Here is a 71,769-nt window from a genome sequence, read left to right as displayed (position 1 = left end):
GCCTTTGATAAATTTAGGGTGCAAATTGAACAGGTCACTAATAACAGGTTCCTTACTCAGGGAGCTACCTAAGATTATTATCAAGTGAGATTGGTGAATCAGACAAATAGAAATAGGAAGATTTTATTTACATTTATTAAAAATCCAAATAAATCCAAGCATAATTATATGAAAACAAATACATATAACACAACACCCCCACAGCTCACATTCTTGAAATCTTATGGAGACCATTAGAGATAAATATGAAGAGAACAGTAAGTGGAGAGCTCCCAAAGTTGGCAGTGACAGTCTGTTTCCACCATACTGTCATCCCAATGTCTCAAGAAAGGGTTGGTCTGACCATCTGTTTATAAAAGGGATGAGATAGGTGAGATAATATCTTTATCTGCAAACATCTTTTTATACCATTTTCCTCACATCCCCCACACATCTTTGATTTAGGTCTCTGCCCACTGTCCATATTTGTCATTCTGGGGCCCATAATTTAGATTCTGGTTGCTAGCATTAGCTCTTTTGGGGTCATTCTTTTTTCAGTGGTTGCAATACATAAATGTGGTGTCTCCATGTTACAAATCCCCATAAATCCCCTAGAAATCCATTACTTCCAGCTTCTGTGGTGTCCTTGTGTATCCCAAGCTACGTATTGTGAACTATTGTTAAATCTTATAACGTTAGGTTACGCTGTCATGCTAACTCCTTTCCTACATAGGCTGTCATGACTACTAAGAGACCCACTAGGCCTCAGCTTATTGTTAAGCCCTCCTTAGTTGTTACACAGATTCTTCTGTAAACCTACTAGCAAGTCTTGCATTACAGCTCTAATAGCTTCTATTTTACGATCTTCAAGCAGTTGAATATGCTTTAACATGTGATATATAATCGAATCTTGTACACTCAGATTAGGTCAGTGTTACAGGTCAACACAGGTATCAAAATGTAACTGTACACTGGGATTTATCATTGAGTGGGTGTGTTTCCAGTGGGGCCCCTCAGGGATCAGTTCTTGGCCTTATGTTAGTTAACCTTTTTTATCAAAGACCTGGGAAAAAAATAAAGTAATCTCTGATAAGGTTTGAAGATGACAAAAGACTGGGGGAGTACTAAACAATGAAAAGGACAGGTAATTGATACAGAATGATCTGGATCACTTGGTAAACTGGTAAAGCATATAATATTGCTTTAATATGGCTAAATGTGAAGTTATATATCGAGGAAAAAAGAATGTAGACCATGCTTATAGGATGGGGGACCTTTGCTGGGAAACAGTGACTCTGAGAAAGACTTAGGGTTGCCAACCCTTCTGGATTGGCCAGGAGTCTCCCAGAAGCGGGCTCGATTTCCTGGAGGCTACTGAAGCCAATTCAGGAGATTTTAGGTGGCTAAAAGTCCGGCAATGCAGCGGGGCAGGCAGTCTCGTAGACAGGGGCACGGCCAGGGGTTTCTGCATGCTGCCCCAGCCAGGGGCACCAACTCCACAGCTCCCATTCGCCGGGAACTGCAGCCAGTGGGAGCGGTGGGGGCAGCGCCTACAGGCAGGGATAGCACGCAGAACCACCTGGCCATCCCTGAGTCTAGGAGCCAGACATCCCAGCCGCTTCCGGGAGCCACCTGATGTAAGCGCTGCCCAGCTAGAGCCTGCACCCCTCACCACCTCCTGCACTCCAACCCCTTGCCCCAGCCCTAAGCCCCCTCCTGCACCCAAACTCCCTACCGGAGCCTGCACCCCTCGCCCCCTCATGCACCGCAAACCCCTGCCCCAGCCCTGAGCTCCTTCCCTCACCCAAATTCCCACCCAGACCCAAACCCCCTCCTGTACCCCAACCCCCACTCCCAGCCCTGAGCCCCCTCCTGCATCCAAGCTCTCTCCTGGAGCCCACATGCCTCACTCCCTCCTGCTCCAGATTCAGCCCAGAGCCCCTCCCACACTCAAAACTCCTCAGCCCCACTCCCCAGCACATATCCTGCATCCGCTCCCATACCCCAACCGCCTTCCCTAGCCCGGTGAAAGTGAGCGAGGGTGAGGGAAAGCGAGTGACAGATGGAGAGGAAATGGACTGAGCAGGGGTGGGGCCTTACAGAAGGTCGAGGCAGGGGCATGGCCTCAGGGAAGGGGCAGGGGTGTTTGGGTTTGTGTGATAAGACATTTGGCAACCCTAGAAAGACGTGGGGCTCATGGTGGATAATCAGCTGAACATGACCTCCCAGTGTGATGTTCGGGCTAAAAGAATTATTGCTCAGATGTATAAAGAGGGAAATAATGAGCAGGAGCAGGGAGGTTAAATTACTTCTGTCGTTTGCACTGATTCGACCACTACTGGAGAAACTGTCTAATTCTGGTGCCCAATATTTAAGAAGAAATATCAAAGAACCTACATTGCCAACAGATCAAGGGAAGTGATTATTCCCCTCTATTCGGCACTGGTGAGGCCATATCTCAGGTATTGCATCCAGTTTTGGGACCCCAACTACAGAAAGGATGTGGACAAATTGGAGAGAGTCCAGCGGAGGGCAACAAAAATGATGAGGGGGCTGGGGCACATGACTTACAAGGAGAGGCTGAGAGAACTGGTCTTATTTAGTCTGCAGAAGAGAAGAGTGAGGGGGGATTTGATAGAAGCCTTCAACAACCTGAAGGGGGGTTCCAAAGAGAATGGAGCTCGGCTGTTCTCAATGGTGGCAGATGACAGAACAAGGAGCAATGGTCTCAAGTTGCAGTGGGGAAGGTCTAGGTTGGATATTAGGAAACACTACTTCACTAGGAGGGTGCTGAAGTGCTGGAATCGGTTACTGAGGGAGGTGGTGAAATCTCCATCCTTAGAGATTTGTAAAGCCCGGCTTAACAAAGCCCTGGCTGGGATGATTTAGTTGGGGTTGGTCCTTCTTTGAGCAGGGGGTTGGACTAGATGACCTCCTAAAGTCTCTCTATGGTTCTATGATAAGGGGCTCTTAAATCTTGCAGACAAAGGTTTAACAAGATCCAGTGGCTGGAAGTTGAAGGGAGATAAATTCAGGCTAGAAATAAGGCACTATTTTTCAATAATGAGGACAATTAACCATTGGAATGACCTTTACAAAGTTCAGTGGTGAATTCTCCATCATAAGTAATTTTTAAACCATGATTGGATGTTTTTCTAAAAGTTAAGCTCTATTCAGACAGGAATTCATTCAGGGAATTCCAGTGGCCTGTGTTAGGTTGGTCATGCTAGATGATCACAAGGGTCCTTTCTGGCCTTATAATCTCTGAGTCTATGAATTGTGGACAGGAGACAAATGCCTATAATCAGTGAAGTTCCAGGAATGAATCTGCAGGTCATATTTCCCACCTCTTCTCCATGAAAACAACAGGTGACAAGAAAATGGGATTGTTGCAGAATGACTAGCCCCTTAAAGGGGAAATGGGCCCAGCCCACCTGTGACACTCTCCAGGTGGAGACAATGACAGAGGGTCACATGACACAATCTGGCCTCATTTAGCCCAGCAGCATGATCAGGAAGGGGGACTGGCAGTGGTAAACGGCTGCAGGAACTGCAGAAAGCAAAAAGCTTCCTGCAGGAGACCCTGAAAAGGACTCCTGCTAGGTCATGCTGGGAGTGACCTGCCAAGGCAGAGAAGAGGCCAGTCTCCAGGAGAAGCCCTGGGAGTCAGGCTGTGGTAAGGAGTAAGAAAATATTTGTTTAAGTAGAGTGTGAAGCCCAGGAGAGCGCAGGAGACTGTTTCTGTTTATGTTGTACTTGGACTCCCAGTGGGGAAAAGCCCAGAGAGTCCGTGCTCCCATGAAAGTGAGAAAAACTTGAGACTATTGCCGAAGGTGGTGTTTATTTTGAACTTTGGAGTATCCTGAATGGGGCTGAACTCTGAGAGTGACCTGGCCAGAGGACTGAGCAACGTGAATTCCTGGGAGAGACGGAAAAGCCTGATGAGGAGAAACTGAGGCAGAGGCACCTGCAGAACCATCGCAAGCCATGGTGGGTGCTCAGAAGCAGCGACCCTGTTACAGGGACACAGGAAACAAGCAAATCTAAATAGTAGAGCTGGTGGGTGGGGAACAGCTTTCCCATCCTGCAAATTTTCAAAATATAGAATATATATCCCATCTCAAATTTGGATTACAGACAGGTGCTCCAGGGCCCCCTTTTGTGGTCTGGAGTGGCCCTTCAGTTTTCCTTTGTGATTCCCCAAAATAATCCACTCACAGCAAGAAGTCTTCAAAGCAAAGTCCTCCTCTCTTTGGGTCTCTGAGCCCGTCGGGTCAGAGTTTCATAGATTCATAGATTCATAGATATTTAGGTCAGAAGGGACCATTATGATCATCTAGTCTGACCTCCTGCACAACGCAGGCCACAGAATTTCACCCACCACTCCTACAAAAAAAACCTCACACCTATATCTGTGCTATTGAAGTCCTCAAATTGTAGTTTAAAGACCTCAAGGAGCAGAGAATCCTCCAGCAAGTGACCCGTGCCCCATGCTACAGAGGAAGGCGAAAAACCTCCAGGGCCTCTTCCAATCTGCCCTGGAGGAAAATTCCTTCCCGACCCCAAATATGGCGATCAGCTAAACCCTGAGCATATGGGCAAGATTCATCAGCCAGATACTACAGAAAATTCTTTCCCAGGTAACTTGGATCTTACCCCATCTAAAACCCATCACAGGCCATTGGGCCTATTTACCATGAATATTTAATTACCAAAACCATGTTATCCCATCATACCATCTCCTCCATAAACTTATCGAGTTTAATCTTAAAGCAAGATAGATCTTTTGCCCCCACTACTTCCCTCGGAAGGCTATTCCAAAACTTCACTCCTCTGATGGTTAGAAACCTTCGTCTAATTTCTAATCTAAATTTCCTAGTGGCCAGTTTATATCCATTTGTTCTTGTGTCCACATTGGTACTGAGTTTAAATAATTCCTCTCCCTCTCTGGTATTTATCCCTCTGATATATTTATAGAGAGCAATCATATCTCCCCTCAGCCTTCTTTTAGTTAGGCTAAACAAGCCAAGCTCCCTGAGTCTCCTTTCATAAGACAAGTTTTCCATTCCTCGGATCATCCTAGTAGCCCTTCTCTGTACCTGTTCCAGTTTGAATTCATCCTTCTTAAACATGGGAGACCAGAACTGCACACAGTACTCCAGGTGAGGTCTCACCAGTGCCTTATATAACGGTACTAAAACCTCCTTATCCCTACTGGAAATACCTCTCCTGATGCATCCCAAGACGACATTAGCTTTTTTCACAGCCATATCACATTGGCAGCTCATAGTCATCCTATGATCAACCAATACTCCAAGGTCCTTTTCCTCCTCCGTTACTTCTAGTTGATGCGTCCCTAGCTTATAACTAAAATTCTTGTTATTAATCCCTAAATGCATGACCTTACACTTCTCACTATTAAATTTCATCCTATTCCTATTACTCCAGTTTACAAGGTCATCCAGATCCTCCTGTAGGGTATCCCTGTCCTTCTCTAAATTAGCAATACCTCCCAGCTTTGTATCATCTGCAAACTTTATTAGCACACTCCCACTTTTTGTGCCCAGGTCAGTAATAAAAAGATTAAATAAGATTGGTCCCAAAACCGATCCCTGAGGAACTCCACTGGTAACCTCCCTCCAACTTGACAGTTCACCTTTCAGTAGGACCCGTTGTAGTCTCCCCTTTAACCAATTCCCTATCCACCTTTCAATATTCCTATTGATGCCCATCTTATCCAATTTAACTAATAATTCCCCATGTGGCACCGTATCAAACGCCTTACTAAAATCTAAGTAAATTAGATCCACTGCGTTTCCTTTATCTAAAAAATCTGTTACTTTCTCAAAGAAGGAGATCAGGTTGGTTTGGCACGATCTACCTTTTGTAAAACCATGTTGTATTTTGTCCCATTTACCATTGACTTCAATGTCCTTAACTACCTTCTCCTTCAAAATTTTTTCCAAGACCTTGCATACTACAGATGTCAAACTAACAGGCCTATAATTACTTGGATCACCTTTTTTCCCTTTCTTAAAAATAGGAACTATGTTAGCAATCCTCCAATCATACGGTACAACCCCTGAGTTTACAGATTCATTAAAAATCTGTTTCCACAGTCTGCCTTCTGGGGTTGTGTGGTTCAAATCCTCTCCAGCCTGAAATTTCACCCCTTTAGATCAGGGTTTCATGGCCCTCTTTCTAGGGGCTGTGCGCTAGCTGAGTTCTTTTGCTTTCTGGGCTCCCAGCAGCTCCTCTTTGACAGAGCTGGGAGTGCACACACAGGTCACAAAAATCAACGTCATCTCGGATTTCAGCTCACAATTGGGGCCACCAGAAGAAATGGAAAGCTGGGTGGAAAGTCTTAAGGTAGCCAAAGTGGCCTGCCAATGAAATGTCAGAGCAGAGATGGAGCACTTCTAGCCAGGGGCATCCTGGTGGAATGAATATGCACCCATCGAGATAAGTGATCCCACCATGTGTGGAACATTGCATTTTGGTTCTGCCACCTCCTGTGATAATGGACTTCCCCATGAAGCAGATCAGATTAGATCAAGCAGGTTGTCATAAATATAAAGGGAAGGGTAAACCCCTTTAAAATCCCTCCTGGCCAGAGGAAAAATCCTATCACCTGTAAAGGGTTAAGAAGCTAAAGGTAACCTCGCTGGCTCCTGACCAAAATGACCAATGAGGAGACAAGATACTTTCAAAAGCTGGGAGGAGGGAGAAAAACAAAGGGTCTGGGTCTGTCTGTGTGATGCTTTTGCCGGAGACAGAACAGGAATGGAGTCTTAGAATTTAGTAAGTAATCTAGCTAGGTATGTGTTAGATTATGATTTCTTTAAATAGGTAAGAAAATAGCTGTGCTGAATAGAATGAATATTCCTGTCTGTGTGTCTTTTTTGTAACTTAAGGTTTTGCCTAGAGGGATTCTCTATGTTTTGAATCTAATTATCCTGTAAGGTATTTACCATCCTGATTTTATAGAGGTGATTCTTTTTTACTTCTATTAAAAGTCTTCTTGTAAGGAAACTGAATGCTTTTTCATTATTCTAAGATCCAAGGGTTTGAGTCTGTGGTCACCTATGCAAATTGGTGAGGATTTTTACCAAACCTTCCCCAGGAAATGGGGTGCAAGGGTTAGGAGGATTTTGGGGGGAAAGACGTTTCCAAACTACGTTTTTTCAGGAACCAAGATAAAGTTTGGTGGTGGCAGTGGAAGTCCAAGGGCAAAGGGTAAAATAGTTTGTACCTTGGGGAAGTTTTAACCTAAGCTGGTAAAAGTAAGCTTAGGAGGTTTTCATGCAGGTCCCCACATCTGTACCCTAGAGTTCAGAGTGGGGAAGGAACCTTGACACAGGTCTTAGTATATTGTGGCACTAAGGAAGTTGTGAGGTTTTAAGAGACAGGGTGGTTCTTTGTTAGGCTCCTCACCCTCTTGGTAGCACTCCCCCTTTCAGGATAAGGCATTGGCTTTCCCATTCTTGGTTCCCGGTGATAGGTGATGATGAAATCAAACCAAGAGAAGAATAATGCCCACCTGAGCTGTCTTTAGTTCAAGGCTCGAGCCTTATGCAGATATTCAAGGTTCTTACAGTCAGAAAAGACTTGCACTGTGTGTTGGGCTCCCTTGAGGTAATTTTCTCACTCTTTGACGGCCAATTTAATTGTGAGTAGTTCCTTATAGATCCTAATTCTACTCAGCAGGGATGAGTTTTCAGGAGTAGTAGACAAACGGATGCAATACTTGCTGTGCACCATGGCTCTGAGAGACTATGGCCCCAATGGCTACATTAGCGGCATCGGCTTCTACTATGAATGCCTGGCCCGGGTCCAGGTATGCTAGAATGGGAGCGGTGGTGAAAGCAGTCTTGAGCTGTTCAAAAGCATGGTAAGCTTTTGGGAGTCAAACAAATTTATCTGCCTGGAGGAGGATGTTCGTCCAGGGGTCTGTTTGCCCTGAGAAGCCTGGAATGAGCCATTCGTAAAAATTCATACAGCCCAGGAAGTGCTGTAACTCCCTGTGGGACCTGGGTATAGCCCAGCTGTGGATGACCTCTACCTTCTGGGGGTCCATCTGGACACCTTGTCAGAGGCCATACTTCTGTAGTCTTTCCAGGATGGAACAAACATGGTAACAATGCTGCTCAGGATTATGTGAAAACACAAAGTTGTCATTGAGATAGATGATTACCCACTGGTCTAAGACGTCTCTAAATATGTCATTCATGAAGTATTGAAAGGTCGCGGGAGTGTTGGTCAGCCCAAATGGCATTACTAAATATTCAAAGTGCCCATAACGGGATCAAAAGGCAGTCTTCCATTCGTCTCCTGCCCTGATGCAAAATAGTTTCTACGTACCACAGAGGTCCAGTCTGGTGAAAATTCAGGCATGCTGCATACTATCTGCAAACTGCACACTCCGAGATTAAGGGCAGGAGATACAGGTTTCAGACTGTCACCCAGTTTAGGGCCTGATAGACGATGCAAAGATGTCACTTTCGGTCCTTTTTCTTAACACAAAGTTCTGGCCCCCCTTCTCGGGAAGTGGAGCACCAGATGAAGCCATTGGCCAGGTTCTCCTGGATGTACACATGAAGGGCTGCTAATTCTGGCTCAGACATCACATAGATCTGTCCATAAGGGACATTTGCCGTGGGCTGCAGGTCTATGAGGTGTTAGGATATAGATATTCAGGCCTGTCTGTAAAGGCCTATACTCTAAGAATTTAGGTGTATTCTTATCACTTGGCTAGTTATAGAGGTACAAAAGAGAATCAAAATCACTATCTGCCGGTGTAAGATACTTCTCTTACTGTGACAGTCTGAAGCCCTGTTCTTAGGCTAAGGCCTTTGGCTAAGCAACAGAGGCAGCCATAAGCTGGGAAGCAAATGGTCACATCCTCACATTCCAAACTAGTCACATTGAAATAAGGTGCTATTGGGCTGTTAGGATACAATCCTGTCCTGATAGTGCCTGTCACCTCCAGAGAAAGGGAAGTGCCTAGAAAATGTAAAAGGAAACTTAGTTTGATAGCATCCTGTCTGGCAAGAACTCACTTATCAATAGCTGGGATGTGAAATCCTCACTTCTGTATTGTTTTGTCATTATAGTCCCACTTTGCTATTGTTTGTCTGTATAATCTCTGTCTGGTTCTGTGATTGTTTCTGTCTGCTGTATAATTAATTTTGCTGGGTGTAAACTAATTAAGGTGGTGGGATATAATTGGTTACATAATCGTGTTACAATATGTTAGGATTGATTAGTTAAATTTCAGGAACATGACTGGTTAAGGTATAGCAAAGCAGAAGTCAAGTTTTACTATATAGTCTGCAGTCAATCAGGAAGTGAGTGGGTGGGCGTGGGGGTGGGCATGCGGGTGGTGGAAATGGGAACAGGGAATAGGGGTAAGGAAATTGGAATCATGTTTTGCTAAAAGGGGAAATGGGAACAGGGAATGGGGCTGGGGAAATTGGAATCATGTTTGGCTAAGGGCAGGAATGGGAACAGGAACACAGGTGTAAGGCTCTGTGGTGTCAGAGCTGGGAAGGAGGATACTAAGGAAGGAAACTGGAATCATGCTTGCTGGAAGTTCACCCCAATAAACATCGAATTGTTTGCACCTTTGGACTTCGGGTATTGTTGCTCTCTGTTCATGTGAGAAGGACCAGGGAAGTAAGTGGGTGAAGGAATAAGCCCCCTAACATGAGGCAGTCATAGTCCCAGCACAGAGGTAGCATGTCTGTATTCTTCTTTTAAAAATGTCTGCATAATCCCAATACTTTTCAGGGATATGGGGACTGAGGCTTGGACCACTTCAGTCTAGCCACCATGAACTGGAGTTCCCACACAGATGCTTCAAATTGGCTGCAGGAGACCCAGACCAGAAGTCTGGGGCTAGGTGCATGCAGTCAGGCCCTTTGGCAGTATTCAGAGAGGAAGCTGATCCTCTTTTCTCACCAGGAGAAAAGGGTTATGCTGCTCCAGTCAGGTGATGCAGAGAATTAGGGGGAGGAGTGGAGAATAGATCACATTGAACTGTAGCGCTTCCCAATGGCTCTGAATTATGGTCTCTACCAGTACTGTTCCTGTATCACTGGCCCTGAAGACAGGAGGGACCCCTATATCATTTCTACAAGAAATGCTGTAAGCTTTAAACAGAGAGGGATTTGTAGCACTTGAGCAACTTGAGCATCTATGAAGTTATCAGGATCCTCGGAACTGATCAGAGCCCACTGGGAGTGTCATAAATATAAAGGGAAGGGTAAACCCCTTTGAAATTCCTCCTGGCCAGGGGAAAGCTCCTCTCACCTGTAAAGGGTTAAGAAGCTAAAGGTAACCTCGCTGGCACCTGACCAAAATGACCAATGAGGAGACAAGATACTTTCAAAAAAGCTGGGAGGAGGGAGAGAAACAAAGGGTCTGTGTCTGTCTGTAGTCGTCTTGGCCGGGGATAGACCAGGAATGGAGTTTTAGAACTTTTAGTAAGTAATCTAGCTAGGTATGTGTTAGATTATGATTTCTTTAAATGGCTGAGAAAAGAATTGTGCTGAATAGAATAACTATTTCTGTCTGTGTATCTTTTTTGTAACTTAAGGTTTTGCCTAGAGGGGTTCTCTATGTTTTTGAATCTAATTACCCTGTAAGATATCTACCATCCTGATTTTACAGGGGGGATTTCTTTATTTCTATTTACTTCTATTTTTTATTAAAAGTCTTCTTGTAAAAAACTGAATGCTTTTTCATTGTTCTCAGATCCAAGGGTTTGGGTTTGTGGTCACCTATGCAAATTGGTGAGGCTTTTTATCCAACATTTCCCAGGAAAGGGGGGGTGCAAGTGTTGGGAGGATTGTGCATTGTTCTTAAGATCCAAGGGTCTGGGTCTGTAGTCACCTAGGCAAATTGGTGAGGCTTTTTACCAAACCTTGTCCAGGAAGTGGGGTGCAGGGTTTTGGGAAGTATTTTGGGGGGAAAGACGTGTCCAAACAGCTCTTCCCCAGTAACCAGTATTAGTTTGGTGGTGGTAGCGGCCAGTCCAAGGACAACGGGTGGAATATTTTGTACCTTGGGGAAGTTTTGACCTAAGCTGGTAAAGATAAGCTTAGGAGGTTTTTCATGCAGGTCCCCACATCTGTACCCTAGAGTTCAGAGTGGGGGAGGAACCTTGACAGGGAGGCAATCAGCTTGGCCCCATCCGTGGCATGTAACTATTTGTACTTGGAAGTGGGGGGAGGACTTGCATGTCCTGGATCAAGTTTCTCTTGAGGGCCGGAGGGTAGTTCCAGAGCACAGTGACCTGGTGGTCCCATTGAGTCCAGGGACAAAAAGGGTGACAGCTTGAAAGTGCTGATTTACCCAGTCCGCTCAGACTTACTCTGTTAATATGTGTGTGTGTGTTCATCCGGTTCTGGGGCTGGAGGAACCCAGCCCTGGGTAACCTAGGTCCATAGAGATAGCTCCATTGGGAGGGGACTTCCAGAAGGAAAAGTTACAGCTCCATATAAAAACACAAGTGACACAAACAGGACATTAATATAATTATAGAAACATCCCCGCCCCCAAGAAGAGTAACCCTAATAAATGGGAATACCCCAAAGTAACAGGCAAATCTGGTAACATAGTAAATAGGATGAAATTCAATAAGGACAAATGCAAAGCACTCCACTTAGGAAGGAACAATCCGTTGCATACATACAAAATGGGAAATGACTGCCGAGGAAGGAGTACTGCGGAAAGGGATCCGGAGGTCATAGTGGATCACAAGCTAAATATGAGTCAACAGTGTAATGATATTGCATAAAAATCAAACATTATTCTGGGATGTATTAGCAGGAGTATTGTAAGCAAGACAAGAGAAGTAATTCTCTCTGTCGCAGGGCAGAGGTATAAAACTTTTGGGTGCTCTACTAAAGACCTGGCTTCTCCCTGTTTCCTGTAGGGTGGCTGGGTGTGTGGGCCAAGACCCTTAGCAGGAAGCCCAGCTGCAGGCCCTAATGAGGGCAGGCTCAGGGTGATCTGCTGAGCCGAGTGGAACCAGCTGGGTTGATGAGTGGGCAGGCGTATAAACCCAGGGAAAAGCTCAGGGAGGGGGATAGCCAGGGAGGAAGATAGGAGGGTTGAGGCTCTGACTCTGCTGGCTGACACAAGCCTCAAAGGCCAGATGACCCAGTGAGGGGTCAAAGTGGGGACAGGTGTTGGGGGAATTGGGACTGTACCGCCACTGTAAATAAAAGAACACGGGTGAAGCACCTGCAAGAGACCTCTGAGACCCTTTCTTTGGCCAGCCCAAGCACAGGGCGCAGGGACAAGGAGAAGGAAACTTGGGCCGCCCTGCAACACTGTCCTTTCTGTCCATCCCTTTCTCCCTTCACCCTCCTGTTGAAGAGAGCCCTTAAAGGGATAACACCCCTTTCCTGACAGATAGCTGGACAAACGAGTCTCCATTTCTTTACTTCCGACTATTTGTTGAACTAATTTTAAGAGAACCCTCCAGCAACATCAGTACCTTAGTAAAATATAAAATCCTTCGTTATGCCAAAAATCTTTGGAAACACATTTTTTAAAGTTGGTGACGCTTCATAAACATGTCTATTGTTATGGAGATCACACAAAGTACATTAGTGTTCACTTTTTCTAAAAGCAATGAATGTTGTTATGAACACACTAAACCTCTCTGACTGATTAATTTGAAATAATCTCTTTGTTTCAGTGAGTTAAATATGTAGCAATCTGGAATGATTACTTTATGAAGGCTTAAGAGTACATTTAAAATATAAAATCATTTTAGAAATACTGATTAAGAAAATATAAAACAGAGAAGAGCTGCGTCACGTATTCCATAATATTTAATGTTGTATTCAGCAGGGCAGCTGACTTGCCCTTACTACACAGTTTTTGCAGATAAATCTCTGACAAACTTCAGGGCATATCAAAAAACCCAGGACTCCCAAATTTAGTGCTTTTAATTAGGTACCTTCTGCATGTCCAGGCTTCACCTTCTGGCATGCAGTGGCAAACATGCTCCATTTTCTTTAAAAAGAAATTGCAGAAGAGTGTTTTTTTTCAAATGTTATTTGCTTCATTTCGGTTTTTCAGGGATTTGGCTGGAAGGGGGTGAACAGGGATGGGGAGGGAAGAGAGGCGGGAGACAGTGGGGAGAGGGAGGGGCCTGGGCAGAGCTTGGGTGGGACCTTGGGCAGAGCAGGGGTGGAGTATGGGCGGGGCCACAGGCAGAAGAGTTGGGCTGGGGAGCTAGCCTCCTAAAGCGGCAGCTTCACCCACCACCCATGACAGCAGGTAAGAGCAGGTAGGCTCCCGCACACCCAGTGCTCACTGCAGTCTCCTTAGGCAGGGACCATATTCACAGAGTGGTATGCATCGGTGCTGCACATTCTGCATGAGGGAGAGGGTACGGGCGTCTCTGCGGGGAAATATGACTCTCCGCCCCCTTAAGGCGGGCTGGACAGTTCAGTATCCTTTGCTGCCTCGTCCTTCCCGCCCCCTCTGGGGTTTTGAGCCTGGGTTACCCTCAGCCATAGGGGCACCAGTTTAATAATACTGCGTAGGGGCCCATAAATCCTAAGAAGGGCCCTGCCAATAATGTATTTCCAGGACAAATTCATGATATTCATGAGATTGGAAAGTAATTGGGAGAGTCCCAAGCAGTCACCTGAATAGTGGCCTGACCTCATGAACAACAGCAAATGGAGTTGGAGCTGTTTGTCTGAGATGATATGTAAATCTTTTTCCTTATTCAAACAGTTCCACTAGGAAGCCTCCACTTGGGAGAAATTAGGGTCACTGAGGTCACCAGATCTAGTGAATCAAATTTATCCCAGGAATTGCCAAAACTGAGTGAATTCACTCCAAGAGCTGACCATTGATAGCCACATCCAACTGTATGGCGGGATGGTGGTCATCTTGTGTGTATTGTAGATGGAGCGCCGAGTAACCCCTGAGCTGCAGGCTATGGTCAGTGTTGCCTGAGCATTTCCATTTGAAAGGGTCCCTTTTCAGCTCCTTATAGCTTTTTATGTTTCAGGCTGAATTCTTCCACAACTGGTCTCTACTTAAGGGGTTTTACATTTGTTTTTAGTGAAAATGAGTCAGCCGTTTGTGAGCACAAAAAGAAATGATATATTTACACTATTATTAAACAACCCAAAACAAACAAACAACAACCCCCAAACCACCGTATCCTCACCACCAACAGTACTTCTGGGATATAGTGCAGAAACTAGATGTTTACCAGATGTTGGTTCCAGATGTGCTCTTAGACAGCACAGAGAAAATGTCTGGATTTCGCCTAGTTCTGAGAATTTACAGAATGGATGTGACAGATGTTGCAACCCAAGATATTGCAGTGTTGGGAGGGGGGCGTTATATTGTATTTGATGTATAAATTATGAAAATGTGCAAAACCCATTGCACTGAGATAGGCCAGACAGTCGGAGCTGTAGAATATCCATAGCTCTTTAAAATGAGGCATTCTATTTATCATTATTTATACTAGTGTAGTGTTCAGAAGGCCCTTGATATGAACTGCGTGAAACCTTATCATGGGTTGAGTTAAATCCCCCTGGACACTGATAAGTATGAACTCACGTTTCAGTTAACATAACAGTCAGCATAAGCCCCCATCTCAGACAAAAGGTGTCTGTGAATCCACCTGTCATGGGTTGGGTCTCACCCTCAGGGATGTTCCAATAAGCGTCTTTCACAGACCAGACTCCTTTCTAGTCTGGGCCCAATCCTTTCCCCTGCTACAGTCCTTGTTAGTTCCAACAGACATCTTAGGTGGAAAGCAGGGGCTTTCTCATGACTGGCAGCCCCCTCTGTCCTGCTCTACCCATTTTTAGCTTTGGCACAAGGCGGGAATCTTTTGTCTCTCTGGGTCCCCACCACTCTTTCTAAACGGAAAAGTACCAGATTTAAGATGGATTCCAGAATCAGGTGACATGATCACATGTGCTGTGAGACCCCAGCCTCCATTCTTCCTGGTCTTGCCTGCACAACCCCAGGAAGGTCTGCAAGTAAACAGAGCCATTTAGAACCAATTGTCCTAGTCAATGGAAGCCATCAAGATTCTAAGCCACCATTAATGGTCCACACTTTGCATAATTACAATAGGAACTCAGAGTTATACTTCATATTTCTAGCTTCAGATACAAGAATGATACATGCATACACATAGGATGACCACACTCAGTAGATTATAAGCTTTGTAATGATACCTTACAAGAGACCTTTTGCATGAAGCATATTCCAGTTACATCATATTCATCACATTCATAAGAATATTACATCACATAATATTACATCATATTGTAATATGTAATATTACATCATATTACATCACATTCATAAGAATATTTTCATAAAGCATATGGAGTGCATCATCACATCACCCAGGAGCTTTTGGCTGAGTAGTGTTTTACAAAGAGCAGTGGGGGAAGAGAGTTCACTTAGAAACTGAGAACAGACAAGAAGAGTGGGATAGGCAGAAAGAAAAGGCAAGAGCGCCAAGCAGTAGTCTGTGAATGAGAAGAATGTGACCCTGGCAAAATCCAAAGAGAGTGTGTAGTCTGGTGTGACTATCAGGTGGAGGGCAACACAGTCACCCACACCCAACCTTGTTTTAGCTTTCTGCACAGGCTCTGTTATTCTTCTACCCCGCAAACACAAGGTATATGGAAAAGTAACAAGAGTGATAGTCCTGACCTGGACTGACACTGCAGGGTCCTCTACTCTCCAGTAGCTCACGGCTCACAGCCCTCCCTTAGCCTCAGGGGGACCACAGAGCTGGCCTGCCAGCCTGCCCTGCTGTTGTTTAGGAAAGTGTTTGTCTGTCCTGGTGCCCCCGTCTTACAGACCTGGCTCCTCACTTATATCTTCCAGCTGGATATGGGAGACACTCATTAACTACTGCTTAGCTAGATCAGCTGGTTCCCAACATCTGCTGCTCGGCTTCTGCTTGGGCCAGGCCTTGCTGCTCCCGGGCTCCTCAGCCCCTTAAAGGGCAGACTGCCCTGCTACATGCCTCCCCCTGGAATGGACTTGGAGACTTCTCTTGATCTTACCAGCCCCTCCCCCATCTCATGAAAAAAGTCCTCATTCATATGTGTGGCACTGGCTCGATGGCGAAATGTAAACACATCAGGATGTGGAGCCAAGTACCACGGGGCAACCTGGGGTTTGTGTCTCTCCTGGCATGCAGCCATTTTCAAGGTGAGTGGTCTATGATGAGAGTCAAATAAATAGTATCGAAAGTCCTGGGTGGCCCACTTTACCACAAGGCATTATTTCTCTATCACTGTGTACTTTTGTTCTTGGGGCAGCAACTTCTTTCTCAAGTGCAAAATGGGGTGGTCTCTGTCCTCCAATTCCTGTGAGAGTGCAGCCCCCAGACCCCATTCCAATGCACCCATTTGTGAGACGAACTCTTTATTAAGGTCTGGTCTGTGAAGTACCAGGGCACTGCAGAGAATTGGCTTTATTTCACCATACGCAGCCACACACACAGAGGTTCCCAGCATCTTTTGGGGTGCCTGTCTGCACAATAGCTACGCCAGTGGGGCTGTAATCATAACAATGTGGGGTATGAAGCACTGATAGCTCGTAGCCAACCCCTGGAAAGATTTTATTTGCCACTTTGTGGTGGGGACAGGACATTCTATGAGGGCCTTTACCTTCTCTATTAAGGGTTAGATCCTCCCATTCCCCAGTGTATAGCTGAGGTACTTCATCTCCATGCAGCCAGTCTGGCACTTGGCCGGGTTGGCTGTGAGACTCACAGCTCAAAGGGACGGGAGTACAGGAACTCCTCACTTAACCTTTTAGTTACGGTCCTGAAAAATGCACTTTAAGTGAAACGATGTTAAGCGAATCCAATTTCCCCATAAAAATGAATGTAAATTGGGAGGCTAAGTTCCAGGGAATTTTTTTTTGCCATACAATACAGTACTATAGTTGGGAGGTTCCCCGCCTTACCCCACACAGGCACAGCCCCCTGGCACTGGAGATGAGGCAGGCAAGGAGGCTGAAGGTGCTGTGGGCTAGGAGAAGCATGTTGAACAGCAGCAGCTTCCCCTACTCTGCAAGCACCAGTAGCGGGCAGCTCAACCCTTGGCCCGCCCACTCCACCCCTACCCCCAAGCCCCCACCATTAACCCGCCTCTTCATTCCTCACTCCACGTCCTTGCTCCTCCTCCCTCCCTCCCCAGCCTCCTGCCCGTGGCAATCAGCTGGCTTGCGGCTTGCAGGAGGGAGTGGGCAAGAGCGAGGACATGGCGCGCATGCTCGCCCTCCCTCCCCTGCCTCCTGAACACTGCAAGCCAGCTGATTGCCACGGGCAGGAGGCGGGGGGGAGGAGCACCACTTCCTCACTCCTCCCCCCTCCCTCCTGCCCATGGCAATCATCTGGCTTGCAGTGCTCGGGGGGCAGGAGAGGGAGGAGCAAGGACCCAGTGCGCAGCCTCCCCACTCCCTCCCCAGCCTCCTGCCCATGACAATCAGCTAGTTTGCGGTGTTCAGGAGGCGGGGGGGGAGGAAGCCTGCGCACCGAGTTCTTGATCCTCCCTCTCCCTCCTGAATGCCGCAAGCCAGCTGATTGCCATGGGCAGGAGGCGAGGGAAGGTGTTGATCCGCAGGGTCTGCCAGCAGGTGGGAGGTGCTTGGGGGGGGGCATATGGGAGGTGATGGGGGGCTGCCAGCTGTGGAGAAAGCAGGCAGCCGAACGACGATATAGCAAAGCATTGCACAAATTTTAAAATGGAGCATGTTCTGTAATGGAGCAGGGACGTAAGATCAAAATAACGTTAAGTGAGAGGACATTAACTCTATTGCACCGACACAATGTGGATGCACTGCCCAGGCGGTGGAATAGATCATTACATCATCTAAGGCCATGTCTACATGTTTTGTTGGCAAAACTTTTGTTGCTCAGGGATGTGAAAACACACCCCCCTCCCTCACCCCTATGAGTGACAGAAGTTTTCCTGGCATAAGCGCTCATGTCACTCGTGTCTCCCTCCAACACAGCTACCACAGCTTCTTAAGCTGGTTTTATTAAGTTGACAGGAGAGCTCTCTCCGCACAGCACAGTTGTACTGATTCAGCTGAATCGGTACAACTGTGCTGCTGTAAGCTTGTAAGTGCAGACACGGCCTATGTATGCAGTGCCATATGCTTTGTGGGGCAGAAGTACTTTATCCATGAGTCTGTGAAGTGTCACAGGAGCTCCATAGAGCCTTAATGAAAAGATCTGAAAGTGGTACAGCGCATAGGGCGTGATGAGTGCAGTTAACTCCTTGGAGTCAGGTGACAAGGGGATTTCCCAATAGCCCTTTGTAAGGCTGAGAGCGGTGATGTAATGAGCCTTCCCCAGGTCTTCAGGCATGTCGCTGATCCGGGCTATAGGATGGCATCAAATTTTGACACTGCATTAAATTTGTGAAAATGAATGTGAAGGCAAATGCTGTGGTCTGGCTTAGGGACCAGCACAACTGGGCTGCACCAGTCGCTCTTTGATTCCTCAGATACATCCAATTGCAACACAATTTGTAATTCCTTCTTGGCTGTGTCCTTTAACCTCTCCTGTCCCTGGAAGCAGCCCTTGTGGACATAGCTCTCAGATTTCAGATGTATAGGTGTTCGATTAGTTGAGTCCACCCTGGTTTAGTAGTAAGGACATTTGTGAAATGCTTGACCAATTCTCTGGCCTCCTCCTGGTGGGCCAGGGACAGGTTTTCTCCGAGAGGCATCTCTGTGAAAGACCCGGTCTCTGACCCCTGGGGACCCAATTTTGCCTCTGGTGTTGGGATGTGGGCAAGACATTCATTCTGGGTCCTCCAGGATTTCAGCGGCTTGACATGATATTATCTGGGACCCGCAGTGCTTGCCCAGCAATTGAAACTTGTAGCTCACCCGACACGATCTCAAAAGGCCCTTGCCCCTTTCCCAGCAGTTTGCATTCTGCAGGGACAGCAGCAGGAGAACCCCATCCCCCGGCTGGTAAACCCAGAGGCTGGAGTTTCTATTGCACTCTTGTTCCTGGGAGCACTGTGACACTCTCAGCTTCCCCCTGGCAAAGTCCCCGACCAGATCCAATCTGTCTCTCAGCTTGAGGGCATGCTGGATTACTCTCTGGCTAGATGTGCCTTGTTCCTGACAGGACTCCTGTGAAAGATCCACTACCCCCTGGGGTTGTCTGCTGTACAGCAATTGAAAGGGTGAAAAACTGGTGGAGGATTGTGGGACCTCCTGAATTGCAAACTACATATACAGGGACATTTTGTCCCAATTCTGGGATTCCTTATGTAATGGGCATTCCCACGGTGCAGCCTGGAACTGGGGTACCGCTGTGCTCCTTTAACTCTCCAGCCTGGTCTGTCTCTCATAATGCCTTGCTAGTGACAAGCAGTAAACCCCTCCAGGTGCTGCTATCACTCAGCACAACAGCACGTGGAGCCCCACACCCAGCTAGATTGCATAAATGCTCCCAGAGACACTTATGATTTAACAATAGCGAGAAACTCCAGCCAAAATACCCCCAGCTCCCTAGCCTGTGCCCTGGTCTGTCAGGAGAACTCTTAGAAACCCGCCTCTTGCAAACACATCCATTAATTGGGTAGCTATTGTGTCTGGGACACTGCCGAGCACAGGGCTATGGCTCAGGTTACCAAGTGGCATAATGAACAGTCACCAACATAAACTGACATCGGATTGAACTTGGTTCCAGGGACCACAAGAGGTCGACCCCAATGGTGGCAAAAGGGCTGCTCAGCAATAGAAGAGGACTGAGGGGCCCTGTGGGCTGGCTGTGGGACCACCAGTTGGCATTCTGGACAGGATGAACAATAATCTGAGGTTGCAATAATCCAAGGGGCAAAAGAACTGGGCCAGAATCCTCCCTTGGGTCTTTTCCATTCCCAAGTGACAGGACCACGGTACATCTTGGGTCAGGTTTTAACACTTAGTTCTAATACAACTTAAGGACCAGGAGTTGGGTTTGGCAGGCCCTGGTTTTTTTGTCCCGGATCTCTCTCTCTCTCTCTCTCTCTCTCTCACACACACACACACACACACCCAAGAGATCCCCTTTTAGTTCAAAATGGGGGTACTGGGCATCCCGGTCAGGAGCAACCAACAATACATGTGACCAAGTGAACCAGCCATATGGAAAACTCAAGACTGGCTCCTCCCTCTCACTCTGGATGAAGTTGGGCCCCTCCTCTCAGGCCAGTGGTTTGTCCCGAGGAGGAGGCTGTGCCTGTGGCTGCTCTTCAGGGAGCTCCAGACTACACTGCACCCGGACCCTTCCGGCCTGACACTGCTCCCAGCAGCACTTTGGTTTGGAACCGAACAGCTCAGGGTCAGAAAAGGGGAAAATTTCTTTAAGCTTAACTTGGGATGCCAAGAGGACGTTAAGTGCCAACCCCGCCTTCCCAGCTACCCTCACAAGACTGGTTACAGGTCCCCACAGGTCCCCAGTCCCAGCCCAGTACCATCAGGTAGGCTAGGAGTCAGGCCATCGCCACTGACATTCAACCTGCTGCTCCAGACCATTAACCTGACTTTAGGCACAGGGTAGGACCAAACATCCCGATGAATACACTCTACATAGACCAATTCGGCCCCTTTAGAGATCTGTGGGCGTTTGATTGCCAAGTGAGCTGTAGCTCATGAAACCTTATGCTCAAATAAATTTGTTAGTCTCTAAGGTGCCACAAGTACTCCTAAGCTTTTCCCAGAGGCTCACACTCCAGTTCAGTCTCCAGAAAGTTCTCTACGAGGCAGACTGCCTCCTCCAGACAAGTCACCCGGTGGCAGCCAACCCACAACTTGGGCCACCCCAGGATAGTTTGGCAAAACTGTTCTAACATCACCATTTCCACTGGCAAATAAATCTCTGATTTCAGCCAGAGAGAACACAAATCCTGGAATTGCTGGGCTGCAGCCCTTGGTGGGAATCTAGAGCCAATGGGTTCATGTTTGAAAGGACGATGATAGCTGTCTCCATGAAGTCCTAGGCAGGCTAGTAGGGTTCCTGCAGTGTCCCATTGTCCTTAGCCATCTCAACCCCCAGGTCATGACACACTGCTTAGGCCTCTCCTGCTGAGTAGGGAGCAATCTCAGTGGCCCGCTCCTCCCAGGGCCAATAGTATGCCCTGGCCAGCTGCTCAGAAGTCCCTAGGAAGGCCTCAAGAACATCTTCTGTCCCCATTTTGGTGAGGACTTCTCCCTCCCACTCAGGAAACCACAGCCCCACACTCACCTGTGGGCTCCAGTTCTCCAGATGAGGCATAAACCACTGCTGCTCTCTGCTGCTTTTGCTGGCACTGTTGTTGTTGTGGCTGAAGCTTCTGGTGTAACTGCTGCTTTTGGGTCACAATCTGCTGCAGCTGCTGATGTTGTAGCTACAGTTGCTCCCCCCTCCATTGTAAAGAGGATTCAAGATCCATGGTTTCCTGGGCAGTGGCAGACACAGCCTGCATTCTCCACCCTTCCGCTGGGCCTGTCCACCAGCCTGGGGGCAAAACAACCAGCCCCACCCAACTCTGCTTTAGTCACCTCTGTTATTCCTCTGCCACACAAAGACAAGGCACATGGAAAAGTAACACAAGTGATAGTCCTGACCTGGGCTGATACTTCAGGGTCCTCTAGCCCCAATACCTCAAAGGGTCACAGCCCTCCCTTTGCCTCAGGGAGCTACAGGGCCCTACACTATTGCAGCCTCCTCCTACTGCTCAGGGAAGTGTTTGTCTTTTGTTCCCCCCAGGCCTGGGTCCTCTCTTACATCTTCCAGGTGGGAACTGGAGCCACACATTAGCTGCTGCTTAGCTGGATCAGCTGGTTCCCTACACTTGCCTGTTGAGCTTCTCCTTAGGCCAGAGCCTCCTGCTCCCTGGCTGGACAGGCCCTTCCTGGAGCAGCCCCCTGTGCTAAGGAGAGCATTTGGGTCAGTTAGCTAAGGAAGTTGAAGGCTAGTAAATTAAAAAATGGCTCCTTCAGTTCTTAGTCCCTCCTGTGTTAAGACTTTGTACATTCCTTGTAAAAAACCAAGATTGCACCAAAGAAAATACCAGACACCAACAAGTTCTGCTTCCAGCTGGAACAGCCCCAGAGCCCCAAACTTTGACAAGCTGCTTGGGTCGAAAAGGGGAAACAGCCCAAGTCAGGATTTGGGCCCCATTGTACATTGCGGGCTGTACAAATACCTAATAAAAGAGAGTCCCAAGCCTGCAAACTCTCTGTGGGGAACACGCTCAGTGCCTGATTGTCAAAACCATCAGCCTGAATTAGGCATCCAAGTTGGGCCTTCTGCACCAGCCTGCAGTCATGTAGTTGGGATTAAATGAGGGTAAACAGCGTTTATCCTGGTGTCCTTTGAGGAATATGGAGTTTAGTTTGGGAGTTCACTCACCTCCTTTTTTTACCACAACATCACTGCCTGCCTAATTCCCACAAGGGGTTCACCATTTACAAGCCTTTTTTATCATGATTTTCTCTCTCCGGCTGCATTTGGAGAACCCCTCCCCTCCTGTGCATGTGACCAACAGCACAGATCCAGGCTGGGCTCAGGAAGTTCACAGTGTTAGTCCAGTGCCACAGATGTGCTGATGCGAACAGCTGGTTAGTGCCATAGTGAATGCAGGGTCTCAGCTCCCTGCAGGAGAGATGGCTGATGTGGCAGACAGCTAGAGCCTCCTGCATGAGTTTCAGCAGCGTGAGCCATTAACATCTCAACACCTGCCTGATCCCAGTGACATGAATCGATCTCATTGCTGCTCTGCAGCCTTCCAGCCCAGCCGGGTGAATTCACAGAGGGCGCTAAAGGGAAGGTAAATAACAGAATAACCTTAATTTCCTCTTTGCCTGCAGCTGTGTACTTCTTCTGTAAGGCCCCCTAGTGGCCTCTCTAAAATGTGTCCCTAGACAAAATCATCCTCTGTGAGGAGGGAAGGAAAATAAAACATTTATCAATCCAGCCATGCACTAAACATCAACACAGACTATTAAAAACAGCCCAGTGAAGGCTGGGAAGACTGCCTGACCCTTCAGTCTCATGCCAGGGGATTGTTCTGCAAATCCCTGAGTTCCTCAGGTATCCAAGGTCTGACCTAATCTTTCAGGAAGGAGGGAGGCTCTTAGATCTAGCTGGCTGTCTCCTTTCAGTCAAATTCGCAGGAGATGGTGGATGGTCTATTTGAGCAGGGGGCTCATTACTCACAGGTTCAGCCCGGAAGTACGGATCTGAGTGCTCCGTGAGATTTACCTGCTGAAAAAAGCTGGTGTGAAATGATACTCCAGAACTCGAACAGGGTCAGATCGAGGGGTGTTCAGCTGTGCCTGTACTATTCCTTCTTCTACAGAGCCTTTCAACCACACGCGATCTCCTGCGTTCAGCTACCTCAGGGCTTTGAGTCTGTGACTCCTGACAAAGTTTCTCTTCTGACGGCTTTTAGATTGTTTTTCCTTTCTTTGTAGCATTAGAAATTCAGTCCAAATAAGATCTAATAGTGAAGGGATGGCTGGGATGATGGAACTCAACTCAGCTCCTCATTGGGCCTGAATTCTTTTGCCAGAAGTGCTGGCAAGCAGGGGAACAGGGCCAGATATTGTAAGAATTTGTTCCACTGTTTTCACAGAGAGTTGTGCTTCCCCATGGTTTTATGAAAACTGGCAACTGATGTAATGAGTGAAATTGCAGGGATTTGTAAATTTAACAGTGTCTGATAGTAACTGAGGATCATTATCAGAGCAGACTTACAGTGGGATTCCATTGCAGTCAAACATGGATTTCCTTCTGACCCCACTGTCTGTGATGTAGTGGTCAGTACCTTAGCTATTTCAATAAATCTTGACAAGCAGCCAGTGAATGGAAGGGAGGTTCGATTAGCCAGCTGGAGAAGATCTTTCCACCATGGTGTGTCTGGGAGAGGGAAGGAAATGATGGTTCTGGTTGGTTGGTTCGCATGTGAATGCAGGTCTCAGAGTTCTCACCTCTCTCAGTGAAGGCCACTGTTGAGCTGTTTCTGCACATTTTGGTCTGGCTTGGTGGCCCCCGTGCAGTTTATGCAGAATGTCCTTTTTCACTCCCATGTGGGGATGACTAGTCTGGACCCCTTCAACAACAGACTGGGGTCGAGGCTAAGATCATCTGAAATCACCCAGTTCAGCTTCATAGAGATGTCTGATGTTGCTCTTATGTCCAGCCTTCTTTGCAGACTTTTCTGAGGGCTTGTCTACATTACCCGCTGGATCGATGGGCAGCAATCGACCCAGCGGGGGTCGATGTAGTCTCGCTGCAATAAGTTGACCTCCGAGCGCTCTCCCGTCGACTCTGGTTCTCCACCGCAGTGAGAGGCGCAGGCGGAGTTGACGGGGGAGCGTCTGCTGTCGACTCACCGCAATGAAGACACTGCGGTCAGTAGATCTAAGTACATCGACTTCAGCTACGTTATTCAGCTGCCTTTTGCTTTCCTTTCACTGTGGAGGGTACGTCTACACTGCAGTCACAAAGTGTGATCACAGCTTGAGCGGACGTACCAGCACGAGCTTTAATGTAGCTAGCTCAGGTATCAGGCATCATGTGCTTCATCATGTCTCTACCAGCCCACCCAGAACCCTGGGTAATTACCAGTGGGACTAGCCTGCGTTGAAACTTGTGCGGCCCCAGTGTCACTGTTCCGGTACCTGAGCTGGTAGATTAGAGCCGCGGTTCCCCAACTTGTTGCTAAGACAACCCACTAACTGCACTTTGCTTTTCTTGCAACCCACCACGACCTATATGCACCCTCCACGCTGGCACCACAATCCAAATCCTGGCCTGTACAGGAGGGGTGGGGCGGGTGGGGCGGGTTCTGGGGTTGGAGAGCCTGCAGTGGTGGTTCCCGTCCTGCAGGGCTGGGCCCAGCTCCCTGCTCCGGGTATTGTGACCTGGCACATGGGGATGCAGGGCCTCCCAGATGTGCCCTGGCCACTCCTCCATAAAGTCAAGGGGGTGGCTGGGCCACATTTGAGTAAGTGGCATCGCAGCCTGACTCACGGTGTTGCAGCACCTCTCAGGTTTGGACTGGACACCCATTCATAATGACAGATGATGGAGGGGCAGCAGGACCAAAACCAAGTGGCTCTGCGACCCCATGCACCAGGTCACAATGCCGGAGGAAGGAACTGGTGTGAGCCAGGAACCCGATGGTGCACAGTATTTCACAAGGATTCCCTGGGTCAGATATAGGCAGCATAGTTCACTAATGGGTGGCATATGAGGCATCTACCAAGAGCCAGTAGCCCAGCAGTTGTCATAACCATTGCAGAATGTCTGTACAGATGATACTTAAGGAGTTAAGGCAGGTTACCAGGAGGTGACATACCTCTGAAATGGTCCTCTCAAGCAGGGGGTAACAGACACCTATCTCCCTGTCTGGTCGTTTGTATTGTGTATTGCACTCCTCACAATGGAAACCTATTTGTCTTCTGAGCCAGAGGAAGTGGAAAGTCTGCAAAATCTACAAGAGAGAACTTCTACAAGAAGAAACAAAAGAGCGGGGGGTGTCCTTTTTATGAATCAAGACAAAGGATGGGACTGGTATATTTTTAGGGGGGCAAAGTAACACACGGGATCCTTCACTTTGGAGGCAAGCTGCCAGCGTACTTGACTCATGAAAGGAGGGTCACAGCCAGCGAGGCTGTAAAACGCTGCAAGCGTTTTGGGTAAGGATTATTCTACAAGACATGAGAGTGTCTTGTTAATTAAATCTGGGCTGCAGAAGGCATGTTACAATTTTGTTTTATACATAATTTCTTTCCAATACTTCTGCTTGCTACTGCTTGAATCTCTGTCTTTGTTAAATAAACTTATACTTGATTTAACTAGAAGCATATCTAAGTGCTGTATGATAAAGTGGAGCAGTGATCGGAGGTGTAACTGCTAAGCTGGGTTCCACAGCTTCTTTTGAAGCAATGAATCCAAGAATACTGTGAGTGTCTTGGGATGAGGAGCTGGACCGGAGGAGGATTTACAGTAAAACACAGGGTGCCCGGGCATGGGGCCCCCCAGTGACAGGGGGCCCCAGGGCCAGGCAGCTGTGGGGGCAGAAGCTTGGTCCTGCCGACTCCTGGGGCTCCTGCTGCAGATTCTGCAGGCACCGGCAGCCAGGCTCCCCACTCCCCCACCTCTTTTCCACCTCCTCCCCTCAGCGTGCTGCGTTCCCGCCCCTCGCTCTCCCTCCCAGCGCTTCCCCCGCCGCCAAGCAGCTGTTTGCCGGCACTCAGGTCGCTCCGGGAGGGAGCGGGAGGAGAGGGGCCGCAGCACCCTCGTGGGAGGAGGCGGAGAAGACGTGGGGGTGGGGCCTTGGGGCAGGGGCTGGAATCAGGGCAGGGAGGAGCAAAGGCAGGGCCCCTGTACTCCCCCTTCACATACCCCCCCAGTCCCGTGCCATGAGCTGCTCATGGCAGGGGGCTGGAGTGGGATGGGGCAGGGAGCTGGGAGCACCCCCACAACCCCACCCCCACAACCACAGCCTCTTGCCTGACTCCTGCACCCCCCTCACACACTCCCAGCTCCCTTCCCTCCCTGACTGCTGTAACCCCCCCACATACCCAGCCCCCCCACACCTCATGCCCTGACTCTTGCACTCCCCCATCCCCACCCTGAGCACCAAACGGGAGTTCCTGCACCCTCCCAACATACCCACCTGCACCCCTCGCACCGAATGGGAGCTGCCCCAGGTAAGCGCTCCTTACCGCAACCTTCTGCCCCAACTCTGAACCCCCTCTTGCATCCTAACTCCCTCCCAGACCCTGCACCCCCAGCCCTAACTCCTGCACCCCCTCACACACTCCCAGCCATGACTCCTGCACCCCGTCACACGCCGCCAGCCCCCTGCCCTCCCTGACTCCTGCACCTTCCCCACATCCCCACCTGCACCCCTTGCACCAAACAAGAGCTGCCTCAGGTAAGCGCTCCACACTCCAACCCCCTGCCCCAGCCCTGAGCCTCCTCCCACACCCTAACTCCTGGCCAGACCCTGCACCCCAACCCCTGGCCTGCTCCTGCACCCTAACTTCCTCCCAGACCCTGCACCCCCAGCCCTGAGCCCCCTCCCACACCCTAAGTCCTGGCCGGATCCCACACCCCAATGTTTTTTTACATTACTTTTTATAAAGAGCTCTCATCCAAAGCACTTTCCAATAGTTAGCTAACGGAACAAACAATATTTAGAAAGATCATTAAGTGGTCCATTGAGACCCTCTGCAATTTTCAAGTGGCCTGTGGAAAAATAAGTTAGACTACAAAAACAATCAAGATACCTCACTTTATTTTCATTTACTTTCTATTACTTATAGGAGGAGGATCAAGAAAAATGGGGACGGGAGGGAGCTAAGAGAGAATGTCCTTTTTCTTGGCTGGGTCCCAAGGAGGGGCCTCAAAATTGAAGCTAAGCACAGGGCCCCACTAACTCTTAATCCTGCACTGAGCTTGACACTACAGAGAGACGCTTGGAGGGCACGAGGCTTGGTGTACACCTACCTCTAAGCTGTGTGGTAACAGAAGGGCCTGTGAGGCACAGAGGGGAGGACTTGTGTTGCCCAGGGCCAGTGGAGGTGGGATCTGAGCCATGGCAGGCACAGACAAGTCTTCCTCATGCTTGACTAGAGATTGGACTGAAGAGGCACCCCAGACACTCGGCCTGAACAGACATGACTCTCGACTGGACCTTTTCTGTTTCCATTGTAGCCGTGTGACCAAGCTGAATGTGACCAAGCTGAATGCAGGATTTGTGGTGAAGGAAAGACAGACACCTTTGTGAAATAGCAATGTACTCTGCAAGCATTCTGATATTTACTTCACTGAGGATTAATTCAAACACTTTTGGCTTCTGCACTGGTCAGTACTCAGCTCAGCATTGATTGTAAACTATATTTGTAGATTGTCATGGAAATGAACATGCCACTGTGCGAAGACGATTAGTTTTAACGGGGTTTCTAGTGAGAATTCAGTGACTTGTTACTTGTTGTAGCCTTCTTGGTTCAGTGGAAATCCAGACTCTGATTAACCTTCCCCTTGTCACTATTGTCTATAAAATTCATTTATCATCAGAGCAGAAATATTCATCCTCTGTATTTATCGCTAATGGGGAATTCTTTCAGCATTTGTTTAATTTCAGGTGTGAATTATCCAAAGGAGCATTTCCCATTGATCTCCTTGGATTCAGTGAAAGTTTCAAATCTGAATTCAGTTTAGGAACAACCTTGTTGCTTATCTCAGAATGTTCTCTTGCTGGTTTCTCACTTTTACCACATGCCTGATAGAACATTCAGTGTAAACTCACCTCCGGTCAAACAGCCGGCCACTCCCAGAGGTGGCCACCCTTGTCTCTCGGATTTCTTCAATTTCAGCCTCTCCCCATCATGAACACTGGAAATTGCACAATTCCTCCGGCAAGAAAAATGTCCACTATGCGGAAGACTTTCAGAAAGAATTTAATAAGAAGAAGGCACAAAATGAAGCTGAAGAAATTACAGGGATAAAAAAGCAGGAAAATTCCATCCTGGCCAATCAGTGGGAAGTTATACAGAGGAAATTTGTGAACTTTTTCCGACTCGCCATTGAATTTCCTGCAACTTCTCACAAATTCTATAAAAACACCTGCTTTGTCTATCTACCAGGCAGGGTCTGTCTCTGGGCATCATGCCAAAGGAAACATTTCTCAGAGAAAAAGGCAAAGCTTTTCCATCATCACAAGGTTATTTTGTCCAATCACATTGTTCTGATACTGATCTCCCAGAGTCACTGTGTCCCACATCATCGTAAGTTGTGTCTCCAGGAGGCAGGAATGGGGTTTCCTTCTCCATCCCAGAAACACCTTCATTCCTTAGTGAGTGCAGATTCCAACCTGAAAATATCAAGGGAGACACATACAGTCAGTGGATCCATTTTATAGCGAGGTCTGGCTGCATTGCAAGGGTGGAGCGAACTCTGCAGTTTGGGTTAGAAAACGTTCCCTCTTCGTTCTTCTGATTGGGTCCATGACAAGTTTTAATCCATCACCTCTGTACGTATTCTGGAAGTAAAACCCTTGGTTTCCTGAACATTTAAAGGTGCCAAGTGACAACTGTATTTACCTGTAACTTCATGTACAAAACCCAATCACTTACGAGCAAGGAGCTCTTAGTTAAGGACATTGTATAATTCACTCTGCCCTAACAACAAACATGAACACATAATTCTTATCAAGTACGAAGCAATGCACATTTCATCACCACTGCACCTCCTCTGGGGTGGCTGGTGGTGTCTCTGCTGAGGACACAATGGGGAGGGGAGAGGAGATATTGGCCAATGATAATGGGCAAATGCCCAACTTTTACAGGAAGCGTCACAAGCTCTTTAACATTTGCACAGCATTAACAGGACTTTGGTTTATAAGATTCTGCCCAAAAGATACACGCGCAGTAAATTGATAGCAATCCAGTAATCCAGGGTGTGGCAGCCACATAAGGATTTGAACCTAGGGATTGAGGGATCTTTCTGGTTTGACCATGAAATATCATACAGCAAGGACCCCACTTTTCCTGTCACCATTGCAGGCACTGAAGCCTCTGCTTTGAGGGAATGAAAAGAAGAGAGAAGGAGAGTTTTTCTCACAGGCACTGGGTTGGCCAGGTTTGTTCCCTTGCTGCATTCCTCACATTTCCAGCCCTCCCATTCTGCAGAGACAGTGTGAAGTGCAAACTCACCTCTTTGTGAATTCCCGTTCCTCTCACTCGCCTCAGTGCCTTTCTCATCATTCTGCCCCAAGCCAGTGTCACCTTCAGGGTCAGACACTTCTCTGGCATCATCATAACCATCCCCTGGGACATCTCCAGGCAGCGCAGCAGCATCTGAAGTGAAGATGTGAAGTAATTAAGAGAATAGTCACAGTGAAGATAGAAATAAACTACAAGCTGCAGATGCACCAGCCTCACTGGTCCCTGCGGATCTCTCAGCACTTCCACCCTCAGGACGGGAAAAGGAGCCCTCCTCTGGAACCCTTAGACTAGGGGATTTCACATATCACACTGATCTGATGCATTTCAATTGTTGATTGAGTGGATCCTAGAGCTCCCAGATGACGAGGCAGAGGGGGAGTTATAGAAAGAGGTGACTGGGATCTAGTCCAGAGGCATTGCTCCACAAGGCATGTTGTTATAATAATTACAAATGTAAATGACTTGGAATTGCCCAGAATTTGCTCCCGGCTTCCTAAACTTGACATTATCTTAAAAATGTCTTTTCAGTGTGTTCTCCTGATAAAGTTTACCCCAAAAACTGCCATCAGTCTCCAACGTACTGACAGCACTGGGTGCTGAGCCAGCTAATAAGGGTGGGACATTGGCCCTTGGGTTTAAAATCTCCCTGTCCCACCCACCCCCTGTCCCAGCATGTCTGACACAGATGTATATAAGCTGCAATAGCTGCATGCCAGGAAAGGCTTGCAGGGAACATTGCTGCACTGTAGAGATCTCTGATTTGGGTTGTCTTTATAAATAGTGAGGAACCCTCGTGCTCCTGGCACTGAGGGTCACAAGGCAGTGACCTGAGTCAAGTACAGCATGGACAGCTGCTGAGCGAACTGCTCCTTCCATCCCTGCAATGGGTCTCTGTCATGACCTAGGACATCACACGCTTCCCTACCCCTGGGCCTCCACACAGCTCTTGTCATGCACCTGGTCAGCGCCCCCAGCGTTATGCCAATAGACAATACTGGTGGGTGAACTCCCTGGTTTTCTTAACAAACCACTATTGTCCCTACTGGGAAATACAGTTAGTTTTTCGACATGGTAACGTTGCTTCCAAGAGGCGGATTCACGGCTCACCTCGGCCATCTGGAGTCTGGGGGACGTCATTCAAGACAGGCTCCTCCACGTTATCGTAATCCAACTGAGACCCCCCTGGGGAAACGCCCTCTGGAACAGCAAACACCACACTCAGCCCATGGCACCAGCAGCGTCTCTTCAGTGCAGGTGGCCCTTCTAATTAGAGCTGTGTATCATGGCACGTGAGAGGGGAAGTCGCAGGGGCCCATGCTGAGAACGGTACAAGTCAGAGAACTACAGTGAAACAGGAGTCCCAGAAATAACAAGGGGCCAATCCTGTCCCTGCAGAATCCAACAGCAGCTCTTTTATGTGTTTCAGTGGGAGCAGGATCTGGGTTGTGCTGAGATAACAGGTTGGAACACGGGCACTGCCAGGCCAGAGCCGGCCTGTGTGAATCCATCTGATCTCTGCAGACAGGTTTGAATTTTCCTGTTTCACTGGGGAGGGGAAACCGCCCCTCTGCAGGAATTAAAGCTCCCACTGGGAGATCACTGGCCTGATCCTTTGTGAGCTCCTGCTCTCCACTAGCCTTTCAGGCAGCCCAGGGCTCAACTTGGCAGCGCTCCAGCTTCTCAGCAGAACTGGCTCATCTGCTCAGTGTCTCCCCCACCCAGCCGCAGGTTAAACTCCCACAGGGCCCAAATCATGGACTCTTTTGAGAGCAGCTGGGGTAGAAATGCCGCCCTCTTTATAATTAGAGATGGGGCCAGGCCGGGAAGTTCAGGTCCAGGATTTTGCTTCAGCGACAGGTGCCAGCCCCAAAACTGAGATCCGAAGCTGGGGTCAGAATCTGCAAATCCCCCCTCCCACAAAGTTCTGGTGGGTTTGGATCAGTGAGTTGGGCTGAGCCCATCTGTAATTATAACATAGGACAATCTTATGTGAGCAACAAGGGTGATGTCGTGGTGGGAATCTGCTATAGACCATCGGACCAGGGGGATGAGGTGGACGAGGCTTTCTTTCAGCAACTCACGGAAGTTACTAGATCACAGGCCCTGGTTCTCATGGGAGACTTCAATCACCCTGATCTCTGCTGGGAGAGCAATATAGCAGTGCACAGACAATCCAAGAAATTTTTGGAAAGGGGAGGGGACAATTTCCTGGTGCAAGTGCTGGAGGAACCAACTAGGGGCAGAGCTCTTCTTGACCTGCTGCTCACAAACTGGGAAGAATTAGTAGGGGAAGCAAAAGTGGATGGGAACCTGGGAGGCAGTGACCATGAGATAGTCAAGTTCAGGATCCTGACACAGGGAAGAAAGGAGAGCAGCAAAATACGGACCCTGGACTTCAGAAAAGCAGACTTTGACTCCCTCCGGGAACTGATGGGCAGGATCCCCTGGGAGAATAACATGAGGGGGAAAGGAGTCCAGGAGAGCTGGCTGTATTTTAAAGAATCCTTACTGAGGTTACAGGGACAAACCATCCCAATGTGTAGAAAGAATAGTAAATATGGCAGGCGACCAGCTTGGCTTAACAGTGAAATCCTTGCTGATCTTAAACACAAAAAAGAAGCTTACAAGAAGTGGAAGATTGGACAAATGACCAGGGAAGAGTATAAAATCATTGCTCGGGGATGCAGGAGTGAAATCAGGAAGGCCAAATCACACCTGGAGTTGCAGCTAGCAAGAGATGTTAAGAGTAACAAGAAGGATTTCTTCAGGTATGTTAGCAACAAGAAGAAAGTCAAGGAAAGTGTGGGCCCCTTACTGAATGAGGGAGGCAACCTAGTGACAGAGGATGTGGAAAAAGCTAATGTACTCAATGCTTTTTTTGCCTCTGTCTTCACGAACAAGGTCAGCTCCCAGACTACTGCACTGGGCAGCATAGCATGGGGAGGAGGTGACCAGCCCTCTGTGGAGAAAGAAGTGTTCGGGACTATTTAGAAAAGCTGGATGAGCACAAGTCCATGGAGCCGGATGCGCTGCATCCAAGAGTGCAAAAGGAGTTGGCAGATGTGATTGCAGAGCCATTGGCCATTATCTTTGAAAACTCATGGCGATCGGGGGAAGTCCCGGACGACTGGAAAAAGGCTAATGTAGTGCCCATCTTTAAAAAAGGGAAGAAGGAGGATCCTGGGAACTACAGACCAGTCAGCCTCACCACAGTCCCTGGAAAAATCATGGAGCAGGTCCTCAAGGAATCAATTCTGAAGCACTTAGAGGAGAGGAAAGTGATCAGGAACAGTCAGCATGGATTTACCAAGGGCAAGTCAGGCCTGACTAATCTAATTGCCTTGTATGACAAGATAACTGGCTCTGTGGATGAGGGGAAATCAGTGGACGTGTTGTTCCTTGACTTTAGCAAAGCTTTTGACACGGTCTCCCACAGTATTCTTGCCAGCAAGTTAAAGAAGTATGGGCTGGATGAATGGACTATAAGGTGGATAGAAAGTTGGCCAGATTGTTGGGCTCAACGGGTAGTGATCAATGGCTCCATGTCTAGTTGGCAGCCGGTATCAAGTGGAGTGCCCCAAGGGTCGGTTCTGGGGCCGGTTTTGTTCAATATCTTCATAAATGATCTGGAGGATGGTGTGGATTGCACCCTCAGCAAGTTTGCAGATGACACTAAACTGGAAGGAGAGGTAGATACGCTGGAGGGTAGGGATAGGATACAGAGGGCCCTAGACAAATTAGAGAATTGGGCCAAAAGAAATCTGATGAGGTTCAACAAGGACAAGTGCAGAGTCCTGTACTTAGGACGGAAGAATCCCATGCACCGCTACAGACGAGGGACCGAATGGCTCAGCAGCAGTTCTGCAGAAAAGGACCTAGGGGTTACAGTGGACGAGAAGCTGGATATGAGTCAACAGTGTGCCCTTGTTGCCAAGAAGGCCAATGGTATTTTGGGATGTATACGTAGGGGCATTGCCAGCAGATCAAGAGACGTGATTGTTCCCCTCTATTCGACATTGGTGAGGCCTCATCTGGAGTACTGTGTCCAATTTTGGGCCCCACACTACAAGAACGATGTGGAAAAATTGGAAAGAGTCCAGAGGAGGGCAACAAAAATGATTAGGTAACTGGAACACATAACTTATGAGGAGAGGCTGAGGGAACTGGGCTTGTTTAGTCTACGGAAGAGAAGAATGAGGGGGGATTTGATAGCTGCTTTCAACTACCTGAAAGGGGGTTCCAAAGAGGATGGATCTAGACTGTTCTCAGTGGTAGCAGATGACAGAACAAGGAGTAATGGTCTCAAGTTGCAGTGGGGGAGGTTTAGGTTGGATATTAGGAAAACCTTTTTCACTAGGAGGGTGGTGGAACACTGAAATCCGTTACCTAGGGAGGTGGTGGAATCTCCTTCCTTCAAAGTTTTTAAGGTCAGGCTTGACAAAGCCCTGGCTGGGATGATTTAGTTGAGGATTGGTCCTGCTTTGAGCAGGAGGTTGGACTAGATGACCTCCTGAGGTCCCTTCCAACCCTGATATTCTATGATTCTATGATTCTATGATTGATTCCTCTCTCTCTTGGGGACAAGAGACTAGCCCTGCTGGGCACTGACGCCTCCACCCAAAGAGACTGACCCGTCTCCTCCAGCTCCTCACTTGGGGAGGTCACTGGGAGCCATTCAGTGTGCTCAGGAGATGGTCACATGTTCCCATCCTGAGATTCTGACAGAAATCCTGTTCAATGGGATGAGACCCGACTGTAAAATGGGAACCGTGTGAGGGGAAATGGCTGCGATTGCAGAAAGTGTGATAGAAATTCATTTCTCTGCCCAGATTTGGGTCTCTTGGCCTGAGTCTGCCCCTCCCCCATTACCTTGTTCTGATCCAGGATAATTTTCCCCTTCGCTGTCCCCGGTATAATACTGCAGCTTCGTCACTGAATCATCTGAATAGGAGACTGGAGAGACGAGAACCAGAAATTCATCACAGTGAGAACAGCACAACTGTGGGACTGGGAACACATCCGGGGCCTGGAGCAGGATTTCCAGTCTCAGTCTATATCTTCCTCTACAGGACATGGTGACTCACAGCAACTCCGAGTAGTGAGAGCCTGACACAGACTCCCCAAGAGAAATCTCCATGTTATTGTGGTAAATGTGACTGATACAATCTGACCTGAAGGATGCTGTGGTGACTGAAAGGCCCCTCTCTGGCTGCTGGTCCAGGGAAGTTCCACAATTCTCCTGGCCTCCTCAGCCACAGAGGGGACTCCTCCTTCTTAAGGGTAAATACCCACCTCCCCCATGAATCAGTCAATCAGTTCTCCATGGTGTTTCCAGATTAAACCAAGAAAGGCCCAAAGCAGAGTCTGTGATTAATAAATTTGTTCGTCTCTAAGGTGCCACAAGTACCCCTTTTCTTTTTGTGATTCCCTGTAACCATCTTCGCAATGATGCTGGGAGATGCCCTGAGCATGTTCCCAGAGCCCCACCACAGCAGAGCCCTTGGGCAGGATGTTCCCATCAGACATTGAGACAAAATGGCACTAAGGAAAAAAGGGCCAGGACTCAAAGTCATGAGGCTCTCCTGGGCTGATCTCTCTGCTCCGGGGGCAGGAGGGAGCTGACACAACAGACCAGTGGCTGCGGTGGGAGGGGGGCAAAGAACATCCCCTGCTCCAGTGCTCCAAAGAAGTTTTCAGATGATAGTTTAGCCTGCCCCAGACAGTCGCTTTCCTGACCCCTCACTGGTTACACGCCAAGGCTGCAGGACGGGCAGATGGGAAATTAATTGTCCCTAGAACTGGGACACTCAGTGTATTGTGGGAAGGAAACCCATCTCTCTCAGTCTACATGAGTAACTGCTGGTCTCACCACAGACCCAGCTCCCACAGCTAGAGCTTGGCAAAAAAACCAGGTGATTTGGTTTTCTGACCATTGCGGGGAAAAAGCAAAACAAAAGATTGTTTTGAGTTGAGCCAAAAATGACTTTTTTGGGGGCAATTTTTGGGAAATGCAAAAGTAAAAAAAAGTTCAAGGTTGAATGAAACCATTTGGTGTTCTTTTGGACATTTGTTAATTTTTGTTTATTTGTTTTCATTCCGATAATATTAAAGGAAATTTCTAATGGAAAAGTTATATCCAATTGAAAAAAACAAAATGTTTTCTTTAGAAAGTGTCGAAATGAAATGAATCATTCTGTGTGTATTTGGAACAATTGGGTGAAATTGACAGGAATTTGTGAAATGTTTCGGTGCCTCTGAATCTGCATTTTTCACCAAAACATTTCATAACGGAGACTTGTGCCCAGCTCCAATGACAAGCTCACAGGGCTGAAGCTGCAGTGATTTAACTCTGGGTCAGGGCCTCAGATGGACGGGGCATTAGATAGCTACCCCCTGTTAAGAGTCAGACCCACAGACCTGAGCGACTGAACATCTCCTGCTTTTTTCTCATCAGGTTATAATCAATCTCCTCGTACACGGCCTCAGAGAAGGGATCCAAGGGTCTTCTGGAGCCTGAAAACAAAGGGCAGGGTTTGCACAGGGTCATTGAAACCAGAGATGGGAAATACTATGGGATCATCCAGCCTCTCCCCATGGACCCAGTGTGAGCCTGAACCCTACCGCACATTCCCACTGCTGGAATTTAAATGAGCCAGGTGACAGGGTTTCTTTCCACAACAGCCCTTTGATGATGCTTCCCAGGGCTAATTCGCTGTCAGGAAGCTTCCTCACATTCATCTTAAATGTTTTTTAATCTCATCTCATTATTTCTGGCTATTCCCCTTTGGAGCAGCTTAAATAATTCTTCCCCCACGCAGGTGTTTCTCTGCAAAATGGTGAGAACCTCTTTTTTTTCATGGAGTTTAAGGGACCATTAGAACATCTAGTCTGACCTCCTGTATAATACAGGCCACTGCATTTCACCCAGATACCCCTAGGTTTGAGCCCAAAGATGCACTTAGAGTAAAGCATTTCAGTCCTCAGGAGAATAAACTCTTGTGTGCCACAGGCAGAAAGCAGGAGCGAGTAAGGTACCACCAATGCCCAAGGGTCCCGCAGTGGCAGGGAACTGATTACTTGAGAGATGCCTTGATAATCCTGGCAGGTGATCCACGCTCCATGCTTCAGTGGAAGAGGAAAATCCCCCAAGGTCCCTTTTTGCCAATCTGACCTGGGGGGAAATTTCTTCCTGACCCCAAATCTGACAATTGTTTTGACCCTGAACATGTGGAAAAGACACACCACCCACCTATCTTCGAAAGAGGTTTCTCTGTATCACCTCAGAGGACTGGTCCAGCCCATCCAGTGACACATATCCCTCTGTAGCTAATGTCTGATGCTTCAGAGGAGGGCAAGAAACAAAACGAAGCAAAACAAAACACAAAGATGGGTCTTCCCAGAATTCCTTCCTGACCCATGCAGGTCACTGGCTGAAGCCCTGAAGCATGAGATCTGATTATAGTCATTGTCTTACTGCAAAGTTGTGACTGTTACATGTATGTTGATGGCAATCCCGTCCTCTATCTTCTTGCCAAGGAGCTGGTAGCTAATGTTTGTATAAAGTGTGTTGTAGGTGTAAAATCCCCGACAAGTGCCAGCTTTGAGTACAAGACAGTAAAATGCTCCTTTCCCACACTTTTCCTTCCTAAGATTGTCTTTTCTACTGGATCACTCTCTTCACAACTATTTACCACAGCTCTATTTTTATACACCTTTTTTCCTTGACAATATTTCCAATTTCTCTCGGTCCCTTTTCCATGATGTCTCTCCTCATGATATTCAGATCCCCTCCCTGTGGCAGATACTGCAGCTCCAGGCAGTATCTTTGGGAATCACTGTATTAAAGCTATGAATGGTTTATGTTCTACTGCATGTCGGAGGGTTACCACAGCTCCTCCAGGAAGAAAAAACACTGTGTGTGTGTGTGGGTGGGTGGGTGGATGATTAAGGTGAATCACTGAGATTGTAAACAACTCTAGAAAGGTAAAAACCTTCAGGGTGGTTTATACAGACTGGTTCAAACTGGGTTACCAGAGACCAAGAGACAAAGGAGGACTTCAGATATGAAAGGCTGAGTTTAAAAAGACTCAGGGCCTTCATTTTGATTCTGCAATGGGCAGGACCTTCTGTCCATGGGGATCCCAACACTGAATCGTTAGAGGGATGTTGGTCTACCAGGCTGCCCATGGGGAAGATGGGTGAATTCTGGTATGTTCAGCAAGTGTGGAGGAATTTTTATTGTTTTTAATGTTTTCTCTGTCACACTTTTAACCTAGGAATAAGGTGTAATCTGCTGAGAGAGAGCTGGGTGGTAACTTGTAACGGCTCGCAATGCCCTGCTCATAGCCCTTGGGGAGAAAGCACAGCATGGGGGCTGGCCTGTAAGCAGACTGGTTTGCTGGGTGTATCACAGTGGAAGGCAGGGGGCTGTGCAGTCTTAAAACCCCCTGGCCGCAAGGAGATGGGACAGGGGGTTCCCACCCAGAGACAGGTGATGGGAGGAGGCCTCAGTAGGCATTCCTGGAGTGGATCACTGGAGGGTGGGCGGGGGGATACAGATGCCATTTCTCTGAAACTGTAAAGGTCCCTAGCCAGTATCATCTCCAGATTTCATGGTTGGGCTGTTCCACTGCCAGACAGTTAATGAAATAGTAAAAGAGAGAGGCGTTAACAGGCACCCTTGGCCACCCCACCCAGCCTGGTATCGCCCCTCACCCTGACCCCCTGCAGCCCCCCTGCTATTGCAGAAACATTTCACACAGTGACACCAATCAGGACCCACCTCTGCGCTGTGCCCTGGCTCTTCGCACCTGCGCCCCCAGGATGATTAAGACCAGGCAGAGCAGGGCCCCCAGGATAATGCTGATGACCACGGGCACCGTGACTCTCCCACTGTCGGTCAGAGGGCGGCGTGGGGGAGCTGGATGGAAATGAACATGCGACAGGGAGAGATTAGCCTGTGAGAGTCCTGGGAGCCCACGAACCTGTAGCAAGGGGAAGGTGACTTGTTTGTTCCCGGGGGGATCCTCACCTCTGAGAGTCCCTGGTTGTCTCCAGCTGTCACCTCCACAAACTCCCTCACAGCAGCACAGGACCTGTTTGTTCGTGATTTAGGGCCCAAGTCCCTTGTGCTCTGTGCAGTAATGAGGACTCTCATAACAAACCAGCACAGTGGGGCCTATGATGGATGCAGGGGCTATGTGGGCTGGTGCCTGAGCCAGTCTGACCTCACAAACGTTCCACCCCTCAACATCCAGGATGCTCCGGCACACAGGAGATGGGAGGGCCTGGTCTGGGACCAAAGGGGATGGGTGGGCTAAACCATCCTTCTCTCTGAATATTACAGCATGTAGCAGAAACATCTCCTGTCACTCACCTGAGCAATTCACGGAAGCATCTTCCTTATGACCACAGTTGCTTTCACCCCAGGGCTTGGCAGGACAGTCCCAGAGAGATGACTCTGTCCCTCTGCAATTCAACGTCTCCACCCAGATGGGACCAGTCCCCTGGCCGAATGCAGCCTCGCCTGGGGCAGATACAGCAGATCCACAGCCCAGTTGTTTACACACAACATTCGCATCCGCCATGTCCCAGGAGTCATCACAAACTGTTCCCCAGAAGCCACGGTACCAAACCTCCACTCTCCCCAAGCATCTGTCCTCTCCTCCCACGATGCGTAACTTCTCCTGGTCTAGAAATGCAGAAACCTCACATGTTACTGGGACAACTTAGGGACCAAGAGGGAGACAGTGAGAAGCAGAGATACCTGTGCAGCTTGGAGAGTTCGGGCATTCGGCAAACAGGGTCTGAGTTGGTTTTGGTTTTTTTCCTATGGAGAGAAAAAGCTGAGGTGAATGCACTGGGTTGTGTGTGTGATGTGGGAGTAGAATTTATATGTATTTTAAACCCCTAATTTCAGCACTGTGTGAACTAGATGATCAAAATGGTCCCTTCTGACCTAAATGTCTATGAAAAAAAAAACTGAAATGTGAACTCTGGGTCATTTAATACCTAATTAATTTGCTATTCAGCTGTTACTCAGACACACAGGCCGACATGCACCCAGAGTTGTGGGGGATTCCAGTTCTCACCCAAACTGCACAGCCTGGGTCCATCTCTGATAGTTCATCCCAAAAGGATTAATAACTACAGATCTGCCTAATGTCGGTCTCTTGGGAGAGGCTTTTCTTGGCTCTCAGACTACCTTATCGCAGCGTCCAACACCGGTCTCTTTTAAAATTAATTGATTAACTTCCATGTTTGTTGTTAATCAGACAAATGCTTGTTCCTATAAAACATCATGAAAATATGTTTGTATCTTGTGTTGAGAATTTAGATCTGCCTACACTGAGACGTGAACAACAACACAAGTTCTCTCCTAACCCTTCAATTAATTAAACACATTGCGATCATGTGTGTGCACACGCGCGTGCAGGCAGTTTCAGAATTACCAGTACAAGAAATATGGGTCTCTTCTGCTCGGTTATCACATGAGTTTGGATCCCAGGGCTCTGACAGGCACTGCCAGAGGGAACCGTGCTGCTCACTGCATGCAACGTGGTCCAGCCACGTGGGACCAGAACCTGCTCCATATTCAAAGTCACTTGCAATCTGCCCTCCGTCCCCACAGTTCAGCTGTTTGCAGACAATTGCTGGGGTGACTCCAGACATCGCATTGGAGCAAACGCTGCCCCACGTCCCGTTGTAGAAAACCTCCAGCCGCCCTGCACAGTCACTGTTGCTCACCAGCCTCAGATCTGTGAACTCTAGAAGGAAATGCAGAAAAAGGGGAATTTAAATCATTTGATTCTGAAATGAACTGGGGTGTGAAGAGTGAAATCCTGGCGATTGCTACCGATCCTGTGCATCATTCTGCAGGAGCAACTGCTAGAGAACCACTCCAGGAGTAAGAGACTCTTTTAGACACCACAGGCCCCTGAGAAATACAGTGGGAGTCTCTGGAAGGCCACCATTTAGCAGCAGCTACATACAGATTGTAATAGATAAAGGCCGGGAAGGATTATGACATTGGCAGGCCAGATGCCAGCTCTTGCCCAGGCTGCAGGCCTTAGCTGAGAACTTTCAATCTCGTAGCTGGAGACCATGCAGGGTCACCTGTGTGTTAGTTTTGCTGAAAACAGGTATTAGTCTTGTAAGAATGTATTGAGTGTTTAGACTTTATGAAATGCTGGTTAGTTGCTCCTGGCATTAATCTCACTTGTGATGTCTGTGGTCCATGCTACAAGAACATATGTAAGTTTTGCTTTATAACTGAAAATGTTTGCTCTGAACTTGTGAACTCAGGCACGGGAATGATCCCCGCCACCCATCCCCTGCATGTAGTACATGCAGAAGGTCTTATCCTATTGCTTTGAAGGCTGGAAGAGGGAAATAAAAATAATAGATGGGACAATTTTTCATCTTTTTGGCTGTTTGAACTGTGACAGGGTAAAGAATCCAAACTGAAGCCCGAGACCCCAAGGGGTTACCCCTGGGTCAGCGCTGAAGGACATTTGGACTTGACAGATCACTACAACTCTGTCACTCCGAGGATATAAATGGTAACTCATTTGTGTGTAGATGATTGCTTGCTTTAACCGTGTAAACAACCCTTTTATTTCTTTTTCCTCGTGAATAAACCTGTATATACTTTATTACAGGATTGGCTACAGGCATTGTCTTTGGTGTAAGATCCAGGGTACCAAGTTATCTGAGTAGGTGGCTGGTCTCTTGGGATTGGAAGAAACCTGAATGTGATGTGATTTTTGGTGTAAGTGACCACTTATCCCTAAGTCCAGTTTGTTTGGGTGACAATAGACTGGAGAGTCTAAGGGGACTGTCTGTGACTCCATGGTAAGATAGGTACAGTGATCCAGGACTAAGTTCCCTCTGAGCTGCGTGGCCATATGGACACACAGAAGGCTATCAAAGGCCGCATAGGCAAGCAGCCACAGGGGCCTAGACTGGAGAGGCACGTCTTCCCCAGCCCTGGAGCTGACGCAGTGGGGAGAGGTGCCTCTCCCCTGGCCCCAGGCTGCTGCAGCAAGAGAGTCCTTGGGGGAGTCCTCTCTTCCTGCTGCAGCCCCAAGGCAGCCAGAACTACAAACCCCTCATCCCTGGCCCCACCCCAGAGCTCGCACCCCCAGCCAGAGCCTTCACCCCGTGGACAGCCACCCTCTGCCCCAGCCCTGAGCTGCCTCCCACATTCTGAACCCCTCAGCCCCAACCCCACCACACATCACCTCTAGACTGGTGCACAGAACAAAATTCATTCCACACATGGATGTAAAAATTAGAGGGAACATTGGTCCAGGAGTTCACATCTGTTACAGGCTCGGTGAAATCTACTTATAGAACACACCAGCAGTTTGGGGTATTGCCTTGTTTCTCACCATCTGCCCTGAGGTGGGCACTCAGTGCCGTGAACCTCTCCAGACAGTGTGACAGGGATCATGAGATCAAATAGTCTGACCTTCTGTAAAACAGCTGCATAGAGCCTAATAACTTGAGTTTGACGTAAGCATAGCTTCCAGAAAGGCATCCAGTCTAGACAGGAAGACTTCAAGAGATGTAGAATGCACCATTTCCCTGGTAGTTTGTTCCGATGGTTAATCACCCTCCCTGTTAAAAACCTGGGCCTTATTTGTTATCTGAATCTGCCTGGTTTCAGCTTCTAGCCATCGACTCTTGTTCTGCCTTTCTGCATTAGATTAAAGAGCCCTTTAGGAAGTGGTATGTTCTCCTTGTGAAGAGACTTATGCCATGTAACCAAATTACCTCTTGGTCGTTTTGATAAGCTAAACAGATTCAGCATCTGAAATCTCTCACTGTAAGGCTTTTATTCATCAGATCACTTTTGTGGCTCTTCTCTGCTCCAATTTTTGTGGACATAAGAACTGGACACAAAGTATTGCAGTATCTGTCTCACCAGCATCATGTATAGGAGTAAAATTTAGTCCCCACTCCTACTCACTATTCCCATGTTTATACATCCAAGGTTCTCATTAGCCCGTTTTGCCACACACGGCACTTGGAGCTCATGTTCAGTTATTTCTCCACTAGGACCCTACATCCTTTTCAGTCACTGCTTTCCATGATACAATCTCCTTTAGATACCTGAGATGCAGCCTTCTAGCATTCAAAGGGAAATCTTGCAATATCTCCAACACCTCTGGGTGGGAGCTGAGGACTTTCTAATGGTGACCCTGGTAGGTAGTTACGCAAGGGAAAGGGAGACAGAGACAGTCAGGGAGAGTGTCATTCTCAGAAATCTCCTTAAACATCTGCCCCCTCCATTTAATCCCCTGGTAACCAGGCTCACGTGAGCATTCCCAGAACAGACCTGAGCAGAGAACTCCCGCGTCCTCTTTGTGTCTGCAGTTGTGCTGGTCCCAGCCCCTGGAAGGACACGCCCAGAGATCAGATTCCTTCCCAGAGCAGTTTACATGGTCCAGCCAGATCTGCCCGGATCCTTGCCCATAATGAGCAGAGACAGTTGCATTGATGGCATGTCCACATCCCAGTTGTTTGCAAACGACATCGGAGTCTGACAGATCCCAGGAATCATCACAGACTGTCCCCCAGCTGCCATTGTAATAAATCTCCACTCTCCCGGCACAGCGTCCTGTCCCATTCACCAGTCTGATCTGCCGGCTCCCTGCAGGGATAGATCGCAGCTGTTAATATGTATTTTCCTACTGAACAGAAAATGTTTGTGAGATTTGGAAATGAATCACCTGAGCAAAGGACACCGACATCCTCAGCAATTCCGGCCTGGGCTGTCTCAGACGTGGAGATGTCACAGAGAGTCAGACGAGTCTCATTTCCTGTACACTGAACCCTTCTGAGCCCCACAGGGCCCGTTCCATTCTCAGTCTTCAGGGGGTTAAAAGCTTTCTCAGCGACTCCGCACTGGAGCTCCCTGCACACCACGCTGGCATTGTCCATGTCCCACTGGTCATCCAGCACTCTGCCCCACACACCACGGAGGGAAATCTCAACTCTCCCATCACACCTGCTCTCTCCATTCAGCAGTCTGAGTGATTCACAGTGACCTGGGCTCAGGAGAGATGGTAAATACACTGAATAACACTCTCTCTTATACACTAGAAATACTGCACATGAAATTGTGGATTATTTCTCAGTAAGAAGGTATAAGCCAGTGATCAGAGTGTGTCACAGTGTTGAAGGGAACAACCTCTGTCAGAAGACACTTATTCCTGTGAATCTAAAAGTGGAAGGTGCTGCAAGGATTTTAAAACTCTGAGCTTGACACAAGGGCTTGCCAACGGACTCTCTAAATGTGTGAGCGAGGGAATTCCTGCCGATTACTGATTGGGAAAATAGTCTCTGTGTGTGGTGGTGGAATGGCTGCTGAGGTTTGTAGTCACTTTATCCAGGCTTAAATGCCTGGAAGCCAGTGAACGGTGTCTGCACAAGCACTTAGCAGGTGGGTCGTGAATGATTTAGGCAAGTTTGCCTTGAGGGAGTTTGGCCAATGGAAGAGCAGGATTCACGGTGGTCATGAACAGGTTATTATTGGTAAATTCCCTTAGTTCCCTCTGATCTTTGCTCAGCAGGTGGCAACTTTCCTGGTTCACGTGGATCCAGTGCAGGAGCTACAAGTGTTAGATAGTTCCTGGCACTGGTGGTTCTGACTGGAGCTGTCCCCTGAAATGTGGTGTCATCTCTGAGTCCAACGTGAGATTCCAGCTGATCAATTCATAGCACAAGAAGCCGGTTGTGTGTGGGGTGGGGAAGGGGACGTGCTTTGTTGGTGAATATTATGACTCCCTTGGGATGTGAATCTCAGTCTTTGCGTGTGTCTCAGAATCAGAGACTCTGATAACAAGGTGGTAAGTTAGGAATTACTCCCCGAGTTCCGACCCAGGTGCAGCCAGGAGAGACTGACAATGTTAAAAGACAACAGCAGAGTCAGTGCAGGGCACACCCACTGGCTGTGTCGGGTACAGTATGTACTAGTATGGCGACCTGACGGGTGCAGTGTGTGCGCACTGGATCCAAACAGCTCAAGGATCTTGGTAGCCAAATAACATTTCAAGGGTAAAAGTGAAATCCTGGCCCTGCTGAAGGCAATGGTAAAACCTCCATTGACTTCAATGGAGCCAGGAGTTCACCCTAAGACTGGACCTCCCTGCATCCAGCTTGGGTAGTGCAGGGGTGTAGCCACAGGTGGGCTGTCGCCCACCCAGTGATCATCCAGGCCCACCCAAATCAGGGCCGGAGCCCCCCGAATCCACAGGCTGGGACTCCTACCCCCAGCTTGGCGTCCGTCAGCCTGGCCGCATCTTTCTCCTGCCAGCACCATGCGCTGCTTCCCTGGTCTCTGACTCCAGCACTATCCCCGCAGGGGGTGTGCCTCCTGAGGGCAGGTCTGGGTGGGGCTAGTGCTGGGGCCGGAGACAGGGGCAGCAGCTCCCGGCACTGGCAGGAAAGGGACATGGCTGGGCTGACGGACACTGAGCCAGGGTCGGGAAGGGTGAGCAGAGCTTGAGCCCTAGTGGGACCCCAGTTTGCCCAAAAGGTATGCCTAGGTGACCAGATGTCCCAATTTTATCGGTAAAGTCATGATATTTGGGGCTTTTTCTTATATAGGCGCCTATTACCTCCCACCACTTGTCCAATTTTTCACATTTCCTATCTGGTTACCCTAGGCACGCCCCGCAGCCTGTGTGCCCTGAGCATCCTCAGCTTGGGGTGACTGCTGAGCGGTAAGGGCCGGCTGGAAGGGGTGGAGGGAGGAGAAATCCCCTCCCTCCTGTCCCCTTCCCAGGGCACTGGATTCCTCCTGCACCCCTCCCTCTGCTACTCCCGTCACTGCCCACCCCCCAAAAGCTGGGGCCCACCCAAGTTTCCTGTCCTAGGTATGCCACTAGTGTAGTGTGAGAGTAGAGACTAGATCTGGGGTTTTCCGAGGAGGCTCATGGATATTACTAGGTACCACAGCCCCTCAGGAAGGCCAGATGGGATCATGGCAGATGGAGCTCGTATGGAAGGGACCAGGTGTTTTTCCTTAGAAGGGATTCTCCTTTCAGCAATTGTAGGGAGAAATCAGGATCTTCATGTGCTGAGGAGTTCCCTCCAAGAACCAGGGTCTGGGCTGGGTAGCTGGTTAGGAAAGGCAGGGCAGGGCTGCAGGGAATTCAGTTAGGAATGCCGGTAGCAGCCTCTGTGAGAAGCAGGAGAACTGCGAGGTTTTTTGCCCACAAGGTACAAAGGTATCAGTTGTAAAGAGGAGAGTAGACGTCTGTTGAGAGTTCTGGGCAGGGCCACATAGGCTTAGTCATGGTGTGTAACGGCACCAGTGACTCTAGGCTCTGTGGGGGTCAGTCCTGGAAGCTACGTGTCCATTATTAGGAAGAAGGTTGAAATCCAGGGCTTCTGCAGTAGGTTTCTCTGTAAGGACCCCAGTTCCAGCCAGGCAAGAAGCCCTATGGAGACTCTGTACATGGATCTGAAGACGTGGCAGAGAGGGGAGCTGAAACTTCATTAAGCAGGAGGGGTCCTTGTGGTGAGGGGAGAAGCAGATGATCATAATGGCCTTTTTGGGTCTTAAAACTCTATGGATCTATAGACCCATAAGACGGGCTCCATTTAGGCACAAGGGAACCAGATTGGCTGGCCATTAAAATTAATTTTCTAGTGAATTATTTTCCCGCAGGACCCTGGCCACTTTGAGTGCCCAGGATGGATAAATCGGGGTTGTGCAGCGTGAGGCTGTTGCTTGTATGACCCCCTGACTCAGCTGCTGACTCACTGGGTGGCCTTGGGCAGGACACTTTGCTTTTCTCTCTCAGTTTCACCGTCTGTAAAATGGAGCTGTGACATTGCACTCTGTACGATTTTATGAAAGTATGCGGATGAGTGTGAATATAATGTAACTGAAATATGCTTCCTGCAAAAGGTCTTTTGTAAGGTATAATTACAAAGTTTATAATCTACTGAGTGTGGTCATCCTATTTGTATAAATGTATCACTCGTGTATCTGAAACTAGAAATATGAAATATAACTCTGAGGTCCTACTGTAGTTATGCACAGTGTGGGTCATTCATGGTGGTTTGGAATCTTAATGGCTCCCATTAACCAGGACAATTGACTGAGGATGGCTCTGTTTTACTTCTCAGTCTTCCTGTATGCTGGCAAGTGGGTAATGAAGTCTGACAGTGACATGTGATCATGTCACCTGAACTCGAATCCATCTTTAACCTGGTGCTTTTCCATTGAAAAGGAGGGGTGGGAACCCAGAGAGGGACAAAGGATTCCCGCCTTATGCAAAAGATATATAAGTGAGTGGAACAGAACAAAGTGGGCAGGCATCATGAGAAATCCCCTAGCTACCACCTGAGCTGGAACAAGAGCTGTACCAGGGAAAGGATGTTGCCCAGACTAGGTAGGCATCCAGTCTGTGAAAGAAACTTATTGAAACATCTCTGAGGGTGAGATTTTACCTGTATTCAGTTTTATTACTGTATTCGGTTTAGATTTGCGTGTTTTATTATATTTTACTTGGTAATTCACTTTGTTCTGTCTGATACTACTTGGAACCACTTAAATCCTACTTTCTGTATTTAATAAAATCACATTTTACTTATTAATTAACCCAGAGTATGTATTAATACCAGGGACGGGGGGTAAACAGCTGTGCATATCTTTCTCTGAGTGTTATAGAGGGCGGACAATTTATGAGCTTACCCTGTATAAGTTTTATACAAGGTAAAACGGATTTATTCGGGGTTTGGACCCCATTGGGAGTTGGGCATCTGAGTGTTAAAGACAAGAACACTTCTTAAATTGCTTTCAGTTAAGTCTGCCGCTCTGGGGCACGTGCTTCAGACGCTGGGTCTGTGCTGGAGCAGACTGGCATGTCTGGCTCAGCGAGACAGGGTGCTGGAGTCCTACGCTGGCAGGGAAAGCAGGGCAAAAGTAGTCTTGGCACATCAGGTGGCAGTCCCCAAGGGGTTTCCTTGATCCAACCTGCCACAGGAGCTAATAATAATACTTACCCGCCTACTTCCCTGGAGTTTGGTGAGGGTTTATTAATGTCTGGAGAGTACTCTGAACATATAAAGCGCTGCAGAAATGGTGAGTACTCTGGAGAATCAGGCCCGGAGGGTCTCAGGTTGCTGCCCAATCACCCCAAATAAGTCGTGAGTTGGGGATTTTGGCTTTAATCGTTGTAAGTACAATTTTCAAAAGCAGCAAAATGACGTAGGAGCTTAAGTGCCATTTTCAGAAGTGACTTAGGCAGCAAGAGGGAGAAGTCTGTATGGTTCTTGGGCTCCTATGTTACTAGAGAAAATAGGATTTAAGTCTCTAAGTCACTTAGGCCTTTTGACAATGTTATTCTTGGGCTTCTAAGTGCCTAAGTCACTTTTGAAATGGACATCATAAGAGTCTGCTATCTCCTGGGGTGTTATGAAGACAAATTCATTAATGTTTGTGGTGCATTCTCACACTACTGTAATGAGCACAATAGAAAAGCCAATGAAGAAATGAATAATTCTGTATTCAGTGCAGAGTTTGTACGGTCTGTAGAGCGAATAAGGCCCTGGGTCACAGGTTGAATGATGAGGATAAAAAGAAATATTCTACAGCTCCTCCATCCCCTGAGCACCATCCTCCCTGTGCACTGAAGGAGGCAGGAGCTGGGGGTAGGTGAAAATAATAGAATATGTGCATGTATCATAATATATATGCAGAAGGGAGGGTGGGGGACTGAATTAACATTACATAGATAACCTTAATTCTGGTATTTTCTAATTCTTGTGCCTTTGGCTTTGACTAAATGAACTAAATAATGCTGTTTATTTATTTATTTATTTTTATAAAAGCTAAATATTAGAACGGGTCAACAACTCAAAATTTTTCCTGTGATGTTTTTTGAATGCAGTATTTCAATTTTTAAACAGATCTGAGATACTGGGATGTAGAAATGGAATGAAATTTTTTTTAGACTCTCACTAATATATCGATTCTTTCCAACTTTTGGAAAATGAAACATTCAATTTTCCTTTCCAGTGTTTGGATGTACAGGTTTGTCACTTCCTCCCCCTTCCTATTTTTTCACACAATCAGAATATTAGGATTGGAAGAGACCTGAGGAGGTCATCTAGTCCAATCCCCTGCTCATCTTTTTTTCCACTGTAAAAAGTTAGAAAAAGGTAAAAATGTGTAAGAAAGTAAGAAAGCAGGGGAAAAAATCTTTGGAGTTTTTTCAGTTGGAAAGGTGTGAAAAAAGTAAAAAAAAACTCAGTGAGTAAAAGCACTACTTTCTCTGTGGTGGGCTACCAAAAATACCCCCAGGAACTCATGTGAGAGAAGGAAAATGCTGATTTTCATCAGTTTATAATTCAGCCAAACCTGAAAGGAATCTGACTACACAAGGAGAAGGCATCTCCCTGGCCCCAACACTGACCCCTTCCCAAATTGCAAAGGCTCCAGCAATCAAGGAAGGTGCGAGAGCTTCTCAAGAAGGTGCCGAGAATATTTTATAATAGAAAGTGTGAAGCAAGCTCCATATTGGGAGTCACTACCGACTCCCCCTCTAATTACTATTGGAGAAGGCTGGGGACAATGAATTCGTGGCATTGATGTAACCCAAAGGACAAAGTGCTGCCCCAGCTCCGCTGCCCTGCATGAGGACAGAGTTGCTGATGTTTTTACTGGAGAATCCAGGGCTTTCCCCAGTCACAACTGTTCTTTTGTGATGATATTATTGACTTAAATGTCATCTTTAATATATTTACTGTTATTTTCTGTGCTTTAGGATCTAGCTCCCCCTCCCCTTGCTGTGTCCTGAGGTTCCCCTACTCTGGGGCAGCATCACGCACTGAGGGGCAGGTGTCCTTAATCCAGCATCTCTCTTGCACTTACCTGAGCAAACCACACTGGCATCATTGTCGTGTGAGCACTGAGAGGCCCCCAGGGCAGTAACAGAGCAATGGCCCAAATGGGTTTCAGTCCCTTTGCAGTGAAATGTGTCTGTCCAGACAGAGCCAGTTCCCTTCCCAAAATACCCTCCTCCTGGGGCTGATACAGCAAATCCGCAGTCGAGCTGACGACAGAGAACGTTGGCATCTGGTAAATCCCAGCGTGAGTCACAGAGGGTTCCCCAGGCACCAAGAACCTGGATCTCCACCCTCCCTGAGCACGCTGTGCTGCCGTTCACCAGCCGGAACCCTGTGTGCCCAGGGGAGAAGGGAGAAGGATTTTAGAGAAGGAGCATTTAAGATATTTTATAGCAAATAGTAAAAGAAAGGAAAGTCAGGGGCACTGGATCCCTTTCTCATTATCTTGGCTTGTTTGGGGTTTTGATCCAACCCTATCAAACCCAGATCCCTACACAGTTAGATCAGTACATTGCTTCACTATAACCTAGAATACACAGAATTGGGATTTTAAAGACATTGTGCTGAATTCTTACGTGAGCAAATGACACCAGCATCATTTGTGTGTGAGCATGTCTGATTCACTTTTGATATCCTGGGACAGGAGAATAGGAGAGACTCATTCCCCACACACCGGAATTCTTCAGTTAAGATCAACCCTTGTCCTTCTCCAAAGTGACCTCCTCCTGGGGTAGATACAGCTATTCCACACTGTAGTTCATTACAGATAACGTTGGCAACTTGCAGATCAAAGTGTGCATCACAGACTGTGGTCCATGTGTTTCCAAGTTTTATCTCCACACGTCCTGAGCAGGCACCGTCTCCTCCAACCAGCTGGGGCTTAATGTGTCCTAGAAAGTCAATGAAGGCTGAAAATTATAAAGGGGGCTTTGGGAGTTGGAGTGCTCCACTGGTATAAAACATTACCTAAAAGCTCATTCTGGGTCAGTGGCAAAGTGAAGGCAGCAATACAAATAAAAAGGCAATATATTTTAAAAAATGGAAATAGTGGGAATTAGAGCAAATCAATATACATTAGAAGTTATTATATGAAGAATACTGGTAAGGGAAGCTAAAGACATCAGGATAAAATCCGTGACTGGGAGAACTATGACAAATAAGGAGTTTTTTAAGCATATTAGGAACAAACAAACAAACAAATCCTAACAATGCTATAGGCCCATTAGAAATGGAGATGGTAAAATTGTTAATAATGAGGGAGAAAAGGCAGAGGTGTTCAATACACATTTCTGGTTTTGGACAGCAGCAGGATGTCTATTCATATCTCTGAAGACAATGAATCTCTCTCCAATCTATTGGTACCTAAGGAGCATGTTAAATGGCATTTATCAGGGATTAACGTTTTTTTTCATATCAGCAGGTCTGAATAGCTGATAAAACCACAGAATAATAGAAATGTAGGGTTGGAAGGAACCTCAAGAGGTGATCTAGTCCATCTCCTCACACCAAGGGAGGTTTAACTATACCTAGGCCACCCGGACAGACGTTTGTCTAACTTGTTGTGCAAAGTCACCAATGATGGGGATTACACAACCTCCCTAAATACCCTGTTCCAGTCCTTAATTATCCCTATAGTTAGAAAGGTTTTTTTTTTAATATCTAATTTGAATCTCATTTGCTGAAATCTAAAATGATTGTCTAGTCCTACCCTTGGTGGATCTGGACAGCAATTGAGAAACAATCTTTCAGTTATTTCAAGGCTGTTATCAGGTCACCTCTCAGTCTTCTCTTCTGTAAACTTAAAATGTCCAATTCTTTCAACATTTCCTCACAGATCATGTTTTCTAAACCTCTTACTCTGTTTGTTGCTCTCCTCTGGGCATTCTCCAATTTGTCCTTATCTTTCTTAAACAGTGACGAGCAAAACTGGACACAGTACTCCAGCTGAGGCCACATCAGTGCTAAGTAGAGTGGGAAAATTACCTCCTGTGTCTTACATATGACATGCTTGTTAATACAATTCAGAATGACATTTCCCTTTTTCACAACAGCATCACCCATTTCAGTCTGTGATCCACTTTTACCCTGAGATCATTTTCTGCAGAACTGTTGCCAACTCAGTTATTCCATATTTTCCCTTCCTAAGTCTAATGCTTTGCACTTGTCTTTCGTGAAATTCAATTTACTGATTTCAGACCAATTCTCCATTATATCTAGATCATTTTAATTTTAGATTTAGTTGGGGATTGGTCCTGCTTTGAGCAGGGGTTGGACTAGATGACCTCCTTAGGTCCCTTCCAACCCTGATATTCTATGAATCTATGATTCTATGATTTTGAATTTTAACCCTGCCTTCCAAAGAGCTTGTGACCCCCCTCTCAGCTTCATGTCATCCACAAATTGTGTCAGTGTATTCTCTCCTCCATCATCCAAGTCATTTATGAAAATATTGAATAGTACCAGATGCAGGACAGTGTTATTTTTTATTTATCTATAGGACAACAGCAACCACAGGGAAAAGAAGAAAGCAACTGACGGCCTACAGGCCTATACCTTACCTAAAGCTCACCTTTTCCCTCAAAACCTGGGCTGACTCAGCTTATCCCAGGAACCCCTGCCTCTGGGGATTGTGTTTCAGTCTCCTTCCCGGCAGACCCTGCCTCACCCCCTCTGTTCCTCAGGGCTCCCCTGTTAACAATTCCCAGGCTCTCTGTTTAAGATTTCCCACCTCAGGGGCCCATCCCAAGGAAGGGGGCTTGTGCTTAGCTTGGGCAGATGCAAAAGCTCAAAAGCTCTGACACCTGTATTGTCAGTTAAGTACCAGTAACTGGGTTCTATGAAACCATTGTCTGCCGTCCTGGGACATGTGGGGAGCTCAGACGGGGATTGCCCTTTGAACCCCAGAAGGAAATGTGAAAATAGCACTAAAAGGAACTGACGTACACGTAATATTCACAGAAGTACAGATATAGCCCATGTTCTTTGCAGGGGTCATAGTAGACAAAGAACTGAACGTGAGCTCCCAGTGTGATGCTGCTGCAAAAACAGCAAAGGTGATCCTTGGATGTATAAAGAGGGGAGCAATGAGTGCAGCTGGCTGAAATGCAGGATTTCCAGTGTACAGGAAATGTCACTATTTTAAAATTTCCTGCGAATTGGAAATCCGGCTAAAAGTTTGTTTTGGAAACTCCAGCCCATGGTGTATCCAAAATGAAATTTGCTCCCAGGAACCCCAACAGATGCAGAGTTTCACCACTGTTAACATCAGAACAAGCATGTCAATTTCTCAGAACCACTGTTGGGGCTCTGGGGCAGCCTCATCATGTGGCCTGCCCTGGACTGGGGACCCCTGGGCTTCCAGACTCCTTGGCCAGCTGGCAGCCTAAATAGGCAAATAGCCCAGTCCAGGACATTCTACAAGGCAGGGCTGCCACAGACCCTGGGAGACCGGAACCCATCCCGGGACTTACAGGATCCCTGATGCAGAGCCTGGAGCCGAGCCTTGGTTAGAGCTGGGGCTTCCAGGGCTTGCAGGTTCCTATCCCATGGCAGAGAGCCTGAAAGCACTGGCAGGGCTGCCCTAGAGCCCACACCCTAGAAAGACTAGGGTCTCCAATTCTGGAGCAATCTGTATGGTGGGGCTGCCCCAGAGCTGCAGATCATAGAAGACTGGAATACCCAGCCCCAGGACAATCTGCACGGCAGGACTAACAGGAGCCACCAGGGAACCTGGCAGGGAACTATGGACATTTCCACCAGACAATGCTTGTGGCTTTGAGAAAGTTCATTGTACCCCAATTCACTTTCATGAGAAATGTTGAGTTCAACAAACTGGCATTTTCCAATGAAACTCTAGTTTACCAGATAATTTCCAACCAGCTCTAGTAGGGAGGTAATTTTGCTCTGTGTACAGCACCGGGGAGACAGCTACTGCATCTGCTTTTAGTGCCCACATTGTAAGAAGGATGTTAAAAAATTGGATTGGGTGCAGAGAAGATCCACAATAATGATTCCAGGGCTTCAAAATGTGCCTGCAGTGAGAGATTTAAGGAGGTCAATCTGTTTAGCTTATCAAAAAGATGACTGAGACGTGTCTTGATTTCAGTGTTTAGATACTTTCACATGGACAAAACACTGCATAGTAAAGGTCTTCTCAATCTAGTGGGGAAAGGCATAACAAGAACCAATGGATGGAAGTTAAAGACAGACACATTCCTATTAGACCCAAGGCATACATGCTTCAAGTACTACTGATGAAACATTGGAATAAACTACCAAAAGAAGCAGAACATTCTCCACCTCCTGAAGTATTCAGAACAAAATTGGGTGCCTTTCTGGAAGATATGCTTCAGCCAAACACAAGTTCAGATGAAGTACAGGAGTAATTGGTTTAAATTCTATAGTTTTTGTTACCCAGGAGGTCAGACTAGATCTAATGCTCCCTTCTGGCCTTAAAATCTATACAGCTATGAATCAGAAAGAAAGTTAACGTTTACAAAGTGAAGCACTCAGACATTCAGAATGCCAGACTTGCACTTGCCTGCGAAACCTTCATTAGCCCCTTTTGTGACTGTGCGTGCGGGTCCATTGTCCAGAACATGAACCTGGCAAAGGCATGGTTGGTGTTGCAAAACCACAAACACTCATGAGAAGTGCTCGGCACTGGCACGTGCATAAACACCTTCCAGAAGGGTGGGACCAGAACCCCTGACACAGGGTTATGGTGTAAACACACTCCCCAAAGATGATGAAAGAAAAACATTTACTCCCTCTGAAAGATAAGGTCAGGGTGGCAGGGTGATGGATAGAGAGATTTTGGTCAAACCAACATGGACAAGGTCAAGGGTGGTTACTAGCCACGTCAGAGGGGCAATGTGTAACTTGATTTTATCACAGTACAAAAGACAGGTCACGGGGGGGGGGGGTCTTTTTCTGGCCTGGGTGCAGGGGGTGAGTGGGGAGTGGAAAGCCTCGCCACTCACTGAGCCAAGCCCATTGTAAGGGGCCTACATGTGCCAGTGTAACTGTAGACATTGATCCAGGGAGCTAGTACCGTCCTTTGTCAGCAATAAACCTGAACGAGCATTCGCCACTGAACCGAGTCTGTGGTCTTCTTGGGCAGTTTGGTCAAGGCCTGCTGCGTCAGCTGTCTGCGCAGAGCTGAAAACACACACAGAGAGAAAACACGCACAGCCAACAACTGACAACACCTGGGAGGTAGGGAACTGTTATTATCACCATTTTACACATTGGGAACCAAAGCCCAGAGACACTCTATGGCCAAAAGTATCAAAAGCGTCCACTGATTTTGGGTGCCCAACTTGAGATACCCACGTCCTGGCTTTTGAAAGGACTTAGGCTTGTTTAGCACAGCTCCCACTGACTTCAGTTGACAGTAGTGCGTGCTCAGCACTTCTTCAAATCGGATGCTCATGGTCTCAAGGGGGCCACCCATAAAATGAGGAACACACAATTAATGACCACCTGTGAAAGATTTGGTTTCAGGGACTTGCCAAGCATCACATAGAAACTCTGTGGCAGAGGCAGGGATAGAATCCAATTCCCCAGGGCAGCATTCACCTGCCTTAACAAGAGACCCTCCTTTCTCTTTCTGCAATCTCCTACCTCACACACAGCACACTTCACAGTTTCTGCAACAAATGAGGCAGGGGTCCTACAGATAACCACCTCCTTCACACCACAGCCCTGATTCAGAGCACTGTCTATTCTGGGGAGAAAATAGCATGTTATCATGTAATGAAAGACTGTATCTTAATGCATACGCACAAGTGGGCCAAACTAGAGTTGCAAAGACAACTTTAATTCTGCCTTTTCCTTACTTTTTACAGCTCAACTCTGGAAAATTAATGTTCCTTAAAAGTAATGTTTTCTGCATAATTTCCAAGGTTTTTGAAAAAACAAACAGAAAAATCAGAAGTTCCAAGATGCGGAATCATGTTGACACCCACGTGGATTGTCAGCGGGGTTGGAACCTTTAGATCTGCCACCCAAACCTCTGCCACTTGAGCTAATGGCGTAACTGACAGCAGTAGTATGTTGTCATCCTCTTTGTGGACCAGCACTAGAGGGGAATCAGAAGATTTTTTTGGAGGGTTTGACAAATATTTGCAGACAGCAGGGGAATGGCAAAACTCAGGGATACTGGGTTTCATTCCAGGTCTGGAGAAGTGTGTTCTCTATTGGTCACAGACCCCTCTCCCTCACTTCTCCTAAGACTAACCCCTTCAGCCCCCTCCCCTCCAACCTGTCCCAGTCCTGTCTCTTCCCCATCCCTTGCTTTTGTGTCCCAGTTCCATTCTTCTTCTCTACCCAGTTCCAGTCTCCACTTCTCAAGCTTCTCATCCCCAGGCCCAGTCTCCTGGACAAGCCAGTCCAAGACTTCACCTCTGGCTTCCCCTGCCAATTTCCCCCCGTTCTCTGTGCTGTCCCTCCCCTCTGGGGTCCTCAGCTGATCTGTTTCTCACACTTATCCCTGCCTTGAGTTGTCCTGTCTTCCCCAAGCCCCTGTTTCTCTCCTTGGATGCCTCATGCAGTCTCAGGGTTTCTCTCTACACACACTTAGCTTGTGTCAAACTGGGGTGTAAATTTACCTCGCACTAGCCTGCTGCACACTCAGTGTCCACATGGAGCCTGCTGCTGCGCACTAACTGTTCCCAAGTGCTTGGAAATGGGAGAGATCAAAGCACACAAGGGAACTGCTCGGGCTTCTCTTCGCTCCCACACTAAATCAGTGCCACTGTATCCATGCAGCAGCGCCGATTTAACGCGTCTGGTAAAGACGCATTATGTCGATGGGCGAGCGCTCTCCTGTCCACATAATTAGTCCACCTCATCGAGAGGCAGAAGCTCTGCTGACATAGTGCGATGAAGACACTGCTTTAAGTCAATGTAAGTTACATTGCTGGGGGTGGGGGGGGCGGTGTTTTCACACACCTGAGCGATGTGACTTACATCAACTTAAGCTGTAGTGTAGACAAGGCCCCAGTGCTCAGCTACACCGTCCACATGGACACTCGGTGCATGGCAGGACAGTGCAGGGTAGATTTACACCCCAGCTTGCCATGCACTAAATGTTCATGTAGATCTGCTCTCAGTCTCCCACACCCCACCCTGGCTACTTATTCCAGTCTAGTCACCCAGTTAGTCTAAGACTCCCCTGACACCCTGGTTCCTCATCTGGTCTGTTTCCTCACCCACCTCCAGTTCCTTCCCATTGGTTCCCAGTCCCAGACTCTTCCCCCAGTCAGTCCCAGTCTCCCCCAGCTCCCCGCTCAGCATGTCACAGTCTCTCCCCACCCACTCCCTGTCCTAATTGCCCTGCCTAGCCAGTCCTAGTCTCTTTCCCCCTCCTCCCAGTCCCAGTCTTCTTGCCCAGCCAGTCCCCATCTCCCGCTTTCTCTCCCAGTCCCACTTTCTCTCCATCCACCAGCCTCCAGACTCAGAATATTCCCCCTACACCCTTATCCTCATCTGCTTTCCCCAACCACCCTGGTCTGCATTCAATTCAGGTAGCTTCCTCCTCACACTGCCTGGGCCCAATAGGTGGATACAGTCTCCCTCATCTCCATTCTAGTGCCTGGCACCACTCTGGCCCACAGCAGCCAGCAGCAGAATTTCAGCATAATTTTATTGGTGACATATCTTGCCACTGCTGCAGCCCCTCTTCAGGGACCGTCACCTTCTTACGGTGAAGGGGCTTGTGTGCTCCAATGATCCTCAGAGCTATGTTGTCGGGAGATTCATTTTTCTTCAAATTTGGTATCAGAAGAGGATTCCGGAAGACTTGAGAAATGCCAGCATTGTTACAATCTTTAAGAAAGGAGATAAGTTGGAGTGTGGAAATTATCGTGGCATTGACTTGCTATCTGCAGCAGGGAAAATTCTTGTCCATATCCTCTTAAACCGATTACTTCCCCTTGCTGAGGAAATATTGCCAGAATCTCAGTGCATTTTCAGACCATCCTGCTGGACAACCAATATGATCTTTGTTGCCCACCAAATCCAGGAAATCTCTTGGGAGCAAAATCAGAACCAGTACCTGGCTCTCATTGATTTGACAAAGGCCTTCGATTCTGTCAGTCATGAAGCCCAGTGAGAGGTGCTGGCCAGATTTGGCTGCCCTCCAAAATCTATTAAGGGCCTAAGGCTTCTTCATGGTGAGATGACTGCCACTGTTCTCTGTAATGGCCTGGAGATGGATCCTTTCATCGTCAAAACTGGGGTTAAGCAAGGATGTGTTATTGCCGCAACCCTGTTCTCCATGTATTTAGCAGTCATTTTGGTCCTTGATAAAGACCTCCTCCCCACTGGAGTTGACATTCAATGTAGAATGAATAGGCTGTTTATTAATCTTTGACATTTCCGCTCAAAGTCTAAAGTCCTCACGGTTGTCATTACTGATCTTCAAAACGCTGATGACTGTGTCATCGTCACGCACACTGAACATGACCTTCAGTCCACTGGATTTTTTTTGCATAAGCTTACCGAAGCCTACAACTCTCACTCAATATCAAAAAAACGAAAGTGCTCCATCAGCCTGCTTCAGGCCTTGCACATGAGCCACCACAAATCACCATCGAGGGACAGACTTTGGAGAGAGTTAAGGACTTCTGTTACCTCGGTAGCCAACTTTCTCAAAATGCAAAAATTGACAGTGAGATCCAGCACAGGATCCAGTGCGCAAGTGCTTCCTTTGGGAAACTGCTCTGGAGCATTTTCACAGACTGTGACCTATGAGAGGAAACCAAGATCCAGGTCTACGAGACAATTGTTATTCCTACACTCCTTTATAGACGCAAAACCTGGGTGACCTATCGACAGCACCTCAAGAGTCTGGAGTGGCACCACCCACGATGCCTCTGGAAGATCCTTTGCATCAAGTGGGAAGATCGCTGCACTAACACCAGCATCCTCATTGAAGTGAATGTCACCAGCATTGAAGCAATGATCCTCATTCACCAACTCTACTGGGCTGGACATTGTGTGCGGATGCCAGACTCTCTCCTCCCGAAACAAGCCCTCTACTCTCAGCTCACCCATGGTCAGAGATCCCGTGGTAGTCAAAGGAAACCTTGCAAAGAGACACTGAAAGTGTCTCTCAAGAAAACTCATCACAAGCTGGGAGGAGCAAGCAACCAACCGATCTCAGTGATGCCACATCCTCCAACAGGCAGTGGCCCGCTTTGAGGAGAAGTGCCTTGCCCTCAAAGTTGAAAAGAGAGAGGGAAGGAAGGAAAGAAAAAGAACTTTCTCCCAGCAGGCAGCTGACCCGTCAGGCAACATCAGGATGTACTGCGGCCAGATCTCTGGTTCCAGGATCAGACTCCTGAGTCATCTCAGGACCCATCTGTAAATCTGTGGTAGAGATCATCCTCGAATGGAGGGATCGCCGATGATGGTGATGCTGCTTCTGCAACCAATGAGGCTGTGGGCCTACAGACAACAGCCTCTGTCATAGTGCAGCCCTGATTCACTCCCTGGGCACCATCCAGCCTGTGCACTGACTGAGGCAGGGACCTTGGCAGAGGAGAATGTTTTGGCAAAGTTTGGTATTAATCCAACCAGAAATGAAAACTGAAAGCTGGACGAGAAGGGGTTGAGAGAGACAAGATGGGTGAGGTAATATCTTTTATTGGACCCACTCCTGTTGGTGAAAGAGAAAAGCTTCTGAGCTGACACACAGCTCTTCTCTGTCAGATCAAACGTTTGTCTCTCTCCAACAGAAACGGGTCCAATAAAAGATATTACCTCACCCACCTTGTCTCTCTAATATCCTGGGACTAACACGGCTACAGCAACACTGCATATCAGAAGACGAAAGTTTTCTAGTATTCTGTCAGGACAGGATCTCTCAAAAATCGCTTGGTGCACAAACGTCTCTCTTACAATATGTGTTTGTTCTCAGTGATATCTAGTGCACAAGGCTAGTTTGTTGACGGCTGGCTGGTTATTTCTGGAATAATTCTGAATGGGCCCAATCCTGCATCTTTTATTCTGCTTCTACTCAGTTTGTACAAAGCAAACTCACATTTCAGTCACTGGCTGATTGCCTGAGTAAGGAATCCTGGGTTTGTCCCTTTGAGCTGGCCCTGCACCTCTATCCAGGGAAGAGGAGGCTTAGTGATGATATTATTCCTACTAAATGTTAAAAAGAGAGGAGTTAAAAATAAAACATCATGGGTCTGTAGTTGTAATGTTAACTATTCAGTCACAGTAAATGCCTCCATAATATGCTATTCCTGTGCTGTGTAGGGTAGAGTTATATGTTTGGCTGAGCTTTCTATGCTACGCTAGATCGACAGGGTATCACAGATTTTGAAATTTTCTATTACTGGTTGGTCCAAAATGTGTGAAGTAACAGAGCAGATGGGGGAGTGCTCTCGGCTACATCTAATTCTGGCCAAGCTGGGAGAATCTGCCCATTCCTTGGTCACCCTATGAGGGTTTTAAAGGGGTTACATAAATGCCCCGTCCTCTGTACTTCTGCAGTTGGCTGTCTGGGTCTGGATCTTGGCATGTGTAACATTTTCAAAAGTGCCGCAGTGACTTAGGAGCCTACGTGACATTTTTCTTTTTCATTTTCTCTCCTATCTGCATTTTAGACCCATTCTGAGGGAAAGGGAAAGGAAAGGTGTGGCACGGAAACAACTGGAGATGAGACAATGAAAATGCTTCACAGTCACATAGGGGGATCCTCGGTGGCCAGTGTCATGAACAGTAATAATTACAGCTCAGTAATAACAATAATGACAGGACTTGCTCTGTTATTTGTTCATCTCTCACTAGGGTCACAGGCACAGGATGCCTTCTGGGTCCAAGCCCTTTTGTCTCAGGGGATTTGCCTTTTAGGACTGAGCTGGCTGATTCTTACCTGAACAGGTCACTCCAGCATCCCAGTCATGATAACAGTAATTTATTTCCCATCCACTGTTCCTACAGTGCCAGAGAGCAGACTCGGTACCATCACAGGCAACTTTATCCAGCCAAATTGGTCCAGATCCTGCTCCAAAATGACCCCAGCCAGGGGCACCAACAGCAGCTCCACATCCCAACTGCTTACAGACAACACCAGCATCTGTCACGTCCCAGCGATCACTACACACCGTCCCCCACCGATCCTGGTGTTTTACCTCCACTCTCCCAGAACAGGGGCTGCCTCCATCCGCCAGCCTCAGCTCATCGGCACCTTCAAAGAGAGACACAGAGCAGGGTCAGAGCGAGCAGGGAGCCCCCTCCCCAGCGTTATAACAGCAGAGTCCGCGCCCGGCAGCAGGGGATCCGCGCCCAGAGCCAGGACAATGGGACATGCCCAGAGCTGCCTTATGGCGCCACCTTCTCACGTCTCAGGGCCTCACACTCGGGGCTGTCACTGCTGCAGCTCTCGCCATTTTATCCCCACTCTGGGGCAATTTGGGGTGTTTTTACCTGTCTCATGAGAACACGATGAAAGGCGCCAACTCATGGAGTTTCCCTTATTCCAAATGGTGCCATCTCCTGTCACTGTCACTGGGGCTGAAGCCAGCAAGATGCCGCCATCTCCCTACAGTCTGTCGGCATATGGGCATATGGACGCCCTGAGTAAAGCTGGCTGCCACTTCTCACTAAAGCCCACTGGGATCATGGCTGTCTTTGTGTGGCTGAGGGGGCTGGAGAGGACCCCGGGACCGTGATGGGCAGCAGAGACCCTGTGAAAGGAGGCTGGGGAGAGTGAGGGGAGGAGGGCACTGCGGGGACAGGAGGCAGATTCAAGGGTTGCAAGGGAATGGGGTAAAGATGATGAGTCGGCTGGAGGGAAGGGTGGGGAGGGGGTTCTGGAGCAAGGGGAGGAAAGAGGGTGGGGAAGGGAGAGTCTGTAACAGGGGGCAGGAGGGACAGAGGGAGGAGGGTCTGGAGTGGAGGGTGGGAGGGAGGTCAGAGGGGGTTGGGAGGGAGAAGTGTGGGGGGGTGTCTGCAGTGGGGTTTAACAGAGAAGCAGGAGAGAGGGTCAGAAGGGAGTGGAGGAGAGGGGACAAGGATCTGAAATTGGGGCAGGAGGGAGGAGTGGAGATGGAGCGGAGGGTGGTCTGGAGGTAGAGCAGGGAGCATGGGGTTGGAGGGGGTTATGGAGCGGGGGCAGGAGGGAGGGAAGGAGAAGGGGTTTAGAGAAGGGGGTCTGCATGGAGAGGTGGAGAGAGGAGGGGGTCTGGAGTGAGGGACAGGACTAAGAAGTGAGGAGGGGGTGAGGAATCGGGGCAGGAGGGAGAGAGGGGAAGGGGGAGAGCAGAGAGGGGGACAGAAGGAGGCATGGGGAGAAGAGGGAGTTCTAAAAATGGGGGAAGAAGGAGGTAGGGGTGGGGAAGGATGATCATGTGTCGGGGAGGAGGGAGGGACTCTGAAGCAAGGCAGCAGGAGGGTGAGGAGGGGAGGGGTGTGGCACAGAGGATGGGAGGGAGGGGAGGTAGCCTGGAGCAGAGGGAGATGAGGGAGAATTGGGGAGGATGGAGGAATCGGGATGGAGTGTGGGGAGTCTGGTGCTGGTAGACAGGAGGGAGGGGAGGGGTTCTGGAGCAGGGGGACAGGAGGGAGTATTGGGGTGGGGAATGGAGTCTGGAGTAGGCAGGGGATGGGATCAGGAGTGGGAGGGGACAGGAGCAAAGGAGAGAAGGGGAGGTGGCTCTAGAATGGGGACAGTGCTTTCCCGCCTCAGGCAGAGAAGTTGCAGGGGTGGGGTGGGGGAAGCCTAGGAAGTGTTGCTGTTTGCAAATGGCTAAATCAACCCTGTCCTGTTATGGTGACATTATAGCTGAAGGGAATGGCTGATGTCAGTGTGACGGTCTCCAATATCTGTAATATCTCCAATATCTGTAACTCACCCCTGAACAGTAACATAAGTTGTGTGTGTGAGTGTGAACTATGCTGCATGAATTAGCTCAATGGCTGTCAAGCTATTTCTCAGTCAGCCCTTCCTCTGTCAGAGAAACTGAACTAGGAGGGAGAGCAAAGGCAGTGCTGGGCAGTTCCTGTCTCAGGGGTGAGGAGAGGGTAAGCGCAGTCTCCAGCTGAGCAGCAAGGGGGAGTCATGCCATTTGGGTGCATTTAACGGTGACTTTTCAGTCTGCAGTTCTCACCCCCACGCTGGCCGAGGAATAGAGGGGGGGTTCTACAGTCCAGAGGCAGACTAAGTATCATGACCGGATGGTTTTTATAACCTCATAATTTTAGTTCTGTGGAGCTTGGCATTACAGCCCTGTGCTCCCCACAGGAGTTTCCTCTCCCCACCTCCCCACACATTTCCCTCTTCCACTGGTGTCTTCCCACCCACCTCCCCTGGGCTGTTCCCCCTTCTCTTCTCCCCTTTCTACCTAGCCTCTCTGCCCTGCAAGTACAGGCTGCTCCTTCCCCACATGAGAAGCAGACTCTGCCCCCACTCTCTGACATTGGCTTTTCTCCCAGTAGCTCTGAGCTCCACCCCTGCCCCCAGTTGTCTCTACAGCTGTTTGCATTTCTGGGGGTTGTGAAGAGGCAAAGCTGGCTGCTGGGAGGGAGGCAGTTAACAGGGAATGAGAGGAGGGGCCACTGCCTGCCACACAATCCTGGGATATTGGCTGGGAGAACTGGTCCACAGGACAGGTTGTGAAGAGCCAGGACTGTCCCTGAGACTGGGAGCAAGTATGGGCATCATTACAATGCCCAGGAGTTACGGCTACATGCAGAGATCCACTGTGAGCCCTGGAACAGGCTGGTTGCAGCAGTGGATGGCTGAGCCAGGGACACCGTGTTTATGGAGCCTCCATGGAGCTCAGAGAACAGTGCAGTTCACACCAGTACGTGGCCAGACTATCCTGCTCTTTTAATGCCAAGGAAATACAAAACGCTCACTTTGCTGCAATCCACAGGGGCGTTTATTCAGGTACGGCTCACTTCAGTATAGTCCCACAGGCAACCCATGGGGCCTGGTCTGCACTAAGAAAAATAGGGACTTTTTTTCAATGGAGTTAACTCCGTGATGTTCACTTGTGGCAGGACCCAAGGCTGCAACTCTGCTCTAGCTAAGTGCACACACAGTTCTGTTTCCCTGCACCCAGTAGAAACTAAGAAATCCCCCAGCCTGCCCCTCCAGTGAGCTCCAACTGGCTTTGTTTCTTTTCTGCTTCCAAGATCCCGGTCACAACTCCTTCTACTGGCTTCTCCCCCAACAGACACAGTCTGATGCCAGTGTCCTGCCCCTGCATTGGCAACAATGGAAACCCCTGGCTTAGCTCTGCCCTGCCCATGTGCCCAGTGCCTTTGGCAGTAGCCCCCACTGTTTGCAGCTGTTTTTACTACCTAAAGGGTCTTGATTGCTCCGTCTGTTGAGCCTAAAAGAGAGTTCTCGCCCTGCCATTGGCTTTCGTGAGGTCTGTGATTGTCTTAGGATCGAAGACTCCCCAACGGCAGCCATCAGCACCTTTCCGGATAACAGTCACATTTACATACTGCACCTCTCATACGCTGGCTCCACTTCTGTGACCCAACTTGGAATAATGACCCCACCCAGCACTCTGAACGTTGGGGAAGTTCAGATTCATAGATTCATAGATACTAAGGTCAGAAGGGACCATTATGATCATCTAGTCTGACCTCCTGCACAACGCAGGCCACAGAATCTCACCCACCGACTCCTGCGAAAAACCTCTCACCTATGTCTGAGCTATCTGGGTCTGGGAGTGAGACCTGCAGCTGTGGCCCATCCTTGATATATTCTCATTTGTTGCCCTGAACCCCACTGAATTTTACAAAATTTGTTTTCCCGCACTCTGTAAAGAGGTCAATAATTGTGAAACACGATCTTCTGGCAAAGATTGACCTAGCTTCTACTCAGGGCTTAGGGAGGAGAATTGGGGCACTGAGGGAAACGGAAGAGTAGCTACATGGTGACATCCCTTATGTTGTAAACTCCCCCACATCACTGTGTCTGTGTCATGTGAAGCAAACTCAGATTTCTAATAGAAAATAAAAAAAATATAAAAGAGATGATGCACATTTCCTCAGCAATCAAACAAAAATACTTTGAGCTTAGCATGTGCTTGGCATCACTATATGACACCATCCCACAATTGTGCAGTAATTCATCCCTCACGTGGTAATAATTGTCCATCCCCTGCAATGTCAGTCTGATCAGCAGAAGTCACCACAGAATTCCATGCTTTCCGGTCATGTACAGCTGTGTCATGGGCTCTAATCCCAGCACATTATATAGGAACTTCTTGGGAATCTGAAATATAAAGTCCAAGTCACCTGCTAAATGGTTGGTTTGCTCAGGATTTTCTGGTACCAGCCCCCTACTCACCGCACAGTGACTGAGCTGTCTGTGAAGTATACATCAGGGCAGGTTATTCCCGAAGACAATAATTTAGATTGACCTTACTGATTGTCAAGGTCAGGGTCAGTTTCTCAGGCTGGCGCAGCAGCACATCGGGTTCCCATGAACCAGCTACTGCTGAGCAGTTCACTGCCCTGCCAGACACATGGATCATTCTTGTGCTGCTAACACCAGCCCAGCAGGTTCCAATCACTGAATTATTTGAATCATATCTGGGTCTCACATTCAATTTGAATCCTATTGCTGATCAGTTTTGGAGTCCTTGGGCCAGATTCACTCCCTAAGACGCACCAGCACATGCTGATGTACATCATGATCTGCTCCCCCCTCCCCCATTGCTGTTAAGTCTTCCTGGATCTGGGACACTGGATGGCAAGGAGCCTGCAGCCCCCTCTGTGCTAGAGGAATGAGAGCAGCCCTGAAACTGGGCAGGGGCGGCCTTGAGGGAATGAAACCAGTGTGGCTGTGAGAGGCCCTGATGCAGCACCTCTGCCATACAGCTTGTGCTGGTCGGGCTTCTCTAGTATCCAACTAGGATTCAAAGCTTCTCTGCTCCAGCAGAAACCCTGGGGGAGGGAGGCAGGTCTCCTGCAGGATAAATCTCCCTGCTGGCAGAGCTTCCAATACCCCCATGGGAACAGGGCATTGCACACTGCACCTCAACACATGCACACCCCCCTTCTCTGGGAGGAATCAGCTCTGGGTTTATTTGGATAAATCCTGCTCACTTCAAAATTGCAAAACGTCTACTGGCTTCAGTGAGTGAATGGGGGAGTGAGGAGCCAGGACTTGGCCCTTGGAGCTGTTGGACTCTGGACCAAACAGACATTTCTGTTGGATCCCAAATTATTGATGTATTTATTGGGATTGAAATTACTAAAGCGATGCCAAGCCAAGGCTCTAGGCATCCGGACAGCATGGATAACACTCAGATCCCTGCAGCATGAAGTGACCATTTCAACAGGAACTCAGCCAGCCAGACACCCACAGAAACTCCGTCCCACCCTTTTCTCATTATGTGACGCACAGCCTGGGTCCTTCCCACCCGCACCCCCAAACAAGTGTCTGTTGTAGTGTGCCCAGAAGGTCACCAGATTTGGGCTATTTTGGCCCAAAGGGGACAACACCCTGCCAGCCACCCCTGTCCTTTATAAAAAGGGGGAACCAGCTCAGGTGCCCCTGCTACTCAGGGAGGCTGGTCCCAGACCATTCAGGACTTTATAAATCATCACCAACACCTTAACCTCCACCCAGAGATGGGCAGCCAGTGCAGACCCTCCAGCACGGCTGTAACATGCTCCCAGCAAGATGTGCTGATCAGTGAGTCGCTGCCATTTGCACCAGCTCCGTTCTCTGAATGGTTCTAAGGTACAGCCCCACATTAGGGTCATTTGAATAGTCCAATCTCAAGGTTACAAACGCCTTGATAACAGTGGCAAGGTCTAATCCAGAAAGGAAAAGTCACAATGTCCAAGCCAGGTACCGATGGTAAAAAGGTGACTCTAAAAGTTACCACCCTCGTTCCAGTTAACCCAGCTCCACTGGTGAAACACTGGGGAGACTTACCTGCAATGTCCTGAATTGTGAGGAGAAGAAGCCACAGCACCAGAGTGGAGAGATGTCCCTTCATTGCCAGCCTGACTTGCTGTCCCCTCACTCACTGCACTGGCTGCCCCTAAGCACCTGCCAGGCCTCCTCTGTGTCTGACAAGTGACAACAAAGGAGTGGAAGGGAAATATATAGATTCAGAGGCTGGCATCAGCTGCGGGAAGGAACCAATAGCAAACCCATCTGCCTTTTTAGTTATTATCAGTGGTTTTATCTGTGACTTTACGCAGCTAAAACATCCAATAAAACTCGAAAGCAACAAACATCACCATATATGAGTGATGAGCCCCCTCCTGATGTCAGGTTTACCACAGCCTCAGATCATTGGGTAACCCCCAATCTCCGGAGCCGGAAAGAAAAGTTCTGCACAAACTGTAGCCGTGCTGTTTCTCGCCCTGATAGATTCTATATCATATTAAATATGAACTGGGAGACGTTGGAGGCAGGTTATTTTATAAACTAGGAAAGAAATCTCTTGTGCCAAAAGTGATCATTACAAGACCAATTCCCAGTATAGGACATGCCCAATTACAGACAAGGACAACTTACTAGAACCAGGTTGTGTCGCTCAGATCAGCTTTATAGGAGAAGAATTACTCAGCAGCATCTGAAATATTGACAGTTCCTCTACTAATAGGCCTTGGGGCAGGGGTGAAAGTGGGACGGTACAACATACCAGTAGAAAGTGGCTGCCGGTAGCGGCCCGTACACAGATGACGTTAAAGTGCTGCCACGGCAGCGCTTTAACATCATTGCCCCCCCACCCAGGCTGCCAAAGAGGGGCACAAAAGGGGGCAGCTGCCCTGGGGCCAGCAATTTAAAATTTAAATCACCGACAGAGCGCCGGGCAGCACAGGCCAGGGAGCGCAGATGGGCTGGCTGGGGGAGGCTGACTCCCAGCCCCACCCCTTCTGCCCAAGGCCCCGTCCTTTCCAGGGGCCCAGAGTCGGGCCTCTGTACCGGTAAGTGCTTAATGTTACTTTCACCCTGGCCTTGGGGTTTCCTGTCTAGACCATGATCCTTAGTGGTAGAGGCAGAGCATAGGGTTTCCTGAGAAGGCCATGACCCTCTCTTGCAGTAGCAGGAGGTCCTGCTCACACCATGCCCATCAGTGCTATCAGCAGCAGGAGGGCTCCTTGGAAACAAGTGTACTTGATTCATGGGACACAGACAATTCAAGGAACAGGCTCAAGGCAAGGGAATAGCACAGAACAATGACTGGCTGGCACCACACCTACCTCCTGCTCTTCCTCAAGAGAACTGTTACAAATACTTGGATTAAGGGAAACGTCTTTAACTTTTTACCTTTGCATTTTCTCCCATGCTGCCCTATCTGTATGGAGAAAACTCCCTGAGAAAATCTGTCCAACCAACACCTGATCCTCCTTTGAATCCCTCCATGAGACTCTGCTCTGTTGTGATTCCGGAAAAACACTTGACCGTGAGTGACTAGCTTGGCAGGGGAGGTGTTGCTGTGCCTCTTTCCCTTCCCTCTGTCTCCTTATTTTTAACAAACTCTGCACCCCAATCCTTCCATTCCCCCTCACTCTGCCCTCCCATTACTTAAACAAACAGTAATGACAAAAAGGAAATGGCACCAAAATAGTATAAGGGGCCTACTTGTCAATCAAACGTTAACCCTGCCCCTTTACCCTTAAGTCCCGCCCATCTGATATTACTTCCGGGGTCAATCTGGACACATGATCAGAAGCCAGGTGTCTCATGTGACCCCTCTAAGAACTCCTCCCACTGCCCTCTACCAATCAGGATGGGTTTTGCCCTGGTAGGACTACCCCAAGAGGTGATTTGACCAATTGGGGGAGTTCCAGGGAGGGTTGACCCACCCAGAATTGGGTCGTGTGACCCCCTCTACCAACTTCTCCCACTGCCTTCTACCTATCAGGATGGGTTTCAGCTTCTGGGGACCACCCCCGAGAGGATATTTGACATATCGGGGGAGTTCTGGGGCAGGGTGACCCATCCGGAAGTGGTTTGTGTGACCCCTCTAAGAACTCCCCCCACCACCCTCTACCAATTGGGATGGGTTTTGTCCGCAGAGGACCACCACAAGAACAGATTTGATCAAAATAGGGCAGGTTCTGGGGCAGAATGAACTGTCCAGCAGAGGGTCATGTGACCTCTCTAAGAACTCCTCCCACCACCCTCTGCCAATCAGAGTGCAGCACCACCACCTCATAAGTCCCAGCACTGGGCAGATGAGGCCATCTCTTACTAAGAATGTGTGTTGTAGAAATCGTGGAAATGCTGAGAGGAAACATGGACTCCTTTACCACCCCCATGAAAACTTTGGACTTTGTTTTAGCACCAAGGGCGTTCGAGCATCCACAAAGAAAGCGCTACTTCAGCATCAGTTCCGAGGAGGAGGAGGGAGCAGCCAAGTGGAGCCCTTTTGCCCAGCCGTAGATGGATAAGTCAGAACCTGACCCCGAAACTCAGCTGCTCATGAGACACCCCGATAAGTGTGCTGGCCTCTCGTCGTCCACTCCCCTGGAGGAGGAAGGCGAACACAGCTCGGGGGAGTCACCGGCGGACAAGGTGAACAGAAAAGACGTTGCTCAGGTAAATGAATAATTTAGAAGGAACATTAGAGGATTTGTGTGTGTGTATGTGTGTAATGGGGTTAGGAACTGGTGTTATGTAAATCTAAAAACAAGCAGTGGGAACTTACACTTGTTTCTTTTCTGAAAGTCTCTCGACAGCTTGACAATGCCTTTCTAGAGGCCCTGGAGGCCCTGGACAGTGTTGCATCAAACAATGAAGATGAACCAGGCCCACCTTGTTTTTGCTCAACACCAGTACAAATTGTTGAAGAGGACTCCGAGGATGACGGCTATGAGGAGTTTTAGAGGAGGCTTGGCATGGAACTAACTGAGCCAGTGCCACGTCGTGAGCGTAAAAAAGTCATACTTTTCTTGTATGCATTGCAGTTTATGATGTCCTTAATCACTGTCTTCGGGAAAGATTTTCGAAGATTGTGAGAGCTGTGTCATAGACATGCCAGGCCAGCGGCACCATGACTGTGTAACCTGGACTTCAGTGGATATCAACTGCAAGCTCCGGGGCTTGTGTGCTGAGCTGTGTTTGGAAAGCTTCTTAAACACTGTTATTGCCACAGGTGATGCTATGCAATGTTTGTGCTAACTCAAGAATATTTAGTGCAAGGGGTGACCTTGATAAATGCTGTGCAATTCAGTGGAGACCCTGAAGTGTTTTAAAGAAAATGACCAAACCAGAAGATGCCTGCTTATAGCGTTATATTGACCATCTCGTCCACACAAAAAGTTACAGAACCCTGCTTAAGAAATCTAAAAGGATTAAGTTAGAGAATGGTGAGAGGACAAACATGCGATAAAAAACTTGTTAGCTGTAAATTTTAAAAAAAATCTATTGGAAAGGGCTTTGTGGCTATCTTTGTTTCTGTTAAAAGGTCTCTGTGGCCCTTGAGTGCGCTAATAGTTTTAATGGAGCATCCTGGTTTGTTTTCAAGGAGCTATATGTCTTTTAAATGAAAAAAAAATAGTTTGTGAGAACTAGCTTTTGTGTCTTTGTGTAAAAAAGACACATTTACAGCAAAAAGCTGAAATGTATGTTGTAGAATCTTGTGTGTGGGAGGGAGACCCTAAAAATTTTACTGTTGTAGGAGCAGCAGTGATCTGTATGCTCTTTATGACTATGCTATGTATAAGCTGTATGCTCAAAAGGTCTGTTACACTCCCCCCGGCCCCTTTGTCTCCTCTCCCTCTTTGAATACCTGTGAAGTGGCTTTCCCCCTCCCCGTCCCTCATGGAATGCTTGTGGGATGAATGGGCTGGTTGAACAGCTGGAAGATCAGAAGAGCTCCCAGGTAGACAAGGTGTCTGGGACTCTAATTAGGCAGCACTCACACACCCAATGCATGGACACTGGATTGGGTGGAGTGTGACCAACCAGACGCAGCCAAGTCATCTCTAGTTGCAGGCCATGAGGAGCAGGTCCTTAAAAGGGGAAGGGCCCATGTGCTCAGGAGTGCACTCAAAAGCTTGGATCTCTTGTGAAGGCCCTTCAACCAGACTGCCTGGGCAGTGGTTCACCAAGTTGCATTCCATCGTGCCTTGGGAAGACTTACTTTCATCGCACTGTCAATTGCTGCACTGTGGGACACTTATCTTGAAGGATCCTGACATCTCCAGTGCCGTGCCTGTCCTGGGAGCGTGAGTATGCGAGTGTGAGTGTAACACCCCACCCCCCATCCGTTCTTTTGAGCTTAGCTATCAGTATAATAAATGTGCTGCTTTCTGCTAAATTCTGATGGGTCATTAGTCCTCCCTAAGCTTACTAGCTGGCTCAATTTTGGGTAATATTTACAATTTAAAAAAAAAACAGGGATGATTCAGACCTGTGTTTGAATACAATAGAGCTGACCCACCGTACTGAACTGAATGGTTTTAACCAACCCCCCACGGAATAGCCAGGGTGACTGAGATTACCCACCCTTGTTGCCATTAGGGTTAATCATATTAGTGATCAGTAATTAAATTTGATGGGTGTACACACACAGTAAGGGAGGTGGATGGGTGAGGATGGTGAGCTACGATTAATATGAAATAAAACCTCAGAAATTCGCAGATTCTATTGGACAGTTTAAATATATCCCCAGGAGTTGGTAGAACTCTATTGGATAGTTTAAATATGACCCCAGAAGTTTGTAGAACATTATTGGACAGTTTAAATATAACCCAGGAGTTAGTTGAACACTATGGTTCACTCTTTCTAGCAACTCAAAGTCATTAAAATAATATAGTCACAAAAATAAACAAGAGTCTAACCCAAAACTGAAATGTTTCAGGGGTTCACAAACCTCCACCATACTTTAGAACAAGCATGTGCTCTAAAGACAATCAAACATTTAAAAGCTCTGGGTATTTGTAGGGTGCTTACTATGGTTGTGATACACCCATTTTATTTCAAAAACAACCTCCAAACTTTACGCATGAAAGAAACATGTTTAAAAACCAAACAAACAAGCCCTAAGATATTCACTGATATCCGTAAGGGGCCCCAACTTGGGAATGGGGTACGGTAACATTAAGGATTGTTGTATATGGTGATTTACTGTTTTTTTCATTGAAACAGAAACAGAACTTAATTCCCCCACACCAGATCACAAAAGGGAATGTTAGGGGCAGCCGGGGGGGGGG

General features: G+C 48.1%; 1 protein-coding gene across 1 annotated transcript; it reads right to left on the bottom strand.

Moving 5' to 3' along the window:
* Positions 1 to 28,731: 28,731 nt before the first annotated feature.
* Positions 28,732 to 66,593, bottom strand: LOC144268833 (antigen WC1.1-like). Its single transcript, XM_077824096.1, has 15 exons — positions 66,530 to 66,593; positions 60,494 to 60,808; positions 50,173 to 50,492; positions 49,628 to 49,937; positions 43,470 to 43,787; positions 43,076 to 43,390; positions 40,185 to 40,499; positions 39,500 to 39,562; positions 39,110 to 39,424; positions 38,516 to 38,701; positions 36,151 to 36,246; positions 34,603 to 34,686; positions 30,841 to 30,930; positions 29,722 to 29,865; positions 28,732 to 28,880 (listed from the first exon to the last, which is right to left on the bottom strand). The coding sequence occupies exons 1-15, from the start codon at positions 66,591 to 66,593 to the stop codon at positions 28,732 to 28,734; spliced, it is 3,084 nt and encodes a 1,027-aa protein (XP_077680222.1).
* Positions 66,594 to 71,769: the final 5,176 nt, after the last annotated feature.

This window comes from Eretmochelys imbricata, chromosome 1, assembly GCF_965152235.1.
Source record: "Eretmochelys imbricata isolate rEreImb1 chromosome 1, rEreImb1.hap1, whole genome shotgun sequence".
Classification (NCBI taxonomy): domain Eukaryota; kingdom Metazoa; phylum Chordata; order Testudines; family Cheloniidae; genus Eretmochelys; species Eretmochelys imbricata.
The sequence above is the reverse complement of the archived record's forward strand: the minus strand, read 5'-3'. Positions and strand labels throughout refer to the sequence as shown.

Coding starts and splice junctions, on each gene's coding strand:
- LOC144268833 (XM_077824096.1), bottom strand. CDS start 66,593: ATGAAGGGACATCTCTCCACTCTGGTGCTGTGGCTTCTTCTCCTCACA. Junction 50,493..60,493: donor TGCTGGAGTGACCTGTTCAG/GTAAGAATCAGC, acceptor TTGACTTTCTAG/GACACATTAAGCCCCAGCTG. Junction 36,247..38,515: donor AGCCAGGGCACAGCGCAGAG/GTGGGTCCTGAT, acceptor CTTTGTTTTCAG/GCTCCAGAAGACCCTTGGAT.